Genomic DNA, 72,089 nt, shown 5'->3' with positions numbered 1-72,089 from the left:
CCCTGAATAAATCTGATGTGACTTGATCTGCCATTAGAAACTAACAAACCAATCAACCCGAACAACATGCCTATCCCCAGTAATAGCTTATACAGATGAGAAAGCAACAAAAAGTTAATGCATGACAGGCTACAATGATGACATAATGTATATCTAGATTGCCGTCCCATAGAGATGTGAATTGAAATAATATTGAAGAGGGTAAGTATTTCTGTTCAATGTACCTGGAAAGGAATTTGATTTTAGTCAAGTTGCAAGCTTCAGGTTATTTTTTTAAAAAGCCTCAAGATATTTGTCAAATGCATTTCATTCTGAGATGAAAACATGACTGGACTATCAAAAATAAATTTCCCTCACTGCAATAAAGATAAAGATGATATCCTGTGGGATACTGGGCTTTCAAAAACAACAACTTGCATTTATATATCGCCTTTAACGTATTAAAACATTCCAAGATACTACACAGGCTTGTAATCAAACAAAATTTGACATCGCAGACAATGAGATCAATTTGCTTATGTAAACTGTTAATTTGAATATACAATTACTTTCCTTTCTAAATTAAGTAATAGCTAATGACAGAATAAATTACAGTCCTACCCACTTATGTCGACGTGTCGGGGACCATTCTAACTTTGTTGACATAAGCGGTTTGTCCACATAAGTGAGACAAGGCAGAATATTTCCATTTCCATCCCACCCTGCCTCTCCTTTTATTTCAATTTTCTTCCCTGAATTTCTGGGCCCAAATAGTGAGTCACACCGGGCTTTGCTTTCTCACCGCAAATACAGAAGACAAAAGGGTCTTATTGCTCAGAATTCATGGTTGACATCTCACTTTCACCCTCTCATTCGCTATCCTAGGATCTACTCGAACCATTTGTCAGCTTTCCTGTTCCCACCACTGCCACTCCACCAGTGCCCATGCAGTTGCCTGTCAGCTAGCCAGGCCAGACTGCTGCAGCCCGGGTCGAGATGGTGCAGTATGAAGCCGGGCCCTCTCGGCCCAAAGCTGCTTGAGGTCGTCCTCCAAGGCCATCTGCATTCTCCTAACTTGATTGAATTTTTTGAGGAGGTAACAAGGAGGGTCGATGAGGGTAGTGTGTTTGATGTAGTCATGGATTTCAGCAAGGCTTTTGACAAGGTCCCACATGGCAGACTGGTCAGAAAAGTAAAAGTCCATGGGATCCAAGGGAAAGCGGCAAGTTGGATCCAGAATTGGCTCAGTGACAGGAAGCAAAGGGTAATGGTCGACAGGTGTTTTTGTGACTGGAAGGCTCCGTGCTAGGTCTCTTGCTTTTTGTGGTGTATATCAATGATGTAGACTTAATTGTAGGGGGCATGATTAAGAAGTTTGCAGATGGTACAAAAATTGGTCATGTGGTTGATAGTGAGGAGAAATCTTTTCACCCAGAGGGTGGTGGGGGTCTGGAACTCACTGCCTGAAAGGGTAGTAGAGGCAGAAACTCTCATCACATTTAAAAAGTACTTGGATGTGCACTAGAAGTGCCGTAGCCTACAAGACTACAGACCAAGAGCTGGAAAGTGGGATTAGGCTGGGTAGCTCTTTGTCGGCCAGCACAGACACGATGGGCCGAACGACCTCCTTCTGTGCCGTAAATTTCTGTGATTCTATTCTATGAAGTCAGCAGCCTTCCGCCACCCATGCTCCAGCCACTGGGGATGCACCTCTTAGGAGCACTAGGAAAGGTAAAGGCACACGAACGACAGGCAGTAATGGAATGCATAAGGATGAATAGCATCAATTTGTTTGTATAATTTCATGTGTTAATTTATAACGTGGATTTGAATTTGCATTTGGTGGTGGTTTCTATTTCTGCAATGAGCTGAGAGAGGAAGCAATGTGTAATCATAAGGTGGATGATTTGATGGTCATGTGAGAGAGGAAATGTAAGGAGTGTGGGACTGTTGGTGAATGGGGAGGTGTCGTTGAGGTTACTGGTATCGCTCATTAATAATCTGATCACGCAGAGCCCTGGCAAACAGGGCCTGTCTATGTTGTTGCCTCCCTGCCTCTTCCTCCACTTCCTGCTGCACTTCCTCCTCCTCTATTTCCTCCTCTGTCTCTTCCTCATCCTCCTCCTCCTCTTCTTCCTCCTTCTCCTCCTCTGCCTGTTGCTCAGGTTCTTGCCGGATAGGCGGTGGCAAGGGCTGCTCCCTCATAAAGGCGAGGTTGTGCAGCATACAACGACAAATCTTGATACTCACTCAGCTGAGTAGTGCAGGGCTCCTCCAGATCAGTCCAGGCAGCAGAAGCGTTGCTGGAGGACGCCTATGGTGTGCTCTATAATGTTCTGTGTGGCAGCATGGCTCTCGTTATAAGCCTGCTGTGCACATATTTGTGCGTTCCGGAACACAGTCATGAGCCATTTCATGAGGGGATAACCCTTATCGCCCAGCAACCAGCCTTTAACTTGCCGCGCTGGTTGAAATGTAGGTGGCACGGAGGACTGCCGCAGGATGAAGGAATCAAGACTGCTGCCAGGATAGTGGGCATTCACCTCCATGATGTGCTGCGTGTGGTCGCACACCAGCTGCACATTGAGGGAATGGAATCCCTTTCTGTTCGTGAATATGGCCGAGTTCAGATGTGGAGCACGCATGGCAATATGCATGCAGTCAATGGCACCCTGTACCATGGGGAAGCCTGCAATTCAAGTAAACCCTCGGCTTGTCTCTGGCAAGAGGGAATGAGCTGAATCTGTTTCAGAGTGCAAACAGAGCCTCAGTGGCCTCCCTTATACAGCAGTCCACTGCAAACTGGGAGATATTGCTTTTATCTCCAGCAGCAGCCTGAAAAGAGCCAGAGCTGTAAAAATTAAGCATCACGGTTACTTTGACAGCCACTGGCAATGCTGTTCTTGCCCTGCTCTGAGGTTGCAGTTGTGGCTGCAGCAGTTGTCAAATTTCAGTCACAATCTCTTTAGTGAACCGCAGCCGTCTGATGCACGGTAAGAGAATTGGTCCCTGAAGACCCTCCTTGGATATGGCCTCCTGCTGAGTGCCCTGCTCCTCCTCCTCCTCCCTCTTCTAGCAGCTTGTAAACAATCTTACAACATCAAGTTATAGTCCAACAATTTTATTTGAAAATCACAAGCTTTCGGAGGCTTCCTCCTTCGTCAGCTTGTCCTGCTCTGCATGGCCTCTCTTCTTTCTCTCAGTCATGTTCAATTCCCAGAGGAAGCCCTAGCAGGCCAGCCATGTCTGGAAGCAACTTTTTTCAGCACAATATTTTAAATGCCACTAAAAGTACTGCAAGACCAGCCAGACCACTGTCTATAGAATATTCAAACTTTAGCCAAGTATAGAAAACTTCCAAAAACATGTACAATTGCACCAACAGCTAGAAGAAATAATCCAGCAACTAACCTGTAACTCTTCCATGATCCCTTTAAATTGTGCTGGTGGGGAGTCCTTCATGCTGTTTAATTCTTGTTCAGCTGTGCGAGGTTAAGACAGTGCGTTGGCTGGAGTGGGGAGTTGGCATAAAAGAAGGCCTTTAATACTGTTAGAGACTTAAAACGTTTATCAAATTAAATGTGTTAGAGTTTATATTGACCCCAATATAAAGGGTAATTGCTATTAATGTGCAGAGAAGAGACTGGAATTGACTTTTTTGTCGAAATAAGCATGATGTCGACATAAACGGGTTTGAGATAAGTGGATTGGACTGTATATTGAAAATTATCACGAAATGGTGATTGGATGGCATACTTGGTTAGAACTTAGTCAAATCCCTCTTTGGCCTCGTTTTGAATCTAACCCTGAATAAGTGAATGAAAAGTTAATTTCTCTGAATACTACATAAAATACTTGTAGTAAAATGAGGTAAATGCATTTTTAATCACTATCACTATAGTATATCTCGTCATTTCCCAGTTCAATTGGGAAGTAGTCAATTAAGTCTTTTATATTGTTAATTAACTAGCTCTATTTTTAAATAATCTAATGTACATGTAATTAATTTCAAATTTGCATGAAACACAGATAACACATTAGTTTTAATCATCTGGCCTTCAGTGTGTTGAGTTGCTAGTGGTAGATATAGCTGGAGGAATGAATATAGCAGTTTTGATACCAATACATCTTATTCAAAACTTTCATTGATCCTTTGGGCTTCTTATGATGAAGTAATCAAAAAGATTCTAAAGGACAAATTAGAAATTGTTTATTTCCTTATGGATCTAGTAGGATTACAATTTTGAATACTGTAGCATTTTACAAAGCACCCTTAATATGAAAATAAAACAAATATTTAAAAATTTCAAGAGCTAGAATTATCCTATCTTAAAAGCCCTAGCAGTGATTTGTTCTCCCCGCCCGTTCAAAAAAAACATACTTGCAAAACAATGCTTATATTTTTTTTAAGGATGAAAACTGACAATGTAGTGCATGTTTCAACAATTCTTTCAAACTGACCTATTATATTTTTTTTAATGTACCAACTGCTACCAATTTTTATTCTTGAAGGAGGTAAGTGAGCAATTGTGGTTGTGATCCTCTTACATTTCACTTCATGGTATTGCAGTTAATAATAGCCACCACTCCAGCACAATAACTAAAGATGAAGCCTTTATTCTCCTCAAAACAAGTCCAGACAGCAGAGATCAATCTCTCCTCCACAGCTGTTGAACGAGTCCTATAAACTCTTAATACGAACTTTCTGTCTGACACCTTGAACAAAAGGCCCTTTCAATCAATCTATTCACTGTGATCCTCAAATTCATTTTCATTTGCTCAATGGCTTCTGTGATGTTGCAGTCATATGTGGAAGCAAAATGCCCAAAAAAGTATGCTCTTCAAATTTAACAAACCATAGAATTAATACACTCAAGTAACAGGACATCAGATTTCAGGCCTTAATAATCTCACTGTTTTCAGCACCATGCACCCTCTGGATGTCTTAATTAGAACATTCATTTCTGCAAGTTTTGGAAATGTAAGCTGGAATAGTCCATGAGGTAAAGCACAAGCCCAGGATATGAATGCAAATGCCATGTAATTAAGGGTTTTTTTTGTCTATGAGTAAATTGACTGTGATACTCATCAATTGCAGGCATCACATACATAAACAGAACTATTACCACCCTCGACAATTCTGAGAAAAAAATAGAGAAGAAATGCCAAAACTTTCAGTTGCCAGAGTGGGGACTATATGTAAATATGAGATTCATGAATTTTTCCTATTAATGTGAACTACTACTCAATTCCCTCAAAAGATCATTAGCTGCATTTTGAATCCACAAAATGGATGTAAGATTATACCCATGGAACCATTCCATCTTCAACTCGGCAGAAAAAGAAAAAATGCAACAGATATCACAGGTCCTGTGTGGAAATAAAATCAATTTGCATCAATAACAAACTGTATTTTTGTGCCAGTCAACTGGTAATGATATCACAAATGTGGAAATATTAAATACTCCTCTCATATTAGCAATGTTAAAAAAATAAGTATCTGGTAACTCTTATAAGATATCCTTATTTTTTTTGTTAGCCTGTGGAGACCTGGTACTTTTCTACAGGGAGCCACAGCACTGACATCAACTGTAGGAGCAGCAGCCAGTAGCTGCAGCAAGAATTTTATTGATCGGTATTGTGCCTGGTCCTGGATGCTGATTGGGAAGAGTTGAGACCAGAGAACGCCAGGAGCAGCTGGATGCACAGCAGTACCCAGGCTTTACTGATTGTTCTTAATTTATACACCTCTTGATTGGCATGCTGGATCAGCCCAGATTGCAATCTATGGGGTCCCCTATGGAGCCACTTCTTGAGTGGATGGTAATGAAATGGTACCATGCAGAGAGGGAGCCCTAAAATAGTGGGTCTCCATGGGGATGAAAAGTAGAAATGAAAATAAGAAGATTGCTAAGAAGTATGAAGTGTTTTAATGGCTTAAAACTACTTAAATGGGAATCACATTACACTGAAAATACTCATTTACTCTCTCTTCTTTTACATCTATTTTTAATGTTTCCAAAGCAAATGCTTGGCATGTGTTTATAACTTTTTTAAGGCTAGCTGGCAATCAAAAACAATGATCAGTGATGACATTCCTCACATGTGCATATGCAAGTCCACAAAATGAAGTTTTAACTTAGAATGGGCACCCCATCCACCACCTTAAACATTCACTCCCTTCACCACCGGCGCACAGTGGCTGCAGTGTGTACCATCCACAGGATGCACTGCAGCAACTTGCCAAGGCTTCTTCGACAGCACCTCCCAAAACCGCAACCTCTACCACCTAGAAGGACAAGAGCAGCAGGCACATGGGAACAACACCACCTGCATGTTTCCCTCCAAGTCACACACCATCCCGACTTGGAAATATATCGCCGTTCCTTCATCGTCGCTGGGTCAAAATCCTGGAACTCCCTTCCTAACAGCACTGTGGGAGAACCTTCACCACATGGACTGCAGCTGTTCAAGAAGACGGCTCACCACCACCTTCTCAAGGGCAATTAGGGATGGGCAATAAATGCCGGCCTCGCCAGCAACACCCACATCCCATGAACGAATTTTTTAAAAATCATGGAAAGTTACGGCACAAAAGGACGCCATTTGGCCCATTGTGTCCATGCCGGCCGAAAAAGTGCTATCCAGTTTAATCCCACTTTCCAGCACTTGGTCCATAGCCCTGTTGGTTACGGCACTTCAACTGCACATCCAGTTACTTTTTAAATGTGATGAGGATTTCTGCCTCTACCACCCTTTCAGACAGTGAGTTCCAGACCCCACCTCCCTCTGGGTGAAAAAATTTCCCCTCAGCTCCCCTCTAATCCTTCTACCAATTACTTTAAATCTATGCCCCCCGTCACTGACCCCTCTGCTAAGGGAACTAGGTCATTCCTATCCACTCTATCTAGGCACCTCATAATTTTGTACGCCTCAATTAAATCTCCCCTCAGCCTCCTTTGTTCCAAAGAAAACAACCCCAGCCTATCTAGTCTTTTCTCATAGCTAAAATTCTCCAGCCCCGGCAACATCCTCATAAATCTCCTTTGTACTCTCTCTAGTGCAATCACATCTTTCCTGTAATGTGGTGACCAGAACTGTACACAGTACTCAAGCTGTGGCCTAACCAATTTTTTATACAGTTCTTGCATAACCTCCCTGCTCTTATATCCTATGCCTCGGCTAATAAAGAAAAGTATCCCGTATGCCTTTTTAACCACCTTATCTACCTGCCCTGCTACCTTCAGGGACCTGTGGACATGACTACAAGGTCCCTTTGTTCCTCTACACTTCTCAGTATCCTCCCATTTATTGTGTACTTCCTTGCCTTGTTTGCCCTCCCCAAATGCATTCCCTCACACTTCTCTGGATTGAATTTCATTTACCACTTTTCTGCCCACCTGACCAGTCCATTGATATCTTCCTGCAGTCTACAGCTTTCCTCCTCACTATCAACCACATGGCCATTTTTTGTATCATCTGCAAACGACTTGATCAAGCCCCCCACATTCAAATCCAAATCATTAATATATACCACAAAAAGCAAGGGACCTAGTACTGAGCCTTGCGGAACCCCACTGGAAATAGTCTTCCAGTTGCAAAAGCACCCGTCAACCCTTACTCTTTGCTTCCTGCCACTGAGCCAATTTTGGATCCAACTAACCACTTTCCCTTGGATCCCATTGGCTTTCACTTTTTTGACCAGTCTGCCATGTGGGACCTTGTCAAAAGCCTTGCTAAAATCCATGTAGACTACATCAAACGTGTTACCCTCATTGACCCTCCCTGTTACCTCCTCAAAAAATTCAAGTTAGTCAGACACGACCTTCCCTTAACAAATCCAGGCTGACTGTCCTTGATTAACCTGTGCCTTTCTAAATGATGATTTATGCTGTTCCTCAGAATTGATTTCAATAATTTGGCCACCACCGAGTTTAGACTGACTGGCCTATAATTACGCGATCTATCTCTTTCTCCCTTTTTAAACAACGGTACGATGTCAGCAGTCCTCCAATCCTCCGGCTAGGGAGGATTAGAAAATGATTGTCAGAGCCTCCGTTATTTCCTCCCTTGCTTCTCTTAACAGCCTGGGGTACATTTCATCCGGGCCTGGCGATTTATCTACTTTCAAAGATGCTAAACCCCTTAATACATCCTCTTTCACTATGTTTATCCCATCCAATATTTCACACTCCTCCTCCTTAACTACAATCTCTGCATTGCCCCCCTCTTTTGTGAAGACAGACGCAAAGTATTCATTAAGAATCATACCCATATCTTCCACCTCCACACATAGGTTGCCTTTTTGGTCTCTAATAGGCCCTACTCTTTCCTTAGTTATCTTCTTGATCTTTATGTATTTATAAAACATTTTTAGATTTTCCTTAATTTTACTTGCCAGTATTTTTTCATGCCCTCTCTTCGCTTTCCTAATTTCCTTTTTAATTTCACCCCTGCACTTTCTATACTCCTCTTCAGTGTTGAGTTCTCGATGTCTGACATAAGCTTCCCTTTTTTGCCTTATCTTACCCTGTATGCTCCTTGTCATCCAGGGGGCTCTAGATTTGGCAGTCCCACCCTTATTCTTTGTGGGAACATGTTTACTCTGAACCCCTTGAATCTCCCACTCCTGAATGCAATTTAAGAATTCTGCGCCCTCTACACCTTTTGCACTGATTGTATCCCAGTTAATATTGGGATAGTTGAACTTTTGTTCAGAATTATGACTGTTATTACACCATTCTTGTTAGATATGAGTGAAATATGGCATTAGGTGTTTATATATAGATCTCTAAACATAATCATAAAAACAGTGCATCCAGCGTGCACTTTCTGTCCATCACACATCCTGTGTCACACCAGCAGTAGGCAAATTTAAATGTCACACTCATAGCTGATTGGCTGTTATTCAAATCTGTCCCAGGCAAAGTAGAATTTTTATATTTGCTCTCTTCTATCTTCCTCCGAATGCCCTAGTCACCCTCAGTACAGCTAGACTCCAGGAATCCATCAGTGTACCAAACTCTACATTCCATCCCCCTCTTCTGCCAAACCCCTAGTTCCTAATCCCCAGTGTTACTAAGCCCCAGAATCCTACCAGATCAGCAAGCTCCAGGACCCCCTCCTCCCCACAACAGTGCTTCCAAACCTCAAGACCACCTCCTCCTTTGGGATGATTTTGAACTGCTGTCCACCCGTTCCTCATCTAAAAAAGGGTCAGTGAGAAGAGGGAGATCGGGGGGTGGGGAAACCTCAGTCACAACCTTGTGTACCCAAGGCCCTCCTAATGCAATTTCAGGCAGCTCTCTAAATAGCCACATAGAATTCCCACTTGTTTCGGGTGGGAGGCTTTTTAACTAAGTAATTCAGGGTCCTACGTCATAAAGCTTAACCAGCAGTCCTTAAAGAGAAAGCTGGTAGCTGCTCCACAAAAGAACATCAAACATCTTTTTCTTTTATTTTTGTGGGGCCAGGAGCCACAGGAATGCTGCTCCTGACTCCACAAAAATACAGTGACACACTGCTAGTCCATGCTCACACCCTCCTGGATTAGTACCCACTCTGCGGCCCGTTCTTCCACAGCAGAGGGCAAATTTAGTGGCATGGTGCCACCACCCAGTAAGTATCATCCTTTTATTTTTATCCTTCTACACTGATTCACTTTCCTAATCCTGACATTACCTTTTTTTAAAATCCTGAATGGTTGAGGCAGAGTCCATTGCTTCTTTTATGCAACTGGAGCTGATAGGAAAGCAAGAGATAAAATTTGGTCAGGCCACATACCCATGAAACAAGTCTACAACATTGGTAAGGGATTAATATCTTAATTGACACTGCCTTCAAACAGGAGCAGGACACATTTTTCATAACCTTTCAGTCCACATGAGCAGTCTACAGCACAGATGGAGCAAATGCAGAATAAGTTTCTCTCATGTGTGCTGGGACTGGTGCCATTGGGACCTTGGGCGTTCACCTACAGGAGCCTCTCACTGACAGATTTGACAATGGTAGTGATGCCAGGCTTTAATCATATCAGACACTTCACAAACTGCTCTCATGCAGCTCACTGGTTATCCAGCTGGAGTGTTCAGCAGAGTGGGGCATGACAGGAGATGAGTCCAACGAGTTGGCTTCCTCTCTGGGCACCGGCATATCCTCCCACTCAAAGGAATGATGAAGTGCCAGAAAGTGGGCAGGTGCTGCATTGTTAAACATGGCTCCAGTTGTTGCAAGGACATCTCCAGAGGTTCAAGGCTACCAACATCCCCACAAGGCCACCCAACAGCAAGCTCCTATGCAGTCACTCTTATCACTCAAGGAGCACTTATGCACAGTCTTAGGAAATAAGCAGGACCAGCAGACTTTATATGGTCACCAAGGGGAAGCGTCGGCATAGAGCTTAAAGCAAATAACTAGTGTTAATAGCGTAAAATGAATATTGATTTTTAAAATTCTCCTTAGCACTGAGTATTTGTTGGGTGGAGCTTGAAAAAGTAATACATGTTAGGAAAGGGCTGAAAAAGGAAAACTAAGCTAATGTAGATAGACAATGTCCCACCCACATGTCACAATGTGTGGGACCTCATAGCATAAACAAAGATATTCAATGACAGGAGTATCCATTACTGAAAGTAGCTTATCACGAAGTGCTGCTGTAATCTCCCTGCCTTGATATCAACTCTCCCCTCCTCTTCCTTTTGCCCTTCAGCCACCTAGGCCTCTCCATCATCCTACATAATGCTCATTTCTCTTTGAATGGTAAATTATGCAGCGTGTGGTAGCTTTTAGAGAATTTGGCTGGACTGTAGTGCAGCATTCCTGTCTAAGCAGTTCAAAGAAGAGAATCATGCATTCAGCATAGCTAGGTGTGCACAACAGTAACTTGGGTGCTGACAGGTGCTTCATTGTACTTATGCTGTGCTGTTGCATGGGGATTTCTAATTGGGGTCATCAGCCATGGTCGCAAAGAGTAGCCCTTCCAAGAGTCGGCCGTTCGTTCTTTTAGGATCTTCTAATTCAGGCACAGTGGACTGCTGCATGATAAAAACACCCTGAATGTTCCATGTGTAATGGGCATGAATGTGCAGGATCGATCTCCTGTGGTCAGAAATCACCTGAACATTTATGGAATGGCATCTCTTCCTATTTATGTATGCATTAGGGTCCACATATGGAGCCCTCATAGCTACATGGGTTTCATCTATTACATTCTGGACTCTTGAGAAGCCTGCCAGCAGGGAAAGGTCTGTGTCCTCTTCAGCCTCTTTTCCATTGGGAAAGTGATAAAGGTGTTTTTCTTAGAAAACACAGCATCAATTGCTTGCCTTATACTAGTAACAGTGTGGTTTATCTGGTAAGTGTTTGCTATTGTGGACTGAATGGATCCAGTTGCATAGAAGCTTCATGCTGTTGTGACCTTCATAGTATGGGAAGAGCTATCCAGTCGTTAAGGTTGTCTGTCAGCTCACCGCAGATGATATAACTTGGTCACTGTGTCTGCAGTGAAATGAAAGTATTGAAAACAAGTGTCCTCTGACATACGCAGGTAGGGCTGGCTTAGCCTGTAGCGATGGGTACTTGGGTGTTACAAATTTGGGTCTGCTACAAATACCTTCTCAGGTTCAATGATGTCAGTCACTCCAGTAAACTGTCTGAGCATCTTACTTTGATGGGAGTTAACTCACGCTATCCTGTATCTAATTACACAATAACATAACCCAGGATTATAGCAATAATACCCTCTTGAGACCTTGACCTGATACTTGTGTCTTTCGCATTTGTACTTCTTCAATTTCTCTGAAAGCTGACCAAGTAAACACTTGGTGAGACCAGGCCCCGTAAGAAATGTTAAGCTGCTTTATTTCATAGCATGTGAACATACAGAGTGCAAAATGTAATCAAAACTCATTTATTCCACTTAGCTTCTCTTCGTTGCCCATAAATAAAGAAAACAATGAGGTTGGCACACTATTCCATGCTGGTGAATTGTTTATATTTTCAGAATGATCTTAAGCCCCGATTTTAACTTGGGGCAGGAAACGGGGGAGCAGGCCGAAGCGGCCAGCAATCTGTTCGACACCCAGATCATAAGGCCCGGGAGATTTTAACTTGCGGGCCTCATTAGCATGCTCCGACACTGACTCCTGCCCAAAGCCGGTGGGAGTAACGTCACCACCAGCAGGCCAGAGTTGAAATCCTAGGGCATTCAGGCTGCTGCCGGGGACCCACAGAAATGGACCCCCGGCAAGGGAAGTGAGGAATAGTGGGGATCAGGAAAGTCCGCAATCGGGCACTCCTGCTCCTCCTGGCCCAAAAGGAACTGTAAAAAAGTTTTTAAAATTAAATTACCTGGTCCTCCTGTGTCCAGAATCCTGCCATAGTAGGGCTCACAATTAAAATCGAGTGCACACCTCGATGATGTCACTGGGACATGATTTGGCCATTTAATTTGGACCCCCACTCCTCAGGGATGGACGGCCTCCACTAACCCCCCTCGTCATCTTAACCATCTGCCCATACTGTTCCCAGCAGTTGGGGGGACGGGGTGGGGGGTTAATATCAGGCCTTCACTTTCTGTACAACTACTGGTTTTAAAAAACAGAACCCTGCATTTTGGCCTATGGCCCAAGGCAGAACCTCCTTTTCCTGCTGTCTCCTGTTTTTTGTTCTCTCAAGTCAATCTGACTCCAGTGTCAGTTTTCAGCCAAAACTGACTATCTCCCCCCCCCCACCAAAGAGTACAATCCACGAGCCTATCCTGGTCCCTGCTGAGTTCAAATTAATAGAGTTGTTGCAGCAGCAATAAGTATTAATGATCATTAGAATGTTAAGCTATCTTTCATTTTCTGAAGCACTGTTCATTCAGTCACCCCACCTGAATCTTAATCTAATCGTCCAGCCCTGTTATCTGTGAATTTAAACCCCTGAGAGCCACAGTTAGCTCATTAGTAGTAGCATAGTAAGAAATCTCAAAATGTAACATAAGGTACTGACAAGAATGAACATACCACCTGAAGTGTCATTGGATGTGTAGATTTTGTTCCCTCATGTATTCCTCCTGCTCAGCCAATTCATGCAATACTTTAGGATTCTCATACCCTGAACTTTGTTAGCTGCAACTTGTAATGTAGCAGTAACTGCCAAGACTTTGATAAAGTATTACTTGTCTAACTGAGAGCTTTAGAAAAAAGCCTAAATACACAGGGAGAAAAAAAACATGCCAGCATGCATGATGTTCAATGTCAAAGTAGATACATGCTCACTGCAAAAAAACACCACACTTCAATACTAACTTAAACACCAGCACCCTTGTTTTAAGAATTGGTAATAAACAATGCCAGGTCTTATGAAACCTCAAATTTAAAGGACCAACAATCTGCCTGGAAATTCAGGGACTTGAAGTTGGGGGGTGGTGGGGTGTCTAATTCTCCATGTGCTCTGCATGAACCTCAGAAAATTGAGGCATGCATGAGACAGGAAATCTGACTTCTGACCTTACACACCCAGTTTGTGGTATGCCCAATATTATATGGTGCAGTTGTAGGGAGGGTGGAGAAAGGAGGCTCCATAATAGCCAAATCAAAACCATATTTACATATTTAAATCATTGAAATGAGGTCCCACACTGAATTTTATAACTTTAGGTGAGATTCCCCTCCACACACAATGCCGCTCACCCACATAAATTGGGTGCATGACTGCTTAATGGACCTGGCATTGTTTGTTACGAATTCTTAAAACAAGGATGCTGTTGTTTATATTTCTTAATCACTTGTTTGACCTGTTTGAATTTTGTAGGCCTGAAAGTTTGGAAAGGGCTGTTCTTAGCACTGTTGCTTTATTGGTGTACACATCCTAAATCAGAACACCTAGATCTGTTAGCATTAGCAACATGAGATTTATGAAAATTAACGGAAACATGGATTATAAGGCTGATAATGTGATAGCAGACACTCATATTTTTGGACATGGTGGCCGACGATATTGTTGTTGGCCCATGCTGCGCACAAGGCTCATTAAAGTCCTAGAAATTACATAAATCAGTGGGCTTCCCCATAATGCAAATAGACTGCTTGAGAATGGAGGCCAAAGAGGAGGCCTGCTGGATAAAAGGAAGTTTTCACTTCTGGGTGGTCCCCTGTTTATAGAGCTATCTGTTCATAAGTTGCCCTTCTCCTTTATCCAGAGGCCTATTTTTCCATGGTGACTTTGTGTTCCAAATGGAAAAAGATGATTCACTCCACGGGTTGCTAACACCTGAAATTCCAGCCCCTGGCCCCACAGCACATCATGCAAAACACGGCAGGAATGCCAGTAAAATATTTTAGTGAGCTTAATATGACAAAAATTAAGCAAGATTTAGCTTTGTAATGGCTTTTTGAATTTTGTCATGCTATGTAAAGGGTTCGAAACCAGTTTCATCCATAGAAATTGTACCCCAGTTTAACTCGATAGATTGTTGGTATGATTAGTCTGTTGGTCAGTTACTTGAAGGAAGAGCCAAGTTACTTAGTTGAAATACAAACATGGCTGCCTTATTGTCCAGCTATGTTTGATTGACAATTTTTGGAGTAACAGACAGTTATTTAATTCACAAAGCTTCTGTTACAATTTCAAAGGGATTTATCACCCTGCCCTTTTCAAATCAATGACTATCTGCGGCTTTTGAAAAGAAAACAGGGTATCTGTAATCTTTGAAGTGCATCTGCCTGAAACTTTGAAAGAGTCTTAGCTAAGCCGAATATTTCCGTGGTTGGTGAGAAAAGGAAAGAAAAAGAACAACTACGTATAAAAATTAATAATATACAGGTTAGCATTGCAGTTGCAAACCAAAGGTAGAAAAACCCCACAGCCGAAGTAATCTCAAATAGGACTGTTTATTATCCCAGGCATGCTATGAATCTTACCTGGAGCCCAGGATAAGTGAAAACACTCCTGAGGATGTAGAGGACTAGGGAATATGGAAGCCAAAAATATCAAGGGTAGAAAGAGTAAAAGAAACCCAAAAATGTAACCTTGACAGTACATTATTTTGCAATGTTAGTTCACTTGGACACAGGCATGGCTAGTACCTGATGAGCAACAATCTGTATATGCGGTCCTTGAAGCTCCATGACAAACTATGATAATAGAAATGATTCAACTGAATAATCCTAGAGAATAACACAGCTTGTATGTATCATGGGGAGGGCCATGAAGACAAAGAGCTTTCACACCTCTACTTTAGTATGGCACACACTGAGTTTCTGATCTCAGCTGTGATGGTATGGGAACATGTGGAGTAGAGTCCAGAGGTACTCCATGGGACGCAGGTACCCCACTCGATGGCAACCTAGTATTCAGAGAATAAAACTTTCATCTCTGCTCGCCAGGGCTTTCTGCAGTGGGGCTCGAACACATAACCTTCAGACTAAGAGGTGGGAATACTACCATTTAGACCAGGCTCACTGCCTAAAATATAATCACATTGAGCAAAATATTAAGAGAACAAAGATATTTTTAAAATAAGTTAATATGGAGAATAAACAAAATATAAATAACTAAGTGATAACAATTTGGGGTTAATTTTGTGAGGCACAGAATTTTGGTTTCATAAAAGGGTTTGACCATTTGCAGCCATTACTAAGGAGGCCATATAAAGTTATGCATATGAATACTTAAAATTGTCTTTTTACTCTTGTATCAAATTTTTTTTTTACACAACATCAGAAGACAATGCTGAGGGACCAAACTGTGGAATAAATGGATTATGCGTGATACAAATTAGTTTTGTATTAGAAATATATTCTAATCACATACCGTTGCAGAGGAATGACACTGAGTAAGTACCAGGATAGTGTGTAGGAGACACTTAGATGAATATGGTGGCATCACATGAGCAGGTGAATGGCGCCAGTAAGTATTCTGACAGTGATTGCTAAAAGGCTTTCCCTTTCAATGAGTCACAAGGAATTAGATACAACCTGTCAGGCAAATGATTTACAATCAGCTGCACTGAATATAGGGCTGAAGGTTCCACGTTGTTTTCATTACCTGTAATTGAATATTTTGTTTTACAGCTTGTAGAATATATTTTTCTGCTCCATTTTAAAATCTTACGTTTTGAAATATTTTAAAATATAACGCAAGGTCAAACTGGACTCATGTCTATCTCTGCAGGTTCTGTAATGATCATTTGTTTTCTCCTTTTAAAATGTTGTCCCCTTTTCTCCTGGAGGCACTGACTCAAACTGAGATATACGTCCACAGGCATCAACAGTCAACAGGTGCCTTGCCCAAATGGTCATTCTTCAATTGCGAGTCAAAGGAGCTTTGATGGGTTTATTAATCATGAGAACACTACAAACAAACCCAGGCCACACATTCCAGCAGAGGTCATTGCCTACCAATAACTAATAATGTATTTTTCCCCCTACCTCAGAGGTTCTGAGCTCAATTGTACCACCACTACTGGCATTCATAGGAACATGGGAACAGGAGTAGGCCATTCAGCCCCTCGAGTCTGTTCCACCATTCATGGAGATCATGGCTGATCTGTATCCTAACTCCATCCACCCGCCTTGGCTCCATATCTCTTAATACACTTGGCTAATGAAAATCTATCGATCTCGATTTAAAATTATTAATTGAGCTAGCATCTACTGCTTTTTGAGAGAGAGAGTTCCAGACTTCTACCACCCTTTGTGTGAAGAAGCATTTCCTAACTTCTCTCCTGAATGGCCTGGCTCTGATTTTAAGATTATGTCCTCATGTCCTAGACTCCCCCACCAGTAGAAAAAGTTTCTCTCTATCTACCCTATCAATTCCTATCAAAATCCTAAAAACCTCAATCAAATCACCCCTTAACCTTCTATATTCCAGAGAATAAAAACCTAGTTTATATGATCTCTCCTCATAATTTTACACTTGGAGCCCTGGTAACATTCTGGTGAATCTGCGCTCCATTCTTTCCAAGGCCAAAATATCCTTTCTAAGGTGCAGTGCCCAGAACTGTACACAGTACTCCAGATGTGATCTAACCAGGACTTCATCCCCTTTATATGCTAGCCCTCTAGTTATATTGACTAACATTCCATTAGCCTTTTTGATTTTTTTTTGTACCTGACTACTACATTTTAGTGATCTGTGTACATGGACCCCGAAATCTCTTTGGACCTCCTCTGTTGCTAGCTTTTCATCATTTAAACAATACTCGGATCTATCCTTTCTTGGTCCAAAATGCATGATCTCATACCTGTGTTGAAATCCATCTGCCACAGTTTTGCAACTCATTTAATCTATCAATGTCTCTTTGTAATTTTATGCTTCCGTCCACACTACTTACTATGAAACCAATCTTTGTGTCATTGGCAAACTTGGATATATGGCTCTCTATTCCAGGAGAGATCAGTTGAATTTGCACTTACTAATAATTAGATCTTCCTAGTCTTTATGGTTCAGCACTATACTGTAATGACTCTTTCTGATAAGTTCTCCTAAATGTTTAATGTAGCCTATAGATAGTACACACTGCAGCCACGGTACACCAATGGTAGAGGGAGTGGATGTTTAAGCCAGTGGATAGGGTGCTGGCTGCAGAGAATTAGCACTCAATTCTCCTTGCAGATAATCCAAAAAGTGTGCAATGGGAATGCAGATGATCAATGTTCCACTGAACCTGTCCAATCTTGCATCCTACATTATATATCCTGAGCTAATTGCCTCCCTTGGCATAATATTTCCATAGTGTAAGAAACTATTTTTACTATTTATAACCCTTAATCCTGCTCCTTATCAAATATTAATCCACCTCTTTTTTAAAAAATGTTTATCAATACAGATTTATCTCTGATTTCATTAAACTTCCATGGCTGGCTACATCCCCCAATGTATCTTTTCAATCTCATCAAGCTGCCTCGATACATCTCAATTTATCTACTTCACTATATCAATGTCACAGCTCTGTCCATATCTAGTTCTACCTCCCAGGTCTATCCTTGCAATGTTGCAAATCTGTCCCTGTTTAGTTTCATCTCCCTTCTCTCTACCTATAATCCCGTAAACCTGTATTTATCTATTTCTCCCAGCTGTATCTCTTTACTTCCATTTCCTTTCCAGCTTCACTTCCTAGCTCTTTTCCTCCAATCTATAGACTTTGGATCACTTTAGCAAAAGCAACAACAATTTGTACTTCAAAAGCACCTTTAAAGGAGGGAAATGCCCAAAATTGATTCACTAGAGGCGGGACAGGCACAGAGCACAATAACAGTTGCTGTTAATCCCACTGTACTGCACTATTATTTTACATGGAGTTTAAGACTATGCATTTCATCTAAATACAAATCAATTAAGCACTTCAAATTCAATATTTAGATGTTCTTTTGCAATACCCACAAAGAAGTAACTTTTCATGGCAATTCTTTACTGAAAGTGGTTATTGTGATTACTACAGAAAAAGTGAGACTCAGTGACAGGTGCAACATATTCATTTTGATTATTAATAAAGTCAGGATTCATTAAAAAAACCGTCTCATAGAATTATAGATAGGATTTTTATAATTGAACCGTTACATGCAAAGTGATACAAAAGCTGTCCACATTTCTGACCACAATTTCCAGCTTCTGTGAGGAAATATCTAGAAAAACCATTTTGTCTATGCTTGCGCTTGTGCTTGTTATAAAGCAGATTTGTAAAAATGTACAGAATCACAACTTTGCTGGTATTCTTTGAGTAAGCTTATACCTTTATTTTGGAGCAAAAATAGAACTGTGATTCTCAAAACGTTAAAAAGCACCACTCTGCTCATCATTGTAGAGAAGATAAAAGGGTGCTTCCAGTTAATTCCTCTTGTTTGTAACTGAGTGCCTGGGTGATGAGCTGAAAATTTACTTGCATCATTTCCTGTGGCAGACAATTCAGCTACAACCATTACTGAGGAGGTGATTGTTCCACGAGATTAAAGTTCACTGTCAGCTTTACCTTCAGTCTGGACCAGCAGAGAATATCAGTCCGAAGCACAGCTAAGGAATAGAAAATCATTACTACAATGACAGGCGTATGTACTAGAAAGGATAACAGTTTGGAGCATGTTCCAGGGTTGCAATATATCTCAGGGTTGAAATGACAGTAATAAAGTGCACTCACTGCACTCTCATGGTTTGCAACATCTCACCTTTTTGATGTGCTACTGCCTTCAAACATATTGCAAACTTTTTGTCGTCCTCCGTGTGTTACTTGCTGCAGGATTAGGTATTTGGTAGCAGCCACATAGACTGGCAAAGCAACTTACAATGGTCTTTTGAGATAAATCAATCAAAGTTTTGTATCTTTGCAGGAATGCTCCTCCAGGCCCCAAAGAAACACTGTGATCCACTACAGGTTGCACAGTGGCCCAGTGGAGTGCTTACCCCCTTTTGCAGTTTTATACCGGCTCATTGGGTTTCCTGCCCCTCCTGGTTGGTGAGCTGTTCTTCAGTGCTCATTGAGCGCCAGCTCGCCAGCCCAATGCCACTGAGCCCCAAACTTGAACATGGTTTGGGCTTCACGCTACTGATATTGGGTGGCAGTGCGATCGCTCCGCCCACTGCCCACCCAATACGAGGGCATGTTAAAAATTACCCCTGCAGAATTTTCATATGAAGGGCTGCAAAGGCAATTGGATTTTTAAACAGAGAGTTGTGAAAGCATTCGATAGGCTCAGAAAGTCAGAAATACTGGAAGAACAGTTAATGGTGAATTTATCCTGGTGGTGGGAGCAGTTTTCGTCAGTTTTCTGCCTAAAAAATGATGTGCTCCAATTTGTTTTAGATGTTTGGACCTCTGCATGATCTGCCCAGAGAGCCCTATACAGCTAATTTAAATTTATGTAAATAAGAGCCAATGGCGTTGGTGCACCAAAATCCCAGGCATTATGCTAGCAATCTACCAGAGATATAAATGATAAAATGACACAAAGCTGTTTCCAGTAACAGTAACTGGTGTAAGTGAAGAACTTTTGAGCCTGAAGATTGAAGGAAATTTGACAACTGATTACTGAAGCTGGGAAAGAACTTTTGGACCTTTTTTGTTGCCTTTTTACCTGGATTGTATTGGACTTGCCTACGATTGCCTGAGGGTCTGTGAAACCACCAGGATATTTATCAAAGGACCAGGAATGGGATTTCCAATAGTCATTCCTTTGTTTTCCATTATAATAGAGGAAAAGAAGCAGAAGAGGATGAATGTAAGGCAAGTGAGGCAGCATTTGAGGAGACAGTGCCCCAGAAGATATTACTTCATGCTCCCCAAATAAATTAGTGAGGTGCTGTGAGTTAGGAGAGGCAAAAGGAGAGCTGTGCCAGCTATTGCATGAAGACCTATGCCCACAATCATCTGCCCAGGCAGCCCTGCCTGTGACTGTGAAAGTGACAACGACACTCAACTTTTATGCCATAGGCTCATTTCAAGCTGCCATAGGGTATCAATGTAATTTCACCCAGGATGTCATCTGGGCATTCAATCATCAGGTAACTGATACATTTTTTAGGAGAGCTAAGAAATTAATCCAGTTTGGACCAAACAGTTTTAAGGCATTGCTGGCTTCCTCAAAGCACAGCGTGCAATAGATAGCACCCATGTAGCATTGCGAACTCTTGCCTTTGTTACCTCTAGACTCGATTATTCCAATGCTCTCCTGGCCGGCCTCTCATCTTCCACCCTCCATAAACTTGAGCTCATCCAAAACTCTGCTGCCCATATCCTAACTCGCACCAAGTCCCATTCACTCATCACCCCTGCGCTCGCTGACTTACATTGGCTCCCGGCCCTGGAACGCCTCGATTTTAAAATTCTCATCCTGGTTTTCAAATCCCTCCATAGCTACACTACACCCCACATCACCCACATACCAACAATCTCTTTCCATCAATACTCAACTCTTCCAATCGGATGCTTTCTCTCACCCTTACACATTACCACTGTTTCAAGCCGCCCACCCACAACTCAAAGGCCACACACACTGGCAGTTATTGAACCATGACAGGCCCATCACCCAGACACATGTCCCACTTGCTTGCAGGATAAGGTGGTGCATAACAGGAGGCAGCAAGTGGCAGTGGTATTTAGCCCCTCGAGCCTGTTCCACCATTCAAAGAGATCATGGTGGACCTGTGACCTAACTCCAAATACCCGCCTTAGCCCCATATCCCTTAATACAATTGGTTCACAGAAATCTATCATTCTCAGATTTAGAATTCACAATTGAGCTTGCATCAACTGCCGTTACAGAAGAGGATTCCAAACTTCTCCCACCCTTTGCGTGTAGAAGTGTTTCCTAACTTCACTCCTGCACATTTTGGCTCTAAGTGTTAGGCTATGTCCCCGCGTCCTAGTATTCAAGCAGAGGAGACCTCCAAAAATAGTTACAAATGCATCAGCAGCCGAAAGCAATAATCCAGCCACTAACCTGTAAATCCTGTATGGTCCCTTTAAATAGCGCTGGTGGGAGGTCCTCCAGGCACTCTAAGACATGTTCAGATGGTCGTGGATTGTGCGTTGAGTTGAGCGTTAAGACCCAAAATGGTATGTATCACTTTAAATCAGTGTTGTACGCTAATTGAATCCATTTTCTCCTTACTTTACATGCTGCCGGCGTTCAGTATTCGCACATGTGCTAATACCTATACCAAGATGGTGTCCGGCACACGTCATGCTGGAAACATGTGTGCGCAGCCAAGACGCCATCTTGGCACTTGGAGAGGCCCCGTTTCGACAAAAAAACAGGTGTTAGGCGGCCAAATTTCTAGCCCTCAATGACTAACGTCAGTGGACCCAAGAAGGTATCTGTGACATATCTGAATATATAAGAGAGACCATTAAAGCAATACCAGCAACCCATAGTAGTAGAAATCAAGGAATGTGTCAGTATAGCCGAGAATGAAGGAAACCTGAAAATGTTATCACTGTTAAACCATTGAAACAAAGTTATACAGAAAATATCAACCCTTAAGCAGTGAACAAAATCTATGGGCGGAACTTTCAACTTCAGCAGGAGTTTAAAACAAGTGATACCGAATTATCCGCCCCTTATATATTCCGCCCATTTTATACCACAGCTGAAGTTGAAAGTTCCGCCATATTTTTTCAGTGAGATTAGCGTAGGAATTGTACATATTTGGGTTTCCTATCCTAAAATGGAAATTATAGGAAGAAACGTTGAGGACTGCAATTATAAATAGAGACATCATAAAAGAGTTAGAGGGTGGATAAGCACTAGGGGATGAGAGTGCAAGGGAACTTCATAATGTTCTGAACAGTGTGCTGTGAGCAGCAGAATAAATAAATAAATTTCTCTTTCGATGCACAGGAACATCAGTTGGTATTTCCTGAACTGAAAGGAGACTGAAAAGAAAGATTTATAAAAATGGAAAACATTTTTAAGAAAGTGCCTTATGAAATAATTATGTTTCAGCTCATTTCACATCAAGTGACATTGATGCAAGGTCCTAAGCCTGTACAGTGCGATGTATTTATTTTCCTGCAACTGAAGCGATACCAGCAAAATTAATGAACTCTCTGTTGCAAATATAGCAGAAGATCAGTGACACAGAAGGGCCGCATATTCATCCTGTTCTTTATAAGATCTCTAGAGATAAAGAACATTCAATAAAGACAATGCACCTCACATAGTCGTTATGTTGCTAGACTAGTAATCCAGAGGCCCGGACTAATAATCCGGAGTCATGAGTTCAAATCCCGCACACAGCAGCTGGGGAATTTAAATTCAATTAATTAAATAAAATCTGGAATTAAAATACTAATATCAGTAATAGTGGCCATGAAACTACCGAATTGTCATAAAAACCCATCTGGTTCACTTGTGCCCTTTAGTGGAAGGAAACCTGCTGTCCTTACCCGGTCTGGCCGAGATGTGACTCCAGACCCACAGCAATGTGGTTGATTCTTAATTGCCCTCTGAAATGGCCTAGCAAGCCACTCAGTTGTAAAATCTCACTTTTTAAAAAAAAGTCATAATAAGAATATAACCGGACGGACCACCCGGCATTGGACCATTAGGCACCGGACACAACAAAGGCAAACCAAGCCCAGTCGACCCTGCAAAGTCCTCCTCACTAACATCTGGGGACTTTTGCCAAAATTGGGAGAGCTGCTCCACAGACTAGTCAAGCAACAGCCTGACATAGCCATACTCACAGAATCATACCTTTCAGCCAACGCCCCAGACTCTTCCATCACCATCCCTGGGAATGTCCTGTCCCACCGGCAGGAAGACCCACCAGAGGTGGCAGTACAGTGATATACAGTCAGGAGGGAGTGGCCCTGGGAGTCCTCAACATTGACTCTGGACCCCATGAAATCTCATGGCATCAGATCAAACATGGGGAAGGAAACCTCCTGCTGATTACCACCTACTGCCCTCCCTCATCTGATGAATCAGTCCTCCTCCATGTTGAACATCACTTAGGAAGAATCACTGAGGGTAGCAAGGGCACAGAATATACTCTGGGTGGGGGACTTCAACGTCCATCACCAAGAGTGGCTCGGTAGCACCACTGCTGACCAAACTGGCCGAGTCCTGAAGGACATAGCTACCAGACTGGGCCTGCGGTAGGTGGTGAGCGAACCAACACGAGGGAAAAACATACTTGACCTCATCCTCACCAATCTACCTGTCGCAAATGCATCTGTCCATGACAGTATTGGTAGGAGTGACCACCCCACAGTCCTCATGGAGACAAAGTCCCGTCTTCGCACTGAGGATACCATCCAACGTGTTGTGTGGCACTACCACCGTGCTAAATGGGATAGATTCAGAACAGATCTAGCAGCTCAAAACTTGGCATCCATGAGGTGCTGTGGACCATCAGCAGCAGCAAAATTGTATTCCAGCACAATCTGTAACCTCATGGCCCGGCATATTCCTCACTCTACCATTACCAACAAGCCAGGGGATCAACCCTGGTTCAATGAGAAGTGTAGAAGAGCATGCCTAGGAGCAGCACCAGGCATACCTAAAAATGAGGTGCCAACCTGGTGAAGCTACAACTCAGGACTACATGCATGCTAAACAGTGGAAGCAAAATGCTATAGACAGAGCTAAGCAATTCCACAACCAATGGATCAGATCAAAGCACTGCAGTCCTGCCACATCCAGTCATGAATGGTGGTGGACAATTAAACAACTGACGGGAGGAGGAGGCTCTGTAAACATCCCCATCCTCAATGATGGCGGAGTCCAGCACATGAGTGCAAAAGACAAGGCTGAAGTGTTTACAACCATCTTCAGCCAGATGTGTCGAGTGGATGATCCATCTCGGCCTCCTCCCGATATCCCCACCATCACAGAAGCCAGTTTTCAGCCAATTCAATTCACTCCACCTGATATCAAGAAACGGCTGAGTACACTGTATACATCAAAGGCTATGGGCCCCAACAACATCCCGGCCTGTAGTGCTGAAGAATTATGCTCCAGAACTAGCTGCGCCTCCAGCCAAGCTGTTCCAGTACAGCTACAACATTGGCATCTACCCCACAATGTGGAAAATTGCCCAGGTATGTCCTGTCCACAAAAAGCAGGACAAATCCAATCCGGCCAATTACCGCCCCATCAGTCTACTCTCAATCATCAGCAAAGTGATGGAAGGTGTCATCAACAGTGCTATCAAGCGGCACTTACTCACCAATAACCTGCTCACCGATGTTCAGTTTGGGTTCCGCCAGAACCACTCCGCTCCAGACCTCATTACAGCCTTGGTCCAAACATGGACAAAAGAGCTGAATTCCAGAGGTGAGGTGAGAGTGACTGCCCTTGACATCAAGGCAGCATTTGACCGAGTGTGGCACCAAGGAGCCCAAGTAAAATTGAAGTCAATGGGAATCATGGGGAAAACTCTCCAGTGGCTGGAGTCATACCTAGCACAAAGGAAGATGGTAGTGATTGTTGGAGGTCAATCTTCTCAGCCCCAGGACATTGCTTCAGGAGTTCCTCAGGGCTTTGTCCTAGGCCCAACCATCTTCAGCTGCTTCATCAATGACCTTCCCTCCATCATAAGGTCAGAAATGGGAATGTTCGCTGATGATTGCAGAGTTCAGTTCCATTCGCAACCCCTCAGATAATGAAGCAGTCCGAGCCCGCATGCAGCAAGAGCTGGACAACATCCAGGCTTGGGCTGATAAATGGCAAGTAACATTCACACCAGACAAGTGCCAGGCAATGACCATCTCCAACAAGAGAGAGTCTAACCACCTGCCCTTGACATTCAACGGCATTACCATCGCCGCATCCCCCACCATCAACATCCTGGGGGTCACCATTGACCAGAAACTTAACTGGACCAGCCACATAAATACTGTGGCTACAAGAGCAGGTCAGAGGCTGGGTATTCTGTGGCGAGTGACTCACCTCCTGACTCCCCAAAGCCTTTCCACCATCTACAAGGCACAAGTCAGGAGTGTGATGGAATACTTTCCACTTGCCTGGATGAGTGCAGCTCCAACAACACTCAAGAAGCTCGACACCATCCAGGACAAAGCAGCCCGCTTGATTGGTACCCCATCCACCACCCTAAACATTCATTCCCTTCACCACCAGCGCACTGTGGCTGCAGTGTGTACCATCCACAGGATGCACTGCAGCAACTCACCAAGGCTTCTTCGACAGCACCTCCCAAACCCGCGACCTCTACCACCTAGAAGGACAAGGGCAGCAGGCACATGGGAACAACACCACCTGTACGTTCCCCTCCAAGTCACACACCATCCCGACTTGGAAATATATCACCGTTCCTTCATCGTCGCTGGGTCAAAATCCTGGAACTCCCTTCCTAACAGCACTGTGGGAGAACCGTCACCACACGGACGGCAGCGGTTCAAAAAGGCGGCTCACCACCACCTTCTCGAGGGCAATTAGGGATGGACAATAAATGCCGGCCTTGCCAGCAACACCCACATCCCATGAACGAATAAAAAAAAAGAATCTTGCCCACATGTGACATCCAGGTAATGAGCAATTTCTTCTGACTGACATTTAGAACATCAAAATCATCAGCATGAAGAATTCTGCAATAGATTAGTAACTTAATTTTAAAAATCGAGCCGACAGCTGGAATAAGCAGCCGTCCACTAACATGACCACAGACAATGGTGTAAATAATAGGACAGGGATATGAATACATTCAGCCTGAAATAAGCATTTATTTTCAAACTTAGACACATCTGACATTTAAACTTACGATTGCTGTTTGGCAGAGAGCACGTAGGCTTGGTATTTCTCTGTTGGAACCATTAGCCATCCACTGAAAATAACTAGGTCAGTTCAGTCTTGTTGGTTATGTCATAATTCAAATTTCAGTAACACAAATGCTATGCTTTTTCCAAAAAGTCTGATCTTGCTCAAGTCAAATATTCCAATTCCCAAATTTTAGTTGTAGAAAGGCCAGGCTTTTCCAGACCAATGCATTCAATTTAGCTTTCAGCAAGTACAAGTGGATGATTAATTCAGAGAATAGCCTGAATTCTGGTAATAGGAAGCCATATCCTCTGTAAAATTATTATATTATATAAACTCAACTTATAACTAAATAGCTACATAATCTATTATGAAAAATTATCAGTTGATCCATTTTACCATTAGAAAGACAGAAAACAGTGCATCATAACTCGATATGACTCATAGCAGAACTGCAGGTACTTTCAGCAATCATCTGAAGAGTTAATTCAGTTTCAAAACTTATCTGTCAGCTACATCAGCTCTGACTTGCAACAAACCTCACTTTTTAAAACTAATGGCTACTACAGCGTCATATTAACATGTATATTAGGGACTCTGCTCCTATTATTCTATTTAAGAAACACTTTAGTACACAATAAAAGCAGCTCTTTAGCAGTCTGAAGTAAGCAATGTGTTGCACTATTTTTTATATAAAATATGTTTGCTTTGGGCTGTTTCTCACACATGTCGCAACAAATACATATTTTATTCCTTAATTTAGTTTAGTTTACATAAGAAATAGGAGCAGGAGTAGGCCATATGGCCCCTTGAGCCTCCTCCGCCATGCAATAAGATTAAGGCTGATCTTCGGCCTCAACTCCACTTTCTCGCCCTATCCCCAAATCCCTTGATTCTCTTAGTGTCCAAAAATCTATCGATCTTAGTCTTGAATACACTCAACGACTGAGCATCCACAGCCTTCTGGGGTAGAAAATTCCAAAGACTGGACAGTGACTCCAAAACAGATCAAGAGCGTTGGAGAGGGGCAAGGGGTAATTCAATCTTTTTGAAATTATTTTCCCTTCGGGGATAATTACTGATGTATTTAGATAAGTAATAATATATGTTCAAAAGGATTTTTTTTAAATATGCAAAGAGGAGGAGTAAAAGTAAATAATAAATAAAATAAGTGAATGTTTGAAAGGACCAACTAAACAGTCCAGGCACCTGAATCAGTATACCAATATGACTGAATATATTAAATACCAACATGTCAGTCCCTTTGCTTAAAACTAGGTATTTTGCACAAACAAGTGAAAATCAAATATTTATGCAGTCAGCAGTTTTTAAACACCAGTGAGAAATGTTTACCTGCTGGGCTATCAGATAGAAAGATATCTTTGGCCTTTTTTGATAAGAACTGAAGGTTCCAAATTTCAGTGTTAAAAACATCAAGATAAAGGGTGATTTTAATATGACAATCTCACCACACGTTCACAGTTTAAGAATTAATGTCAAGAAAAGCTTGCCAGAATAAAAGGTCAGACAGTGTTGAGTTAATCTAACATTCTCTGTTTATATATGAGCATTATAAAAACTGCTGTGGGTTTTGTCTCTTGCTGATTAGCCAGAGGAAGTGTTCAAATACTATTGAATCGAGCAAAATGCTGGAGGGTTTGCAGACATGACGCTTGTTTGATGTTGCTTGAAAACATAGGGAAATATCCTTCCTAACGCCCAATGAGTAGACCGCAGGGAAAACCAAGGCCATAAGCCAGGCTTGCATGATGTATTCTGTATAGCACTAATGTTGTTTGTTCACTTATGTGTCGAATTTGTAATTTCTTCCTTAGGGAGACCAGCCTTGTGTGCATTTTCTTGGTTTTTCAAAGAAAATGACCAAATATAATAAGAAATGAAAGATATTATTTAACTGTACTTCATGCAGTTGGTCCTTTAATTTTTTGAACATCAAAAAATAATCTTAATGCTCCCAAAAGAATCGTAACAAGATTGGTATTTAATTAATTCAGCTTTATTCTGTGGTTACTGAGAATGAAGAAATTCTCAATGCTTTTGTACGTGGACCTATTTCTGCTCTAGAATATACATAACTATATGCCAAAAAATTATAAAGGAAAATATATTTTGAAAGCTGACGCTCAAAAGGTTAAGTGATCGTGTTCTGAGATTCAATTTTCCTGATTCAGTCAATTCACAATTTATATTGAATTCCCAAGCTGATAGAATACTTTTTGGGATCATTTTGATTTGGGCGACTGGTGGTACCAGTCGCCCAAATCAAAATGATCCCAAAAAGTATTCTATCAGCTTGGGAATTCAATATAAATTGTGAATTGACTGAATCAGGAAAATACCTGTTGCAAAATACCTGAATCAGGAAAATACCTGAAGCAAAAAGGGGACCGTGATTTTAAGGCCCTGGCCTCACTTCGATCAGGTTGGCAAGCGGGATGGCAGCGGCCCAGATTATTTTTGTGGGGCCCGGAGGAGGACTCTGCTCCTATACCAAGTATACATATTGGTATACTGATAGTGGCTCCTCCGGGCCCCACAAAAATAAGTTCAAACTCACCTTTGCTGTGCCTCTTCGACTCAATTTCCCGTGGAACTTGTAAAGAATGTGCAAGGCACACACTACAACCAATACCAACCTAAAATAGTCATGATGTGGAGATGCTGGTGATGGACTGGGGTTGACAATTGTAAACAATTTTACAACACCAAGTTATAGTCCAGCAATTTTATTTTAAATTCACAAGCTTTCGGAGGCTTCCTCCTTCGTCAGGTTTTCACATCGTTCACCTGACGAAGGAGGAAGCCTCCGAAAGCTTGTGAATTTAAAATAAAATTGCTGGACTATAACTTGGTGTTGTAAAATTGTTTACAAACCTAAAATAGGAATAGGTGGGCGTCCAGCAGCCGAATCCTTTCTAAGTGTTGCCGGCTGCATCATCAGGGTTAACGGGGCAGTAAGGTTACTGACTCCATTTTTAGGCCATTATTATTCAGGAATGCCAGGAAGAAACTAGTTAAAATCAACCCCTTTAAGCTTTGTTATTTAATGGATATCCTATATAAAAAACTTAGTCTTAAACATTAAATTTTTTAAAAATCACAGTAAATGTGATTGGCAAATTACATTGCTCTTCCTGCCTTCGCTGGTCCGTTCCAGTGAGATCATAAGTTGAAGCTCAGCCCTGCATGTCACATTATCTGTTCAGCTTTGGTCACCATCAACAGGAAAGGGCAGGCGGTTTCAGATCCTGTGCAAATTGATTGTTTTTGTCAGAGCTCGCCTAACACCAATCTCTAAAATAAAATAATTCTATGTCAAAAAAAGCCTTCAGTCTCAAATTGCCAACAGTATATTTAAAATCATTGCTGCCACATTGAAAGTCACCATTTATCATACTCAATAAAATGGTTGGTACATCATTTAAAATGACCACCTGGCCTAGCTGTAAATGGAAAGTGAAAGTTAAATTCTAGTACATCACCCAATGTCCATTTCTACAGTGATACCCCCAATTCAATGTCTGTCCCATTAAAATAAAGTTTTGACAAATATATCACAGAGCTTGGAGTGACAACGGGCAGGATTTTAAAAGGGAAAAACGGGTGGCTCGGCGGGGGAGGGGGGCATTGAAAATTGCAACAATTTCAGAACTGCCCCCAACCCATCCATTTCCGGTTTTCACGGGGCCAATCAAGTGGGATTAGGCTGGGTGGCTCATTTTTGGCCTGCGTGGACACGATGGGCCGAATGGCCGCCTTCTGTGCCGTAAATTTTCTATGATTCTGTGATTCTATGATTCTGTGAACCCGCTCTTAGGAGGTGGGTTGGTCACTAAAACCTTTCAAGGAAGCTGCGAGCCTCCACTTTTTTCAGGTTTTGCGATTTCAACCTCTGGGGGCCGGGATTCTCCGGCCTTCTCCTTCACGTCACGTGAGAGGAGGTGAGAAGGCCCGAAACTGCAGCTAAGTGCCTCTGTAGCACAGCTTGTGGGCCCTGAGGAGCAGGAGTGCTTCCCCCAGGCCCAATAAGCCTACAAGCAGTGCCCCCCCCCCACAATGATCGCAGACCCCCCCCCACCACAATGATCACGGACTCCCGCGATGACCCCCAATCCAATCACCCCCACCCCTCGGTGACTGACCCCGGTGACTGACACCCGATCCCCCCACCTCATAACCGACCTCCGATGACGAAACACTGATGTCTGACCCCCCCCCCACCCCACCGATGACTGACCCCCCCGGGTGACCCTCATGCCCATTGATGCCCACATGATGTGCTAAGTGAATAAGATAAAAATGACAGATTTTGTTTAATGTGGAACGATGTTGTACTATACCCATGGGACCAAATGACACAAGGCATGTCCACATAATGCAGTAATGGCTATTTAAAGTAACAAAACAGGAAAGGGAAATGTCGATAGTTATTGACTAAAGAGTCACCAGCAATGTCAGGTAGCTATAGAGAAAGGAAATAGGATTCTTCAGAGTATTGCTCGGTCAATAGAGTACAAAACTAAGAGCTTTATATTTGGTTACACAAGGGTTTAGTATGCCACATTATAATCATTGTATCCAGTTTTGTTCTCTACATCTGCTGATGGATATTGAGGCTGGGAGAGGCTGCAGCAGATGATACCTTAACTTAAATCTCTTAGTTACAAGAACAGGCTTAGAGAGTTACGTAGAATTACATAGAATGAACAGCAAAGAAAAAGGTCATTTGGCCCAACAGGTCTGTGCCAGTGTTTATGCTCCACACGAGCATCCTCCCTCTCTATTTCATCTAACCCTATCAGCATATCCATCTATTTCTTTTTCCCTCATGTGTTTATCTAGCTTCCCCTTAAATGCATCTATGCTAGTCACCTCAACTACTCCTTGTGGTAGCATTCCACATGCTAAGAAGTTTCTCCTGAATTCCCTATTGGATTTATTGGTGACTATATTATATTTATGGCCCCTAGTTCTGGTCTCCTCCGCAAGTGGAAACATCTTCTCTATGTCTACCCCATCAAACCATTTCATAATCTTAAAGACCTCTATCAGGTCACCCCTCGGTCTTCTCTTTTCCAGAGAAAAGAGCCCCAGCCTGTTCAATCATTCCTGACATGTATATCCTCTCAGTTCTGGTATCATCCTGGTAAATCTTTTTTTGCAACTTCTCCAGTGCCTCTAAATCCTTTTTATAATATGGAGGCCAGAACTGTTCACAGTGCTCCAAGTATAGTCTAACCAAGATTCTAAACAAGTTTAACATAACTTTCCTGCTTTTCAATTCTATCTGTTTTGAAATGAACCCCAGTGCTTTATTTGATTTTTTTTTATGACCTTATTAACCTGCATTGCTACTTTTAGTGATTATTGTATCTGTGCCTCCAAATCTCTCTGCTCCTCTACCCCATTTAGACTCTTATTTTCCAAGGAGTTTGTGGCCTCCTTATTCTTCCTCCCAAAATGTACCACCTCACACTTATCTATATTGAAATTCATTTGCCAATTTACACGCATATTCAAGTTTATTAATGTCTTCCTGTATTTTGCCGCAGCCCTCCTCAGTATTAACTTTACCCCCCAATTTGGTGTCGTCCTCAAATTTTGAAATTGTACTTCAGATTCCTGAGCCAAAATCGTTTGTGTAAATGGTGAACAACAGTGGTCCCAGTATCGATCCTTGTGGAACATCACTTCCCAACTTTTGCCAGTCTGAGTAACTGTCTTTAACCCCTACTCTCTATTTTCTGTTTTGTAGCCAGCTTACTATCCATCCTGCTGTTTGTCTCCTGACTCCACATGGTCTGACCTTGGTCATGAGTCTACTATGTGGTACCTTATCGAAGGCATTTTGAAAATCCAAATCCACATTACCCTTGTTTACACTTTCACTTACTTCTTCAAAGATTTCAATAAGGTTGGTGAAGCATGACCTTCCATTTTGAAATCCATGCTGGCAATTCTTTATTATATTTTTGGTTTCTAGATATTTTTCTATTACATATTTGAGTAAAGTTTCCATTATCTTTCCTACAACCGACCTTAAGCTAACTGGTCTATAGTTTCCTGGACTTGTTCCATCTTCCTTTTTAAATATAGGAATCACATTAACTGTCCGCCAGTCCTCTGGCACTATTCCCTTTACCAATGAATATTTATATATATGTAATAGTGCCTCTGCCACCTCATCCCTGACTTCTTTTAATATTCGTGGATGCAAACCATCCGGACCAGGGGTTTTATCCTCTCTAAGTTTGATTAGTTTATCAATTATCTCCCCCCTTTCTATCTTAAATGTCTTTATATCATTATTGATCTCTTCTTCTAATGTCATGCCCTCCCTGGCAAATACTGAGGCAAAGTAATTATTAATATTTCTGCCATTTCACTGTCATTACTTGTGAGTTTATCGTGTGTAACCCTTAGTGGCCCTATCCCTATCCTGATTTTTCTTTTGTTATTTATATGTCTGTAGAATACTTTACTATTTCTTTCTCTATTCCTTGATAATGTAATTTCGTAGTTTCTCTTTGTCTTCCAAATTGTTTTTTTGACTTCTTTCTTAACTTTTTTGTATTCCCTTTTGTCATCCTTACTTTTGTTCAGAGGGTGGTGAACCTGTGGAATTCTTTACCACAGAAGGCTGTGGAGGCCAAGTCACTGAATATATTTAAGAAGGTGCTAGATAGATTTCTAGACACAAAAGGCATCAAGGGGTATGGGGAGAGAGCAGGAATATGGTATTGAGGTAAAGGATCAGCCATGATCATATTGAATGGCAGAGCAGGCTCAAAGGGCCGAATGGCCTACTCCTGCTCCTATTTTCTATGTTTCTATGTTTCTCTATGTACTTAATGTATGCATTTTTCTTTAGTTTCAATTTTGCCCACATTTCTGTATTCATTGATGATGTGTCATTACTGGTTAGTTTGTTCTTGCTTTCGAATGGGATATATTTCTCCTAAACTGTGTTGATCACTGTTTTCAAAGTTTCCCACTGCTGTTCGATTTCTTTGTTTGTCAGTAAATGTTTCCAGTTTATTTCCCTAATTCCATTCTTATCCCGTTAAAACCAGCTTTATTCCAAATTCTTACTTTAGTCTTTGGCTTACTTTTTTTTTATTCGTTCATAGGGTGTGGGCGTCGCTGGCGAGACCAGTATTTATTGTCCATCCCTAATTGCCCTTGAGAAGGTGGTGGTGAGCCGCCTTCTTGAACCGCTGCTGTCCGTGTGGTGAAGGTTCTCCCACAGTGCTGTTTTTTTTATTTATTCGTTCATGGGATGTGGGCGTCACTGGCGAGGCCGGCATTTATTGCCCATCCCTAATTGCCCTTGAGAAGGTGGTGGTGAGCCGCCTTCTTGAACCGCAACAGTCCGTGTGGTGACGGTTCTCCCACAGTGCTGTTAGGAAGGGAGTTCCAGGATTTTGACCCAGCAACGATGAAGGAACGGCGATAGATTTCCAAGTCGGGATGGTGTGTGACTTGGAGGGGAACGTGCAGGTGGTGTTGTTCCCATGTGCCTGCTGCTCTTGTCCTTCTAGGTGGTAGAGGTCGCGGGTTTGGGAGGTGCTGTCGAAGAAGCCTTGGCGAGTTGCTACAGTGCATCCTGCGGATGGTACACACTGCAGCCACTTTGTGCCGGTGGTGAAGGGAGTGAATGTTTCGGGTGGTGGATGGGGTGCCAATCAAGTGGGCTGCTTTATCTTGGATGGTGTCGAGCTTCTTGAGTGTTGTTGGAGCTGCACTCATCCAAGCAAGTGGAGAGTATTCCATCACACTCCTGACTTGTGCCTTATAGATGGTGGAAAGGCTTTGGGGAGTCAGGAGGTGAGTCACTCGCCACAGAATACCCAGCCTCAGACCTGCTCTTGTAGCCACAGTATTTATATGGCTGGTCCAGTTCAGTTTCTGGTCAATGGTGACCCCCAGGATGTTGATGGTGGGGGATGCGGCGATGGTAATGCCGTTGAATGTCAGGGGGAGGTGGTTAGACTATCTCTTGTTGGAGATGGTCATTGCCTGGCACTTATCTGGCGCGAATGTTACTTGCCACTTATCAGCCCAAGCCTGGATGTTGTCCACGTCTTGCTGCATGAGGGCTCGGACTGCTTCATTATCTGAGGGGTTGCGAATGGAACTGAACACTGTGCAATCATCAGCGAACATTCCCATTTCTGACCTTATGATGGAGGGAAGGTCATTGATGAAGCAGCTGAAGATGGTTGGGCCTAGGACAAAGCCCTGAGGAACTCCTGAAGCAATGTCCTGGGGCTGAGCTGATTGGCCTCCAACAATCACTACCATCTTCCTTTGTGCTAGGTATGACTCCAGCCACTGGAGAGTTTTCCCCATGATTCCCATTGACTTCAATTTTACTTGGGCTCCTTGGTGCCACACTCGGTCAAATGCTGCCTTGATGTCAAGGGCAGTCACTCTCACCTCACCTCTGGAATTCAGCTCTTTTGTCCATGTTTGGACCAAGGCTGTAATGAGGTCTGGAGCGGAGTGGTCCTGGCGGAACCCAAACTGAACATCGGTGAGCAGGTTATTGGTGAGTAAGTGCCGCTTGATAGCACTGTTGATGACACCTTCCATCACTTTGCTGATGATTGAGAGTAGACTGATGGGGCGGTAATTGGCTGAATTGGATTTGTCCTGCTTTTTGTGGACAGGATATACCTGGGCAATTTTCCACATTGTCGGGTAGATGCCAGTGTTGTAGCTGTACTGGAACAGCTTGGCTAGAGGCGCAGCTAGTTCTGGAGAACAAGTCTTCAGCACTACCGCTGGGATGTTGTCGGAGCCCATTGCCTTTGCTGTATCCAGTGCACTCAGCCGTTTCTTGATATCAAGTGGAGTGAATCGAATTAGCTGAAGACTGGCTTCTGTGATGGTGGGGATATCGGGAGGAGGCCGAGATGGATCATCCACTCGACACATCTGGCTGAAGATGGTTGCAAACGCTTCAGCCTTGTCTTTTGCACTCACGTTTTGGACTCCACCATCATTGGGGATGGGGATGTTTGCAGAGCCTCCTCTTCCCGTTAGTTGTTTCATTGTCCACCACCATTCACGACTGGATGTGGCAGGACTGCAGTGCTTTGATCTGATCCGTTGGTTGTGGAATCGCTTAGCTCTGTCTATAGCATGCTGCTTCCGCTGTTTAGCATGCATGTAGTCCTGAGTTGTAGCTTCACCAGGTTGGCACCTCATTTTTAGGTACGCCTGGTGCTGCTCCTGGCATGCTCTTCTACACTCCTCATTGAACCAGGGTTGATCCCCTGGCTTGTTGGTAATGGTAGAGTGAGGAATATGCCAGGCCATGAGGTTACAGATTGTGCTGGAATACAATTCTGCTGCTGCTGATGGCCCACAGTGCTTCATGGATGCCCAGTTTTGAGCTGCTAGATCTGTTCTGAATCTATCCCATTTAGCACGTTGGTACTGCCACACAACACGTTGGATGGTGTCCTCAGTGCGAAGACGGGACTTTGTCTCCATGATTAGGAAGGGAGTTCCAGGATTTTGACCCAGCGACGATGAAGGAACGGCGGTATATTTCCAAGTCAGGATGGTGTGTGACTTAGAGGGGAACGTGCAGGTGGTGTTGTTCCCATGTGCCTGCTGCCCTTGTCCTTCTAGGTGGTAAAGGTCGCGGGTTTAGGAGGTGCTGTCGAAGATGCTGTTAAATGTCAAGGGGATGTGGTTAGACTCTCTTGTTGGAGATGGTCATTGCCTGACACTTGTCCGGCGCGAATGTTACTTGCCAGGATGTTGTCCAGGTCTTGCTGCATGCAGGCATGGACTGCTTCATTATCTGAGGGGTTGTGAATGGAACGGAACACTGTGCAATCATCAGCGAACATCCCCGTTTCTGACCTTATGATGGAGGGAAGGTCATTGATGAAGCAGCTGAAGATGGTTGGGCCTAGGTCACTGCTCTGAGGAACTCCTGCAGCAATATCCTGGGGCTGTCCTTATGTCCTTTTCAATCTTTATAAGAATATAAGAAATAGGAACAGGAGTATGGCATACTGCCCCTCGAGCCTGCTCTTCCATTCAATAAGATCATGGCTGATCTTCTACCCATACTCCACTTTTCCGCCCTATCCTGGTATCCCTTGATTCCCTTAGTATCCAAAAATCTATCGATCTCAGTCTTGAATATAACCAATGACTTTAAATCCACAGCCCTCTGGGTAGAGAATTGCAAAGATTCACAACCCGCTGAGTGAAGAAATTTTTCCTCATCTCGGTCTTAAATAGCCAACCCCTTATCCTGAGGCTATGCCCCCTAGTTCTGGACTCTCCAGCCAGGGGAAACAGCCTCTCAGCATCTACCCTGTCAAGACCTCTAAGAATTTCATACATTTCAATGAGATCACCTCTCATTCTTCTGAACTCCAGAGAATATAGGTCCATTCTACACAGTCTCTCCTCATTGGACAACCCTCTCATTCCAGGAATCAATCTAGTGAACCTTTCTTGCACCCTCTCTAAGGCAAGTAAATCCTTCCTTAGATAAGGAGACCAAAACTGTGCACAGTGCTCCAGGTGTGGTCTCATCAGAGCCCTACATCATTGCAGCAAGACCTCCTTACTCTTATACTCCAACATCCTTCCAATAAAGGCTAACATACCGTTTGCCTTCCTAATTGCTTGCTGTACCTACATGTTAACTTTTTGTGATGCATGTACAAGGACATCCAAATCCCTCTGACTATCAGCATTTCTTAATCTTTCATCTTTTAAAAATGTTCTGCTTTTCTATTCGCCCTACCAAAGTGGATAATTTCACATTTCCCGACATTATACTCCATCTGCTACCTACTCACCCACTCACTTAACCTGTTTCTATCCCTTTGCAGCCTCTTTGCGTCCTCCTCACAGCTTACTTTCCCACCTAGCTTTGTATCGTCAGCAAACTTGGATACATTACACTCAGTACTCTCATCGAAGTCATTGATATATATTGTAAACAGCTGAGGCCCAAACACTGATCCTTGTGGCACCCCACTAGTTATAACCTGCCAACCCAAAAATGACCTGTTTATTCATGCTCTCTGTTTTCTCTCCGTTAACCGATCCTCAATCCATGCTCATATATTACCCCCAATCCCATGAGCCTTAATCTTGTGTAACAACCTCTTGTGTGGCACCTTATCAAATGCCTTTTGAAAATTCAAATATACTACATCCACTGGTTCCCTCTTATCTACCCTGCTAGTTACACCCTCAAAAAATTCTAATAGATTTGTCAAACACAATTTCCCTTTCTTAAAACTATGTTGACTCTGCCTAATCATATTATGATTTTCTAAGTGCCCTGTTACTACATCCTTAATAATAGATTTTGGCATTTTCCCTACTACTGATGTCAGGCTAACTGGCCTGTAGTTCCCTGTTTTCTCTCTCCCTCCTTTCTTGAAGAGCGGGGTTACATTTGCTACCTTCCAATCCACAGGGACCATTCTAGAATCTCAGGAATTCTGGAAGATCAAAACCAATGCATTCACTATCTCTGCAGCCACCTCTGTTAAAACGGTAGGATGTAGGCCATCAGGTTCAGGGGATTTGTCAGCTTTTAGTCCCATTAATTTCTCCAGTACTTTTTCTTTACTAATATTAATTACTTAAATTCCTCACTCTCATTAGACCCACTATTTCTGGTATGTTTTTTGTGCCTTCTACTGTGAAGACAGATACAAAATATTTGTTTAACGTCTCTGCCATTTCCTTATTCCCCATTATAATTTCTCCTGTCTCTGCCTCTAAAGGACCCACGTTTACTTTTGCTAATCTCTTCCTTTTTACATACTTGTAGAAGTTCTTACAATCTGTTTTTATATTTCTTTCTAGTTTACTCTCATATTCAATTTTCTCCCTCTTTATCAATTTCTTGGTCATCCTTTGCTGATTTCTAAAACCCTCCTTAACCACAGGCTTACTACTCTTTTTGGCAACATTGCAAGCCTCTTTTAATTTAATTCTATCCTTAACTTCTCTTGTTAGCCTCGATTGAATCACTTTTCCCATGGAATTTTTATTCCTCAAGGGAATGTATATTCATTGAGAATTATGAATTATTTCTTTAAATGTTTGCCATTGCTTAACTACTGTCATGTCTTTTAATCTAATTTCCCAATCTACCGTAGCCAACTCACCCCTCATACCTATGTAATTGGCTTTGTTTAAATTTAAGACCCTAGTTTCGGACTTAACTACATCACTCTCAAACTCAATATGAAATTTTATCATATTATGATCACTCTGCCCCAGAGGATCCTTAACTATAAGATTACTAATTGACCCTGTCTCATTACACAATACTAGGTCTAAAACAGTCTGTTCCCTAGTTGGTTCCTTGACATATTGTTATAGAAAACTGTCTCAAATGCATTATGTGAACTCATCCTCCAAACTACTTTTGCCAATTTGGTTTGCCCAGTCTATATGCAGATTAAAGCCCCCATGATTATTGCATTACCCTTGTTACATGCTCCTCTAATTTCCTGATTATTCTCTGTCCAACACTATAACTATTGTTAGGGGGCCTATAAACTACTCCCACCAGTGTTTTCTGCCTCTTGTTATTTCTTAGCTCTACCCATACTGATTCTACATCCTGATTTTCTGAGCTAAGATCCTTTCTCATTACTGTCTTTCTCTCATGCTTCATTATCAGGGCTGCCCAGCATCCCCACTTCCATTTCCATTTTGCCTTTCTTTTCTAAAAGTCAAGTATCCTGGAATATTTAGTTCCCAACCTAGGTCACCCTGCAACCATGTCTCTGTAATGGCTACCAGATCAAACCCATTTGTCTCTATATGTGCCATTAATTCATCTATCTTGTTACAAATATCTTAAACCTAATTATGTTGTGATCTCTATTACCTAGATGTTCTCCTACACATACAATCATAGAATCAAAGATTCATAGAATGGTTACAGCACAGAAGGAGGACATTCAGCCAATTGAGCCTGTGCCAGTTCTTTGTAAGAGCAATCCAGTTAGTCCCATTCCCCTGCTCTTTCCCTGTAGCCCTTCAAATTTTTTCCCTTCAAATATTCATCAAATTATTTTTTGAAAGCCATGATTGAATCTGCTTCCACTATCCTTTCAGGCAGTGCATTCCAGATCATAACTACTCGCTGCGTAAAAAGGTTTTTCCTCATGTTGCCTTTGGTTCTTTTGCCAATCCCCGTAAATCTGTGTCCTCTGGTTCTCAGCCCTTCAGCCAAGGGGAATGGTTTCTCTTTATTTACTTTACTAAACCTTTCATGATTTTGAACACCTCTATCAAATCTCCTCTCAACCTTCTCCGCTCTAAGGAGAACAACCCCAGCTTCTCCAGTCTATCCACGTAACTGAAATCCCTCATCCCTGGAACCATTCTAGTAAATCTTTTCTGCTCTCTCTCTAAGGCCTTCACATCCTTCCTAAAGTGCAATGCCCAGAATTGGACACAATACTCCAGCTCTGGCCAAACCAGTGTTTTATAAAGTTTCAACATAACTTCCTTGCTTTTGTACTTTATGCCTCTATTTATAAAGCTCAGGATCCCGTATGCTTTTTTAACCACTTTCTCAACCTGTCCTGCCACATTCAAAGATTTGTGCACATATACCCCAGGTCCCTCTGTTCCTGCACCCACTTTAGAATTGTACCATTTAGTTTATATTGCCTCTCCGCATTCTTCCTGCTAAAATGTATCACTTTGCACTTCTCTGCGTTAAATTTCATCTGCTATGAGTCCACCCATTCTGCCAACCTGTCTATATCCTCTTGAAGTCTATCCTCCTCACTTTTTACTATGCTTGCAAGTTTTGTGTCATCTGCAAATTTTGAAATTGTGCCCTGTACACCCAAGTCCAAGTCATTAATATATATCAAAAAAATCAGTGGTCCTCATACAGACCCCTGGGGAACACCACTGTATACCTTCCTCCAGTCTGAAAAACAACCGTTCACCACTACTCTCTGTTTCCTGTCACTTAGCCAATTTCATATCCATGCTGCCACTGCCCATTTTTTCCATGGGCTTCAATTTTGCTGACAAGCCTATTATGTAACATTTTATCAAAGGCCTTTTGAAAGTCCATATACACAACATCAACTGATTGCCCTCATCAACCCTCTCTGTTACCTCATCAAAAAACTCAATCAAGTTAGTTAAACACAATTTGTCTTTAACAAATCCATGCTGGCTTTCCTTTATTAATCCATACTTGTCCAAGTGACTATTAATTTTGTCCCAGATTATCATTTCTAAAAGCTTCCCCACCACCGAGGTTAAACTGACTGGCCTGTGATTGCTGGGTTTATCCTTACACCCTTTTTTGAACAAGGGTCTAACATTTGCAATTTTCCAGTCCTTTGGCACCACCCCTATATCTAAGGAGGTTTGGAAGATTATGGCCAGTACCTCCGCAATTTCCATCTTTACTTACCTCAGCAACCTAGGATGCATCCCATCCGGACTTAACTGAGTTGTTGAGTATATTCAAGGCCAAAATAGGTAGATTTTTGGGGTCTTGGGAAATCAAGGGATATGGGGATCAGGCGGGAAAGTGGAGTTGAGGCCAAATGTCTTATTGAATGGTGGAGCAGGCTAGAGTGGCTGTATGGCCTACTCCTGCTCCTAATTCTTATGTTCTTATGGACTGGGTGACTTATCTACTTTAAGTACAGCCAGCCTTTCTAGTACCTCCTCTTTTTCAATTTTTAGTCCATCCAGTATCTCAACTACGTCCTCTTTTACTGTGATTTTGGCAGCATCTTCATCCTTGGTAAAGACAAATGCAAAGTACTCATTTAGCACCTCAGCCATGCCCTCTGCCTCAATGCATAGGTCTCCTTTTTGGTCCCTAATCAACCCCACCCCTCTTCTTACTACTCGGTTACTATACATATGCCTATAGAAGACTTTTGCATTCCCTTTTATGTTATCTGCCAGCCTATTCTCATACTTTCTCCTTACCTCTCTTATTTCCTTTTTCATTTCTCCTCTGTACTTTCTATATTCAGCCTGGTTCTCACTTGTATTATCAACCTGTAATATGCCCTCTTTTTCTGCCTCATCTTATTCTCCATTCTTTCGTAATCCAGGGAGCTCTGGCTTTGGTTGCCCTACCTCCCCCCGTCGTGGGAATGTACCTAGACTGTACCCGAACCATCTCCTCTTTAAAGACCATTGTTCGATTACAGTTTTGCCTGCCAATCTTTGATTCCAATTCACCCAGGCCAGATCCGTTCTCAACCCACTGAAATTGGTTCTCCTCCAATTACGTATTTTTACTCTAGATTGCTCCTTTTCCTTTTCCATAACTAATCTAAACTGTATGATTCTATGATCAGTGTCCCTTAAATGTTCCCCCACTGACACTTGCTCCACTTGACCTACTTTATTCCCCAGAACTAGATCCAGCAATGTCCCCTTCTTCGTTGGGTCGGAAACATACTGATCAAGAAAGTTCTCCTGAACACAGTTCAGAAATTCCTCCCCCTCTTTGCCCTTTAGACTATTACAATCCCAGTCTATATTTGGATAGTTGAAGTCCCCCATTATCACGGTTCTTGCACCCCTCTGTAATTTCCCTGCAAATTTGCGCCTCTATATTCTTCCCACTAGTTGCTGGTCTATAGAATACACCCAGTAGTGTAATGGTGCCTCAATTGTTTCTTAACTCTGACCATATAGATTCTGTCTTTGTACCCTCAAGGACATCCGCTCTCTCTAGCACTGCAATATTCTCCTTAATCAATACTGCCACCCCCTCCTTTTTTTCCTTCCCTATCTTTCCTGAACACCTTGTATCCAGGAATATTTAGTACCCAATCCTGCCCCTTTTTGAGCCAGATCTCCATTATCACCACTACATCATATTCCCATGTGGTTATTTGCGACTGCAGCTCACCAACCTTATTTACCATGCTTACTTCTCTTATCTGTTCCTGTTCATTTCCCATTATTGGATCCAGCAGTGCTTCCTCTCTTGCTGGGCTTTTTACATACTGGGTAAGAAAGGAATCCTGCACACATTGTAAAAACTCCATTGCCTGTACCCCTTTACCTACCTCTTCTTGCCAGTTTGTTCGCCAGTTTAATCTCCCATCATTATTATTATTATTCTGTGCCCTGTACTCATTTCACATATTCGCTTACATATTTCTTCCTCCACCTCCTTTCCACTATTAGGTGGTCTGTAGTATACCCCTATCAGTGTGATCAATCCCTTTTTATCTTTTATTTCAATCCATATGGATTCTGTATCTATCCTTCTGTTAGTTATGTCCCTTTTTTCCACTGCCATTATGTTATCTCTAATTGGTACAGCTATTCCACCACCCCCCCTTCTTCTTTCCCTATCCTTTCTGATTAATTTATAACCTGCAATATTTAGTTGACAGTCCTGTTCTTTATGTAGCCATGTTTCAGTTATTCCTACTACATCAGGTTCCTCGCTACGGATTATTGCCTCCAGTTGCCCCGTTTTATTTTGGATGCTGTGTATATTGTTGTATAGGCAGTTTAATTCATCTTTAATAGTTGTTCCTTTTACTTTATTTTTAACAGTCCTTTTATACTTCTGTTTCATAACTGCATTTGTTACTTGACCATTTATGTTATCTTTATTCCTTACCCTGGTCTGACGGTTACATTCATCTCCTGTTTCTTTTATCTTTAAGCTTTTGTTATTTCTACCAGATCCCTCCCCCCACCTTGCCAGTTTATATCATTATGCACCTTACTTAGAGAGTTGATTCACTTTTGAGAAATTTAGGCTCAGGGTACTTGGTTTGAAGTTTTCAGACTCATTAAATGGTTAGATGCCAATCTAGAAAACTAGCAAAAGTTGCCAACAGCTTCAAAAAGAACAGAGACAGCCCAACCACCTCCCCTGGAAAACTGACAACTCCAATTATAAGCCTATGCCAATTAAAATCAAGTGGCGACATGGGTTTGTAACTTATGCTGTAAGTATATCTTAAATTCCATAATTTGTATTGGAGGGAAAGAATACCTGCAAACCTGAAGGTGAGATGCAAGTATTGAAAGTGCAACATTTATTCTCTCTGGGCCTCTGGGGTAATGTCCCCACCCTTGAAAATTTTGACTTCTGACACATTGGCCTAGGAATTGGATCGCCCTGCATTCGGTTTACAGACATAAAACAGACGCCTAAAGCCGAATAAGATGTTCATGGTGCGCGCGCTCATTCCACACTGGAAGTGCGCTGCCAGCCATTTGGATCAGGATGCTCAGTAGGCACCCAGGATGCGCCCCTGAAATTATTGTTAGGCCCATTGCACATGCAAATCGGGAGCCTAACGCCTGTTTCAGAACCCTTGGTGAAATAGGCCTGCATCTGACAGGTTTTTCAGGTGCACAGCAGCAAAACCAGCGGTCCCACCCCAGTTCACAGAGACAGTGTACCTGACCCCTTATGCTCGTTGAAGTAATTCCAGGCACTGCATTCTGTAGAAAATAATTCCTACCTACGTGATACAGTGACCAGAATCACTTTAATTCACAGCAGGACTCGGGTAGGACAAGCAATGAAGGGAGAGGGACCTGGTGCACTCTGACTTTCATCTGTAGATTGCGCTCCTAAAAGTTTAACTGTCTGCTGATAATTGACACGTATGGATGCTGTCAATTTGGTAACTAGATTTTTAAAATAGTTAGTGATAGCAGGACTAAATATCATGCCAGAAATTATACCAACAAAAAGTTCGCTTCGATACCAAACAGAATGTCTTTTGTCAGTACAGGCGAATGTGCTAAGTATGGATACATTACAATCTTTTAAGAAGGGACTCAACAAGTTCCTGAGGGAAAAGAGCATTTGGCCTTATTATGAGGGTTAAGGGGTTAGTTAAGCTTGTCGAGTGATGTGTCAAGAGTAAAATGGTCTCCTGGAGCTTGCTTGATTGTCTTATAAATTTGGACAGGACCTTTACAGGGTTTTACCTATAGTTGGCCACAGATTTTTCTGGAGTTTTTTTTCTCCACCAGGAGTTAGCATACAATGCATTAATTTGTACCCTCTAGTGGATCGTAAACTATTGATGGATCTGATGGTCTTTTCTCACTTAATGGTCTTCTTTTAATGTACTCATGTATTCATGAATGCTACAATCATAGTCAACAAATAGCAGATGTATTAGTGCATGGCATATTTCTATTATCAACCTCATTGATATCAATTGCATTATATCTTCCCTAGTGGGATGTATTTGGAGTCCTAGGAAAACCGTTTTGATGCATTGGGAGTTCTCTCCAGGAAGCTATAATTGAATGAAGCATATTTTTTGTTGAGTCCTTTTCATTTAAAACATAATGCAAAATAAAGGAACATTTCTTTGAAATACCATTTCTGCATTAATTCTGTCATTTCCTTTCCATTTAAAAGTCACTTCCATACTGCTGGTGTTACATATTTACTAATGGGCCTGCTTGAGAGTCAATTTACCTGAAATGAACAATTTGATTATTAGAAAAGAGACAATACAACTTTAAAAAACAATATTGCATTAAAAAATCATTGTTCTCACAAAGTAAAGAGAGCACATTATTTTCATTCATTTTATCATCAGACTAAAGCAATAGTTTAAATATCACGTAAGATTGCCCTGCCTGCCTGGTGATTAAGTACCTCTGCTGTTCTGAAATGTACAGTGGCTGTATAGACTTACATTATATATTAATACCACTTCACACATGTGCTAATATTTCATACTGCTCAAAACAAATATATTTTCATAAGCCTCTATGGGGAATTTGTTAACATATTCAGATGGACAAGCCAAAAAAAATTGATAGGACAATAGTCTGCACTTAATTAAAATCCAATCAAGCACGGAAATAAACTGTAATCTCCAAAGTGATTATGAGTGCTACTTAATAACTTTATACAGCACCCATAGGTCAAACGATCAACGGAGATTCTCAAATTACATAGAGCATGGTGCTTGATTGCCTACCTAATTTTACCAGAGAATAATTTAAGATACAATAAATCCTCTACTGAAAGAATAAAATAAAAGCTTTTTCTTTTTTTAACTCACACATTGCATCATGGGTTGCATGATTACTACAGAATTGTAGTAATTCTGAAAGCAGATAAGCATATGCACTTGTCTTAGACAAGAAACCCATGCTGTTGTTTAGGGGGGGGGATTCAAAATAGAGAGATCATCTTATAAACAAGCACAGAATCTAAACCAACATTATTATCAAAAATCATCAGTTAGTAAAGATCCCAATGATGTTGCAAATTTGTTTTCTATTAGCTTCATTTTGGCTTATACTCACTTCAACAACAACTTGCATTTATATAGCACCTTTAATGTAGAAAAATGCCCCAAAACACTTCACAGAGGCGTAATCAAAAAATGAACGTCAAACCAAAAAATTAAATACTGGAGGGGTGAGGGACTTTCAGGAGGGCCTTAAAGGAGGAGAAGGAAGTGGAGAGGTGGAGGAATTTAGGGAGGGAATTTCAGAACTCGGTGGTTAGGCAGCCAAAGGCCCGCCCACCAAAGGCGAAGGGAAGGAGGGAATGCCCTTGTCACCAAGAACATTTCGGGTCCCTGGGCAGTGCCCACACAACCCCCTTCCCACCCCCCGCTCGCCCCCCCCGCCACGGATCTCGTGTGTGAACTGCAATGGCATGTGTCAGTATTTCTAGTGTAATGAATCTATCAACTCTGCCGTGCCCCCTTCTTAAATGCTAGAATATTGATCTGGCTGTTGTATGCAGTTTTTCTGTGTTATGGTTGATTTACTGGGGGCTCTATATTTGTTCCTAACCGGGGGTGGGGGGGGCAAATTTGGCAGAAATCTCCTCTATTCTACCTATGGTCTTACTAAGATTTGATATAGATTCATTGTTTCCCTCAACTTGACTCTCATATATATAGGTCATAGATTTCTGGGAAAGAATATTGTGGGCAATTATCATATAAATGGGTATTTTATATACAAGCACGTATAGTATGTGACAAAAATGTCCTGTAACAGGTTTAAAATTGTTGTATTCCTATTCTAGATGTCTCTACATTATTGATTATAATTTATATTTATAGCACTGCCTCTATGTCACTCACCAGATCAACCTTTGTGTTTTTAACTCACACAATGCATCATGGGTTGCATGATTACATGTCCAAACAGAATCCTGTTCAGATTCAATTCATGCCAGGCCCCCATAGCAGAGCTATCTCCAAGTTTGAATAAACAGATTTGATTTTCTCTACTTCAGCTTCACACAAGCATTCAGAACCAAGACGTGTGCATTAGCCCCTGCTGAGTGTCTGTGCATATAATTTCAGTTTGCAGTTTACATGAAGCACTTCTGAGTTTATCAGCACATCCTCTGTTGAGTTTAGCTGAAATTTCAACTATTACTGGGTTCTGCATGCACAGTGGAGAATTTACCCAGACAGATAAATGGCTGTTTTCTGATTTTACAGCTTGTTAAAAATGTTATTATGAGTGAATAGCTTATTAGATCAGTGAGCAAGGTTTTGTTGCAACATACAAAGGAGTCCGCTTTATGGATGAATTTGGTCCCATCTTTGTTGTGCATATTGTAGAGTAAGGTTCCTACATAAGCATAATGCCAGGTTGAAAATTGAGCACAGATTGTATTTACATAGATAAGCACATTATTGATAAAAATGAAGGCGGGTATCAATATGCACTGAAATGCATTCCTGCAGATCGGAAAATTTCACTCCAAGCAAATGTCATTCATCTAAACATATGTTGAAAATATAACATCATGGCCCTGTCCTAAATTTAGTTTTCCCTTTAAACTGTTAAAGAGAACATCTGCTCCTTATCATGTTACATTAATAATTTATATTGCAAGTTTTTATTCAGTGACATAAACCTATTTCTAGGAACACAAATTCCAATATGTTCAGGGATCGATGCCAATGAAAGAATTATAGACCCAATTATGTACATAATGATATTTGTAAGGGCACAAATTCCAATATGTTCAGGAGAAGATGCCAAGGAAAGAATTAAATAGAGTGAAGAGTTGTTCATCAAGTTTTGGCAACAGAGATCCCCCGTGACTTTCTACATAAACTTTATCAGTTACTTTAACTGCATTGTCTTTGTAAATATGGCTATTCCATTCTATTATATTGATTTGTCTGTTTATTGAATTTTCTAAAAGTATGTATTCCAACGTTTTCCTAAAGTACTATAAAAACATTCAGTGGAATGCAAATCTTCCTGCCTGTGCATGTGTGACCACTTATATATCTCCCTTACATCATGGCGTAGACCTGGACATCCACAAGTCTCAGGAGTGTTGAGATTCTCCAGCTCCCCTAGCCCAGAAAAGTCATGACCAGGTTGCTTGTTTTTTTTTTACAAAGGTCAATTAAAAATTGTTTCCCAACATACTGTGGAAACTCCCAAGAACCCAAAAAATAATCGTTCCCTATTTTAAAAAACTGAATGTTTATAACTGTAAACAATACAGTTCTAGGTGATCGATGGGATAAAATTTCTGTCTGCTTTCTGCATGGGTTCTATATGAGATATTTTTGCCCAGTCTCCACCCATTCCTTATGGATGTGGATTCATAAGACAAATCTCTCCAAACTTTTTGCACAAATTGGCCATAAGGATTGGTGGTGTATAAAATGGAAAAAATCGTAGATCTTCCTGGACAACTGATAACTACAATTTTTTTTTCACCTCATATTGACATTTATCCTCCTCAGCAGTTTGTTATTGAGTCAACTAAGGAATTTTCAGAAAGAATAACTGTAACTATTAATACAAATATTATCCATAAAAGCTATGTACATACATTGCAAATTCTGTTTATAGCCAACAACAGGAAAACCATTTCATGTCTTTTCGAAGGGTGAAAGAGGAGGATTCTACCATTTATCAGTGACAGCCACTAGAATCCCAGTTTTCATCAATTTACATAAAATGTACAGCACAGGAACAGGCCATTTGGCCCAACAGGTGTATGCCGATGTCTATGCTGCACACAAGCCTCCTCCCTCCCTACTTCATCTAAACCCTGTCAGCATATCCTTCTATTCCTTTCTCCCTCATGCACTTATCTAGCTTTCCCCTTAAATGCATCTATGCTAGTCGCCTCAATTACTCCTTGTGGTAGCGAATTCCACATTCCAACCACTCTCTGGATAAAGAAGCTTCTCCTGAATTCCCTAGTGGATTTATTGGTGACTATCTTATATTTATGGCCCCTAGTTCTGGTCTCCCCAAAAGTGGAAACATCTTCTCTACATCGACCCTATCAAACCCTTTCATAATCTTAAAGACCTCTATCAGGTCATCACTCAGTCTTTTTTCTAGAGAAAAGAGCCCCAGCCTGTTCAACCTTTCCTCGCAGTTCTGGCATCATCTTGTTTATTTGTTTTCTATCCTGAAACAAACAAAAAAATAGAATGACTGCCTAAATGCTCAAAGGGTTTTCAGTTATGGTGCACTAGTCCCAGAAAACACTTCTGCTAATATCAAACCTCGAAATCAGTAGCGTGATCCCAATGGTTACTCTGGGATTGCACTCATTACGTGCCCGCCAACAATACCTGCGATGGAGTTTGTGGGGTCAATGGGAGGGCACTTAATTTGAATAGGTGCTGCCGGTGCCCATATCACTTCTGGCGCATCTCTTGTGTTCACCTGCCCCACTCAGCCAGATCATCACTGGGGGAGGGGACTGCCCTTTGGCACCCTGGCTAAGGGGGCGGATCCCAATCCTTTTTTAAAACATTTCCATTCTTCAAAGTTAGGAGCCCACTTCCTTCACCTGCACCCCCCTGGAGGAGCCACTTTTGCTCATCAGGAACTCATTATGTCTCGTCTCTTTTGGCATATAGGCTTGCAGTCCTACATTGAGCCAGGCAAAAAGGAGCTCCCAATGTTGGTAGTCCCTGTCCCAGTCCACCCGCTGAGCTGCCTATGATGTTGTTGACATTGAAAGGGGTAAACGGAGGTTCCATCCTTTACATGGCCAACTGGAAAATTTCAGAAACACCAGGGATGTGGTTTTCCTGTTGGAGTTACAGCAGAATCTAAGAGAACCCCTGAGGAAATTCCGGGCCTCAATACCTGCACATTGAAAAACAGAACTTTTACGAAGTCACTCCAGGGAGAACAACCGATCGTTTTCCATTCCTAAACTTTTCTACTTCCCTTGTAGCCATTCAGTCAATCTTTAAATTCCTTTGTAAACCCAAAGTGTGTTTGATCAACTATCACAAAATTTACAATGCAGGTCACATAATGTTACCAGTCTGGCCAAGGGAATTCAAACTCCTGTGTTTGACAAATGTATAATAATGGATTGCACAAATGCAGTATACTCATGCAGTATTTAATTCTTTCAGCACATTTGTAAATTGGGTACCACAACAAAAACTAGACAGCTAATTAATCATGTACAACATAAGTATTTCCTGTACATAAATCCACAGCACCATTAACAAATGTCTTGTTTTCCCTTATTATGTTCAGGAGGCAAACTTGTCCAAACTTTTCTTTCCACTCAACCATAACTCTGTTGGTTTGAATAAGATGCAACATTGACAATGTTCACGAGGAAATCCATTCGATGGGCAACTGTAACCACTGAGAAGGCTAGTGTGTACACAGAAGCCTAAGTTAAGGAAATTAAAGGACAGAAAACAGAGAGTAGGGATAAACGGGTCATTCTCAGATTGGCAGGCTGTAACTAGTGGGGTGCCACAAGGATTGGTGCTTGGGCCTCAACTATTTACAATCTATATTAGTGACTTAGATGAAGGGACCGAGTGTAATGTATCCAAGTTTGCTGACGATACAAATCTAGGTGGGAAAGTAAGCTGTGAGGAGGACACAAAGGGGTCGATTTTAGGAGGGAGGCGGGTTGGCAGCAGGGGGATGACTGGATGCATGGGTAACACGCCCAGTGAATCCATGGTGCGATCGCAGCCTAATTGAAGGCACTTACCATGGCTTCCGGGTTTCCCGTTCTAGACCTGCGCAGCGGGTGCACTGCGCACCTGCATCACAGGCTGTCAGCAGGAGGAGCCCTATTTAAAGGGCCAGTCCTCCAATGCTGCTCCTGCAGCAAAGAACCAATTTTGGATCATGGAGCAGGCCAGAGGCAAGGCTGCTCCAAGGTTCTCTGACTCCTCACTCCAGGTGCTGCTCGATGGGGTCAGGAGGAGGAGGGAAACGTTTTTCCCAGCAGATGAGAGGAAGTGGCCTGCCTCTGCCACCAAGAAGGTCTGGCTAGAGGTGGCAGAGGAGGCCACCAGCAGCAGTAACATCTCCCGAACCTGGTCCAGTGCAGGAAGCGCTTTAATGACCTAACCAGGTCAGCCAAAATGAGTATACTTACGCATTTTCCCACACTCCGTCTTCCACATCACCTCCACCACCACACAACTCCTTCTGCACTGCCACCACAACGTACTCACATCACTCCTCACATCCACTCAGCCATCATCCTCACCTTGCCTGCACTTACTCATCGTCCCAGTTCCCATTCGAACACTACCACGCAACCCAATCCTCATACAATCTCATGGCTATGTCTCACACGCACCCTCCCATGCATCTCCCTTACGGTCACCCCAACACCAATGCATGCAGCGGGTCACTATGCAACCATCACTCAATCACACCTCTCTGTGTTGCCTTGAGTGGAGAAGAGATGCCAGAAGGCCCAGGAGAGGGATGATGGCAAAAGGGGACATGGAAGTGGGGACGCCACTCAAAGCGCTTCCACGTCTCACCCGTTGCCCCCCTCTCAACCAGTACCCACAGTGCTGCCTCGTCTCCAGGTGCTCGAGTCTGCCCCTGCACAGGTGCAGATGAAGCTGTCTTTGGAGGGGTCCTGACGGGCACTGAAACCCAGAGGGCGTCCACGCAAAGCATCTCATCGGTCAGGGCATGGACAAGAGCAACCTGCCACTACCTCTGCTGAAGCCACAGGGGTAGCACCACGTAGGGGTTCCCGTAAACGTAAGGCGAAGGTTTTGTAAGCACAAAGGGGATGCACAAAGTTGTTTGACGATTTGTCATGTTTTTTATTTATATTTGTTTTCTTCCACATTCACAATAAATCTTATTATTATCACCACTACTGCCACGTCTTGACCATTCTTAACTGGCTTGTGCAATAAGTCCCTTTCATGAGGTTCACCATGAACATGCACACTTGATGCCACCCATTGGGTCATTCTACAGTGGGTGCAGGTGTAGTTGCACCACTGTTTGTGCAGGGGGCGGGGGAGGGGGCTGGTGTGGCCGCTCCTCTGTCCAGTTGATGAGGACTGGACTCTTCACACAGTCAGATGTCAGGAGAACCATTCACATATCAGTGACTCCCTGGCCTCACAAGCAGCCAGGTGAGCCGCTGTTCTGCCCATGGGTTGTTCCTCCTCCTCGTCCTCCTCCTCCTCGGCCTCCTCCTCCTCTTCAATATGGGTGGTAGATGTGGATGTGGCCTCCTCCAGCGGCACCCCTCCCTGTTGTGCCATTTTGTGCAGGGCACAACAGATGACTATAATGTGTCCCACTCTGTCTGGTGCGTATTGAAGCACTCCCCCAGAACGATCAAGGCACCTGAAGCGCATCTTGAGCAGCCCTATAGTATGCACAATTGTACACCTGGTAGCGATGTGGCTGTCGTTATATCGATGCTGTGGCTCGGTGGTGGGGTTCCTCAGAGGTGTCATAAGCCCCGTGTGCAGGGGGTATCCCTTGTCCCCGAGGAGCCAGCCCTTGCGGGTGTTAGGTGAGTGGAAGAGGGGCGAGACGTTGGACTCCCTGTGGATGAAGGAATCGTGGCAGCTGCCAGGGTACCTGGCGTACACATGAAGGAATCTCTTGCGGTGGTCACAGATGAGCTGATTGTTGATAGAGTGATAGCACTTTCTGTTGATGAACAGTCCTGGCTCATGTGGAGGTGCTCGTATTGCTATATGGGTGCAATCAACTACACCCTGCACCCATGGGAAGCCAGCCACAGTGTGGAATCCCACTGCCCTCTCCATCTGGCTGAGGTCATCATGGGGAAGTTGATATAGTGCGAGGCCCTGCAGAACAAGCCGTCGGTGACCTGCCTTATGCACTTGTGTGCAGACAACTGAGAGACCCCGGTGATGTCCCCGGTGGCACCCTGGAAGGATCCGGAGGCGAAGAAGTTGAGGGCAGTGGTGACTTTAACAGCGACAGGTAAGGAGATGCTGCTCGGTCCATCCAGGAGCAGCTCGTCATTAAGGAGGCTGCAGATGTCCGCGACTACCTGGTGACTGACTCTGAGCCTTCATATGCAATGCTCCTCAGACAGGTCCAGGAAGCTGAGCCTCGGTCTGTAGACCCTGTGGCAAGGGTAGTGCCTTCTGCGATGCATCTCTCTCTGCGGTTGCCCTCCCTCCTGCTGTGCAGATGGATGTGTCACAGCACTGTGTTGTGGAGCTCCACATGTCAGAAGTGGACGGCGTGGCCGGTGAGGCTGGTGATGCTGTTCGTCCTCCGAGGAGGTCATGACTGCAGCTACGGTGGCCCCCATCCGGAAGATGTACGTTTGAGAGAGTCCGCAAGGTAGGTAAATGTGTCTGCACACCGGGGTTGAGGTTCCAAGTTGGTGAATTTTAGTGTTAGGAGGAGGGTGGTGCAGGCCAAACTTTGTCCAAAGTGACAGAGTGGCCTCCTGCAATGACTGAGGGTCCCCCCACCGCACCTGTCAAATGGACCTTTGCAGCTCCCACAGGCTGGTGACTGCAACACGTCCGTTTCAACTGGGAGCATTTCTGCCAGTACGGGAAACACGCTCAGTTGAGATGAAAATCCCACCCCTCCTAAAATATCCTCCCAATCAGGTCTGCTAATGACCTGAACTATCAAATTAATTGCCTTAAGTGGAATCGGTGGGAGTCCCGCATGCGGGAGCTGCGCGTGCATCTAAGCGCGTCACTGGGGAACCCGGAAGTGGGCGGGTTGGATCCGGGCTCCGGACCCATCCCGGGAATCCCTGATTTTCGGAGCCCCCCCGCCATGAACCCGCTGACACGGACGTCCAAAAATCGATCCCGAAGAGTCGGCAAAGGGATATAGACAGATTAAGTGAATGGGCAAGAAGGTGGCAGATGGAGTATAATGTGGGGAAATGTGAAGTTATTCACTTTGGTAGGAAGAATAGAAAAACAGAATATTTTTTAAATGGTGAGAAACTATTAAATGTTGGTGTTCAGAGAGACTTGGGTCCTCATACAAGAAACACAAAAAGTTAGTATGCAGGTACCCGCAGGCAATTAGGAAAGCAAATGGCATGTTGGCCTTTATTGCAAGGGGGTTGGAGTACAAGAGTAAGGAAGTCTTACTACAGTTGTACAAGGCTTTAGTGTGACCTCACCTGGAGTACTGCGTATAGTTTTGGTCTCCTTTTCTAAGGAAGGATACACTTGCCTTGGAGGCAGTACAATGAAGATTCACTAGATTAATTCCTGGGATGAGAGGGTTGTCCTATGAGAAGAGGTTGAGTAGAATAGGCCTATTCTCTCTGGAGTTTAGAAGAATGAGAGGTAATCTCATTGAAACATATAAGATTCTGAGGGGGTTTGACAGGGTAGATGATGAGAGATTGTTTTCCCTGGCTGGAGAGTCTAGAACTAGGGGGCGCAGTCGCAGGATAAGGATTTGGCCATTCAAGACTGAAATGAGGAGGAATTTCTTCACGCAGAGGGTTGTGAATCTTTGGAATTCCCTACCTGTGGACGCTGAGTTATTGAATATGTTCAAGGCTGAGATGGATAGATTTTTGGACTCCAGGAGAATCAAGGGATATGGGGATCGGGTGGGAAAGTGGAGTTAAGGTCAAAGATCAGCCATGATCTGATTGAATGGCAGAGCAGGCTCAAGAGGCTTTATGGCCTACTCCTGATCCGAGTTCTTATGTTCTTATGTTCTTAAATCTTATAAAATCTTTAATAGATATTTTGAGAAATTCTACGACAAAATTAAGTTAATGGAAATATATTTTAAAGAGCCAAAACAATTCTAAAAGTGTGACAACTTACAAAACAACCGCAAAAACATGCATTTATATAATGGCTTTAATGTTGAAAAACACCCCAAGACTCCTAAAAGAAGTATGGCCAAAAACAACACAGATCCGAAGAAGGAGAGGATAGGAGGGGTGACCAAAAGCTTGATCAAGGAGGTGGGTTTTAGGGAGGTTCTTAAAGAAAGAGGAAATTGGAAAAAAGAAATAAACCATGGCATGTCAGGTGATGGCAGGAACATAAGAACATAAGAACCGGAGTTGTCCATTAAGCACCTCGAGCTTGTTCCGCAGGGAGGGAAATGGAGAAATGTTGAGATGTTGGGAGAGATGGAGAGAGGGAGTTCCAGAAAATGGAACCTAAGCAGTTGAAGGCACAGCCACCAATGGTGGTGTGAAGGAAGTGGGGGAAGCACATGAGGCCGTAATCGGAGGAACAGAAAGTTGCGGGGGGTTGTAGGGAATGGAGGAGGTTGCAGAGATAAGGAGGGGCAAAGCCTTGGAGGGATTTAAATATGAGGATGAGAATTTTAAATTTGTGACATTGTGGGACAGGGGGCCAATTTAAGTCAACGAGGACAGCGGTGATGATTGAGTGATTCCTTGCCCATTGAGTTCTATTGTGATATTTGCACTGTTTTTGACTATCTGAATAGCTGACATCTCTTCCTAGTTATTTTAAGGTATTCAATTTTTAAATTGACATGGTATGGGCAGCAGAGTTTTGGATGAGCTGTATTTCATGGAGGGTGCAGGATGAGAGGCTAACAAATAAAGCATTGGAGTAATCGAGTCTGATGGTGACAAAAGTTTGTATGAGAGTTTCAGCAGTTACTAAATATAAATTGTAGAAGCAAAAGAAAAATGCAGTGAACATTGCTTAACAAATTAACTGTTGGAATGAATCCCAACTTATACCCTACAGATTTAAATGTCCCAAATTTCTTATAATATTCTGATAGTACCACTCACATGTAATAAGTTGCTTAACCACTTATAGCATTTTATGCAAGTAGCATTATTATGCAACTTTCAAAGCCAAATCTTGTATTAAAGTGTCTGGTAAGCAGCAAGAAACAGGATTGAAGCTAGACGTCAGGTGGGATAGAGCAATGGTTAAGTGGAAGCAGAGTTGCCATTGAAATATCACAGCACTAAGACAACCATTATAAAATTTTATTCTCAACCATTTTAATTTTTTTTTAAATGGTTTCAGCTGTTTTTTTACATAGTTTCATCTTGCACCTCATTCTGTGTATAGTTGGAGATGTTAATTGAATTTTGGAAACAAGATACAGTCAACCCTTACAAATGCTTGCACATAATGTATTTTCAGCGTGGTAAATTTCCATTTATATATGGGGTGACTTGAAATTGTGGAAAAGCTTAGTTTGTGGCATTCACCTGAACATACACTAGATGTGAATATTTGAGGATTGTTTTTTGTGCTGAAAAATTAAGTAGTGTTAGGAAAAATGTTACAACTGACAGTTATTAAATATAGATGAGGCACAGCAAATTCATATTTCTAAATATGTTTCAGAAGTCCCTTTCATTTTGTTAATCAACATTACTGCTTAATTGATGATATTAAAACTTCATCTTTGAAACATTGTTAAGCAAGAAATTCATCAGAAAACAGCACCATAAACTCAATTTGCATTATCAGAATCCATTGAATTCAAAGTAATGCTTTCTCTTATCACTTAAAAGTAGGAAGATGAAAGAGAAATATTTGCATTTGTGGTTTTCATTGTATTAATTACTATGACATGATGACAAAGGGACATTTTTCTTGGCAAGATATCTGACCTCCAATTATTTTTTTTGTAAAATTGATACAGATAAAAGAAAGGAGAGTTTTTAAGATCTTAGTTTTCTACTTTATCATCAGTTACTCAATGTTCTTATGCCAAAGGCTGCCAGTCAGAATTGACTCAGCTATATTCTTTCAAATCTTCATCTTTTAATGATCAACTCTTTAAGATCCTAGTTAAGTTTGAAAGAAAGCACAATTAGTAGTAGTTTGAAAATAGGGAAATGACCTTGCATTACATTTGTGAAATCAGTGTCAATTTACTGTATGTCTATTAAGTATTTGTATGGCAAGGTAAAGCAAAACACAGAACAAAAGTGTGCAGTTTTTTCACTTATAAAACATACTTACACATTTCTAAAATTCGACAACATGTATCAGAGCATAACCGAGCATGAGAATCTGCAAGCTACTATTTTTAGGAAATACATGCAGATGTTTTGGAAAGCTGCTATAATTGAAGAAAAAGTACACAGAAATGTTAGTGTGCTATAAAGTATGTGCTGGGCATTTATTAATGTGCCTCAAATAATCTAGGAGCCCATTACTTAGTGTCAAATTAATTTATGCAAATGCTATAATACGGCTTCTGTGTAGAGGGTGACAGAATGCATTAAGATCATTGATTTATGATCATAACAAACCAGAACACCTTATCAGACACTATTTCATTACTCAGAATCAGAGAATCATAGATTGGTTACAGCACAGAAGGCGGCCATTTATCCCATCAAGCCCATGCCGGCCCTTTGTAAGAGCAATCCAGTTAGTTCCATTCCTCTGCTCTTTCCCCGTAGCCCTGCAGAATTTTTCCCATCAAGTATTTATCCAATTGCTTTTTGAAAGCCACAGTTGAATCTGCTTCTAACACCATTTCAGGTAGCGCATTCCAGATCATAACTACTCGCTGGATAAAAAATTTTTTCCTCATGTCGCCTTTGGTTTTTTTGCCAATCACCTTAAATCTGTAACCTCTGGTTCTTGACCCTTCCGCCAATGGGAACGGTGTCTCTTTATTTACCTTACCTAAACCCATCATGATTTTGAACATTTCTAACAAATCTCCTCTCAACCGTCTCTGTTCTAAGGAGAACAACCCCAGCTTCTCCAGTCTATCCACATATCCGAAGTCCATCATCCCTGAAACCATTCCAGTAAATCTTTTCTGCACCCTTTCTAAGGCCTTCACATGCTTCCTAAAATGTGGTGCCCAGAATTATAAACAATACACCAGCAATGGCCTAACTAGTGTTTTATAAAGGTTCAACATAACTTCCTTGCTTTTGTACTCTATGCCTCTATTTCTAAAGCCCAGGATCCTGTATGCTTTTATATCCGCTTTCTCAACCTGTCCTGCCACCTTCAAAGATTTATGCACATTTACCCCCAGGTCTCCCTATTCCAACCACCCCCTTTAGAATTGTACCATTTGGTTTATATTGCCTCTCCTCACTCTTCCTTCCAAAATGTATCACTTTGCACTTCTCCGCGTGAAATTTCATCCGCCCATTCCACCAGTCTGCCTATGTCCTCTTGAAGTCTATTACTATCCTCCTCACTGTTTACTACACTTCCAAGTCTTATGACATCTGCAAATTTTGAAATTGTGCCCTGTACACCCAAGTCCAAATCATTAATGTATATTTAAAAAAACAATGGTCCCAGTACCGACCCCTGGGGAACACCCTGGGATGACTAGGCCTATATTCACTCGAGTTTAGAAGATTTTTTTTTAATTCGTTCATGGGATGTGGGCGTCACTGGCGAGGCTGGCATTTATTGCCCATCCCTAATTGCCCTTGAGAAGGTGATCTCATCGAAACATATAAAATTCTCACAGGACTAGACAGACTAGATGCAGGGAGGATGTTCCCGATGGCTGGGGAGTCCAGAACCAGGGGTCACGGTGTCAGGGTATGGGGAATGCCATTTAGAACTGAGAAGAGGAGAAATTTCTTCACTCAGAGGGTGGTGAACCTGTGGAATTCTCTACCACAGAAGGCAGTGGAGGTCAAGTCATTGGACGTATTCAAGAAGGAGATAGATATATTTCTTAATGCTAAAGGGATCAAGGGATAGGGGGATAAAGCGGAAACAGGTTACTGAGTTAGACGATCAGCCATGATCATTTTGAATGGCGGAGCAGGCCTGAAGGGCCGAATGGCCTACTCTCTGTTTCTTGTCACTTAGCGAATTTCATATCCATGCTGCCACTGCCCCCTTTATTCCATGGGCTTCAATGTTGCTGACAAGCCTATTATGTGGCACTTTAGCAAACGCCTTTCGAAAGTTCATATACACAACATCAACTGCATTGCCCTCGTCAACCCTTTCTGCTACCTCATCAAAAAACTCAATCAAGTTAATTAAACACTATTTGCCTTTAACAAATCCATACTGGATTTCCTTTATTATTCCACACTTGTTCAAGTGACTATTCATTTTGCCCTAGATTATTGTTTCTAAAAGCTTCCCCACCACCGAGGTTACAATGATTTGCTTGTAGTTGCCAGGTTTATCCTTACACCCTTTTTTGAACAATGGTGTAACATTTAAAATTCTCCATTCCTCTGGCACCACCTTCATATTGGAAGATTATGGCCAGTACCTCTGCAATTTCCACTGTTACTTCCCTCAGCAACCCAGAATGCATCCCATCCGGACCGGGTGACTTATCCACTTTAAGTACAGCCAGCCTTTCCAGTACCTCCTCTTTATCGATTTATAGTCAATCCAGTATCTCAACTACCTCCTCTTTTACTGTGACATTGGCAGCATCTTCTTCCTTTTGCAATGACAGATGCAAAGTACTCATTTAATTGCTCAGCCATGCCCTCTGCATCCATGCATAGATCTCCTTTTTAGTCGCTAATCAGCCCCACCCCTCATCTTCCTACCCGTTTACAGTTTATATGCCTATAGAAGACTTTTGGATTCCCTTTTATGTTTGCTGCCAGTCTATTCTCAAACTCTCTCCTTGTCCCTCTTATTTCCTTTTTCACTTCTCCTCTGTACTTTCTATATTCAGCCTGGTTCTCACTTGTATTATCAACCTGTCATACGACCCCTTTTTCTGCTTCATCTTACTCTCTATCTCTTTCGTCATCCAGGAAGCTCTGGCTTTGGTTGCCATTCCTTTCTCCTTCATGAGAATGTATCTAGACTGTACCCAAATCATCTCTCCTTTAAAGGCCACCCATTGTTCGATTACAGTTTTGCTTGCCAATCTTTGATTCCTATTTAACCGAGCCAGATCCGTTCTCAACCCACTGAAATTGACCCTCTAATTACGTATTTTTACTCTAGATTTCTCCCTGTCCTTTTCCATAACTAATCTAAACCTTATGATACTATGATCACTGTTCCCTAAATGTTCCTCCACTGACACTTACTCCACTTGACCCATTTCATGCCCCAGAACTAGATCCAGCAATGCCTCCTTCCTCATTGGGTCAGAAACATTCTGATCAAGAAAGTTCTCCTGAATATACTTCAGAAATTCCTCCCCCTCTTTGTCCTTTACCCTATTACTATCCCAGTCTATATTAGGATAGTTGAAGTCCCTCATTATCACTACTCTATGGTTCTTGCACCTCTCTGTGATTTCCCTGCAAATTTGCTCCTCTATTTCCTTCCCACTAGTTGGTGGAGTATAGAATACACCCAGTAGTGTAATGGCACCTCTATTGTTTCTTAACTCTAACCAAATAGATTCTACCTTTGACCCTCAGGGACATCCCCTCTCTCTAGCACTGCAATATTCTCCTTAATCAATACTTCCACTCCCCTCCTTTTCTTCCTTCCCTATCTTTCCTGAACACCTTGTATCCAAGAATATTTAGTGCCCAACCCTGCCCTTTTTTGAGACAGGTCTCTGTTATCGCTACAACATCATATTCTCATGTGGCTATTTGTGCCTGCAGCTCATCAACCTTATTTACCATGCTTCGTGCACACATGCACTCTAAACCTATCTTAGACCTTCTCGAATTCTGTCTTAGTCCGATCCCACCTAATACTGTACTATTTCTTACTCTAGTGCAATCTGTCTCTACTGATCCTTTGTGCACCTTGTTTCTCCTTTCTATTGCTACATCCTGGTGCCCATCCCCCTGTCACATTAGTTTAATCCCTCCCCCACGTCACTAGTGAACCTCCCCATGAGGACATTGGTCCCAGCTCTGTTGAAGTTCAACCCGTCCATCTTGAACAGATACCACCTGGCCCAGAACTGGTCCCAATGCCCCAAGAATCTGAAGCTCTCCCTCTTGCACCATGTCTCTAGCTACACTTTAACCTGCCTAATCTTCCTATTTCTGTATTCACTAGCACATGGCACTGGGAGTAATCCAGCGATCACTACCTTTGAGGTCCTGCTTTTTAACTTTTTCCCCAGCTCCTGAAACTCTGATTGCAGGACTTCGGCCCTTTTCTTCCCTATTTCATTGGTACCCACATGGACCACAACTTGTGGCTGTTCTCGTTCTGCCCGCAGATTGTTCTGCTCCCTCTTCGTGATGTTCTTTACCCTGGCACCAGGGAGGCAATGCACCATGTGGGACTCACGTTGGTGGTCACAGAAACTCCTGTCTGTACCCCTGACTATTGAATCCCCTGTGACTGTTACGTTTCTACAATTCACTGTGGCCCCTGTGCAGTCCTTTACCCCATGGTGCCATGCTTAGGACTGCATTCCTTTGAGGTATCATCACCCTCACTGGCATTCAATGCATTGAAATAAACTGTGTTGATTTAGTGATGCTGCTAAATGTTATGGTAGAAAAATGGCTTAGCAGTGTTTTATAAATATGTCTGTTTCATTTGCAGTTTTTCAATGCTGCTCATGTTTAATAATCAGATGCTGAGGAGGAGGCAAAATGCTAAAATGAATTAATATGCAATAACAGGGTGGCTTCGAAAAAAAATTAGAAAGTAATTAAACCAAAAGAAGCTCAGAAATCATGGGAGCTGGATTTTGCCACCTACATGAATTGAGGGACTTGTTGACTGTGATGAAGTGATTAAGAAAGGAAATGCATCACTTTGTTTATTACTGCAGTGAGGCGGAACAGTTTGGGATAGTTTAAGAGAAGGATACAATGTGAGCATTAAACACTGGCTACAATCCTGTTCTGCAAAATGTGAAGCATTAAGTTAAAAAATTTAATAAATGATTCAAATATAATATTTGCAAAGATGAGACCCTAAGGCATCAATGTGACCCAGACATATAAAATGTTTGTAAGGGTCGCAAAACTATACTTAAATAAAATTTCTTGTACTTGAATACTTATTAGAACAGGCCTGAAAAGAACTTAATGAAATATTCTTTTTCTTTTATAACTGTATATTGCCATTAATGATTGGAGTTTACATCATAATATAGAGAACATGGCCCGGATTTTCCTCCAACTCAGGTTTCCTTCTGGAAGTTAGCTGGGGAGTAACTTCCATCTGCCTTTCTGATCTTAACAGCGACCCTGGCCCATTTTCATAAGCAATAGTTAATTAGGAATTCAGGATCGGCTTCTAGCCTGATAACCACTGATCCTCGGGAGCCATCCGCTGTTGAGGAGGGACATTGTGTGCTGCTGCAGGGCATCACAGGGCATACCCCTCTCAAACTCTGGTACTCTCTCCGTCTCTTGTTGTAAATGTACCTTTTCCACCATCCATCTCTCCTTTTTCATGTTGATCTCACTTGCTTTGTTCCCACTCCCTCATTTACAATGTTCATATTTTCTTCTGCCCACTTTCACCTGTGCCTCTCAGGGACAATTATGAGCCAGGTATGGCACTTGCACCATATACTGACCAAGTGAGTGGGGAGTGTATAATTGGGTGAGCAGGTCTCAGGCATTCTGCAGCCAGGCCTTGTTTTAAGTGCAGCGAAGGCGATCGCGCTCTTATGCCCACATTCAGGGTTTGAATTTATATTGATAAATCCTGTTCGCTCCAGTCCCATGGTCAGTGCCAGGGAATGTGCTGAAATTACTGACTCTCATTAAAAATGGACACTGCATTGAAGGCTCATTCAGCCATGAATTAGATGTTGAACTTTGTTTGCTGCTCTACTCATTGTTCATTCTTTTTTTTTGCTTTGTTCTGGCTACATTTGTTGCTGGTTTCTGTTGTGGCCATTTTTGCATCTCTCGCAACCCCTTGTTTTTCATCTGTGGTTTGTTGCCAGCTACAATTTTAATTGCCACAATCACAATTCTGAAGGTGGGAATCATTTTGGGTGTACCTCTCTATTTGATTGTCTTGGAGGAGGAAGAGGAAGATCTGAGGAGGTATGAGAGGGAGATGTACTTACACCAGAGTTGGTCTTGCCAGACCCATCATTACCCAACTACCTGTATCTACAGACCAATGTGCACCTACCTATACAGTTCTGAGGTGATTTAATCTTACCACCTATACTTCACTAGGAAGGCAGTCATTCAAATGTGCTGCCTTCTCAAGCCGGCTGTTCAGGCAAGTCCCATGACAGGGATGGCTCTGCCAGTGGCTGCCAATGTGACCACAACCTTCAACCTTTATGCTGCTGGATCCTTTCAAGCAATATCTGGGTATGTATTCCAAATATCATAACCAACAGAGCAATGAGGCAAAAAGCAGGGACAGATGTTTTGTTTTCCAGGACTGACTCTTTCACCATTTTCCTCAGTTGCCAGCAACACAAGAGAGTACTGCACTTTTTTGTCTCACAGGTTTCCCCTAAGTGCAAAGCAATATTGATGGCACACTTGTGGCCATATTTGTCCCTACCCCCAATCCCATAGCCTTCATGAACAAAATGGGATTCAACTCCATTAAGTGTAGCAGGTCTGTGACCATAGATACAAAATGATGCTTGTGAATGCCTAACTACACTGGTACTAGTCACAATGCCTTCACTTTAATTCAATCCATGGTGTCACCATAGATACCATACCATAGTTACCAACCATTTCTCTGCTGATATCTTATTCTGCCCCATCCTGAATGCTCAGGACATATATAAAATAAAACAAACCCATTTTATTCTACCTAAAACTGAGGTGCATATGTACTTAGTGTGTCTTATCCCTGTGCATCCCTTTTGTGAAAGTGTCTACTAGCTAATCTAGTGCTTCATCTAAGTGACTCCCCAGTGAAAGGAAGAAGTATGGTGGCCAGTTACTGGGTACCACAGTATACCTCTCAGGATGAAGGTGACCCATTATTTCCTTGTGATAGCTCTGCAACTGCTGCCACATCTAATGCTGTGATGGTTGCCTGAACATGCACATTATGAATCATTTGACCAAGTAGACTGGGAGACAGATGTGGCACCACCCTGAGAAGCAGCCACATCATCTGTGCCAATTCCTGCCATTCAGCACTCCCTTAACAAGTCAAGCGACAATGTGGGAGCAAAAGATTTGTGCCGCAATGTGGTTGTTGAAGCCCTGCATTGGCACTTTCTGGCCTCGATTTCAACCCCTCTCCCCAGCGAGAATGGTGCATGGGAGGGGTTAAGATTAGCTCGAGTAGCCCAAGTGGACTCACTCCATTCCCGCCCAGCGCTATTTCGTCTTCTCTGACTTTCAAGCCAGCCGAGGCTCCCACTACAGGCAGGCGTACTTTAAATTCAAAAGTCACAGCCCGCTGCGTCATGCCCTTTAGAGATCTATGCACTAAAATGTCCAGATCTCTTTCTTTCTCCACGGGCTTTAATGCTTTTTCCTGAAGGGTGTATGTATGTTTAGCATTCACCCTGCCCACATGCATAACATTTTCTAGGAAGAGGAATGTTTGCATCCATACTACATTGTATTGAAAGTATAAGGATACACCAATCACACAAATGGTATCCTGCACATGAAATACTTCACAAATATAGAAACATGTAGCTGATATAAACACACTGCACTATTTGCAGAACAAAGCATGATGGTGGATCTTTAATCATACCTTACAAACAATGGATAAAAATGTCAAATCACATTTCTGGTTGATAGGCTAATGAATATGCCTACCAGAGCAAAAATGAAATATGTATGCTTCTGTTAAACAGATTTGCAGCTGATGTATTCTATGGCCAGAGCATGCTTACTGCTGTAATTGGATGCAATGAAAAATATTTCATTTCTCAATACTGTCATCCTTCACTTTTGACGAGTATATATACGGAATAAATGAATAAGTATGCAAACAACCAAATATATATAGAGAGAATTGTGAAGTGATTTAACCTGTGTAACTGAATCTTCTCACTACATTTAAATTTGCCTACTATCGCTTGTTACATACATATTGGATAGGCAAATGCATTCCATACAGCCATAGATTTATATAATAAGTTAACTGTACAGTTCCTTGCTATGTAAGGAGTACAATTGGAACTTGATAACAATTTTCATAAATCAAGACACTGCCAGGTACTTGCAAGCACCTGACTGCATTTCACAATTTATATGCTCTGGAGATTTCTCAATCATCCAGTATATCATCTTGCTGAATGTAATGTTTGAGAAGATGGTATGAAATCACATCGGCAAACACAGGAAGAGGAAGAGGAAAACAGGTGGAAGCACAATTGGAGGATAGTTTGCAATTATAGACAAGATATGGCTACCAGGTAGATAGAAAGTATTGTGGTTCCAGTTTGTCTTAAAGCCACAATTGCTGTGGCCACTAACCATTGATGAAGTAGAATTGCCATGGGTGCAGAAGATGAAACTGAAGTTGAAATGTATGCTGAGTCAATGGCTGTGAGTGTAGAGAACACTTAACACGTGTGTATTATATGGGAAGAGCAGAGTGTTGCAGCTGCCTTCACATCATTGTTGGAGGAGGTAAAGTGTAAGGAGGGACATGCCACAGCAAACTAGTACATTACCTTTGCAATGGATGCCAACAGCCAGAATGTGAGAGCTCTGGCTATCTCCGCCTTCCAGCTGATCCTTTCATAACCACAAGAACACAGTAAGGGCTCTGTAATTGCAAATAGCAGGAACTTATCGAATGTCTTTCTGACAGTTTTGTCAACACTTCCATTTTGGGAAGTGATGGGTTGGAATTTGAACCAGCTGAATGTTGCAGTCAAGCGACACAGCATGACAACCTAGTTTCAGTTGGGACAGAAGTGATTAAGCATGCGGAGACAAGGTTAAAATTTGCAGAACAATCGGGTTACGAAGTATCAACTGTCACGTGGGTGTATGCAGGGTATATTTGATTAACCTTTGAGCCATGTCCAATCACGAGTCACTGACTCAGATCGGCCAAAAGCCACGATATAGCAAAAATGGACCATACTGTCCAGATAACTGGATAAAAGGCAGAACTAAAAGAAGGGGTTTAGCTAACGATGTAAAGTTATAATTAGGTTGTTTTTGAATGTTGCCACGGAGCTGGATTGGCTAAGGAATAAATAATGTAGTAACTGCTATCAGAGTGCTCCAGTCTTGTACTGTATATAAGTTTGTGAATTTTGTTGATCGGGGAGAAGGTGCTCGCACAGACCGTGGGGTCAGAGACCCTTCTCCCAGAGCTCTGTTTTAATAAACTGCACCTTTTACTTTATCACAGATTAGATGTGAATTTATTTTCACCCAACAGGAAGGATGTATGTACAGGGGATGAACAAGTAAGGGAAAATATTATTTTAGAAAAATGTGACCAGGTTAATTGTCACAATGTAAGCTTTTCATTGGCTGGAAAACTGGCCTGTGAAGCTACCATTCAGCTAATAAAAAGTTTTTTCTTAAAAAAAGAGGCCTTTCCATCTCCAAATGTATATGTGGACTAGGTAGAAACAACAAAAATAAAAATTTAGAAAAAAACATGTTGAGGCAGGAAAATAGGGAAGAGATAATAAGAGGAAAATTGGCATGTATCAGTGTTTGACATAATAGCTCAGGTTTGATATGCTATTCCTGGTAACTGAGTAGCGTTATTGTTGTAATAGGTTAACGTCTATTTCAGCGTCACCTTGTGTGAACTGAAATAAACAAAACCATTCTGCCCAGAGAACCAGGAAGGTCCCTGAACCTGCCTGTAGACTATGGGGAACAAAGGGCTTTTCTTGTTTCTGAGAAACAGAAAAATATACATAACAAATACAAATCACCTCTGTCATTGGCACCATTTGAAAAAAAACAAAAAAAAATCTCTTTTGTAATGGTTCCATGGCCTTCATCGTATCAAATTCATTGTTCATGCAGTTTTTCGAAAAATACAGAACTAGATCATTTTAGAATAGGAAATTATTTTAAAATATTTGTGCCGTGCATAATTTGTATATGCTGGGCAAAAACTCAAAAGATCAATATTCAGTGGGTGTCCTTTTTTAGTTCCAGTAAACTGAGCATTTCTTTTTAAACAACTAGTCAATCTCCTGTGGAGTTGCATATGATTTAAGTTGGAGACATTTCTCCAGGTGTTGAGAAACCTAACTGGCAGACCTCAAAGGGTAAGTTTTTTGGGGGTGTTTTTAAAGTTTTTTGTGAGGCCAGAAGTCAATGTCAAAGAAAATTGGGCGGAGTGTAAAACGGGCAGCCGATTCACTATCGCTTGTTTTTCGCCCGATGATAAAAGTTAAAATTACCCCCTCTGTCTCTGAACAGGAAACAAAAACTACAGCAGGTGCGTAATCAGTGCACGCACGCACACACATGCAAGCACAAACACAGCATCCATATGAAATAAAACACTCATTTTAAATTATACCTGGATAAAGTTTTCAAAATTTGTCCTCTTATCTTTTCAAATAATTTCGAAAAACAACCGAATAGATTTTGTTGGAGAATGGGAAAGAAACATTCTATCGTTTGGCTAGTGTAACTGCTACTGATGCATCCTGGGAAATTGTGCACACTGCTGCACGTGCTCAGACTACAGCACTTGGCTTCAACTAACATTCTCACCATTCTTGGCAAAAATAATCAAGAACGTGAAATATTCACTGCTGCACAGCAATTTGTTTCCCATTGCATTATACTTCAGCTAAACTACAAAATCCATTTACAGGAGAAAGAACTTTCCAATCACTGATGTTCTTTAACTGGGTCATATTCATTCAGAAACCTGTAAATTGAAAAGTTCCCACATTCAGTGTTATAAACTGTTCATTTAAAGTAAAATGTCTTTCCAAAGTAAGAGAACAAAGCTTTAGAAGCAAACAACTGGCCTTCTTGAATGGTTCATGTAGCATCAGCATCTTTTCCCAGATCTGGGCACACCAATAATTGTATTAAAAATTAGAGGATGGGTACTCAGGTTTAATTATATAATTTGATGATACAGTGAAATCTGATAAATACAAAAGCCCCAAATTTTCAATTTGTAGTTCATCCCAGTGGTGATGAATGTTCCCATCTCAAATATATATCTACCTATATCATTCAGGTCCTGATCAACCAATTGTGCATTTCTAGCATTTTGTGCTGTTTATTTCAAATACTTTTATGTATTTGTAAGGTATTTTACTTGTTTCCATGCAACTCGGTATATAAAAATTGTGTTTATATTCAATGTAACTGATTAAAAGCAAATGTGAACATCTGTCTAAAGTCGGATAAAAAACAGAAAAGATTCCTACATTACAACACTTCAAAAAGTAATTCATTGGCTGTAAAGCGCTTTGGGACGTCCTGAGGTTGTGAAAGGCGCTATATAAATGCAAGTCTTTCTTCTTCTTTTATTTTCAAAAATCTGTGCCCTGTACTAATTTGAATTGCATGCATTCAAACATCATCCTCCATTGTATAATTGGAATCAAGTGTGAAGTTTTAAAGATTTCTTTGTTTGCCTTTACTGTTGTGGAGGTGAATATGTCAATTACTTTAAGTGTACTTTCTTCCACAGTTTAGAGTTACTTAGTTAATTAGATCAAGCACAGGTAAACACCCAAAGTTTTAAACAACGATTCACCATTGCAACTAATGATTTACTAGGTCATAAATTCATAGAAATCTATATTTAAGATTGTAGACTCATTTCACGAACCTGCACACTGTTATAGTCTAGTGCTTTTCTGTACTGCTTATTCAGCAATAGTAAAGCCATTCTAGTATATAAGTCTTATTATTTACAACTTTTTTTTGCATCCTGATAAACTGCATTTTTTGTGCTTTATAGAATCATAGAATCATAGAATCATAGAAGTTTACAACATGGAAACAGGCCCTTCGGCCCAACATGTCCATGTCGCCCAGTTTATACCACTAAGCTAGTCCCAATTGCCTGCACTTGGCCCATATCCCTCTATACCCATCTTACCCATGTAACTGTCCAAATGCTTTTTAAAAGACAAAATTGTACCCGCCTCTACTACTGCCTCTGGCAGCTCGTTCCAGACACTCACCACCCTTTGAGTGAAAAAAATTGCCCCTCTGGACCCTTTTGTATCTCTCCCCTCTCACCTTAAATCTATGTCCCCTCGTTATAGACTCCCCTACCTTTGGGAAAAGATTTTGACTATCTACCTTATCTATGCCCCTCATTATTTTATAGACTTCTATAAGATCACCCCGAAACCTCCTACTCTCCAGGGAAAAAAGTCTCAGCCTATCCAACCTCTCCCTATAAGTCAAACCATGTTTACGTTGGCAATAGTACACTTCTACAAAGAAGTTGATCCAAAAATAATTTCAAAAGCAGAGATATTTAAAAGCACAGAATTTGAAATGGGTCACATTATCTATAAAATTTATACATCTATAAACCTTTTACCAGACTCACAGCTACATTCCCATTAGACAAAAAGCTTTCAAGATTACACATATCTTTCTTCAACTATAAATGAAAAAGAAGATCTCTGCTTCGACTGACGTCTATTTCAGTGTTTTATTTTCACAGCACTATGGCGTCACACAATTGATGTTCAAACTGTACAAGAATTCTACCTGTCTGATTTACACCTGAAGAAAAGGTTTTGATCGTCTTGCAGTTTTATTTCATAAATCTTAGAGCGAAGTAGTCACTTTTATCCCTTCTGTTAATTCATTGAATTCGGGTAACACAGTATTGATTATCAAATGTTCTTCTTTAGCATTGTTTTTTGAACACTAATTCTAATCAGTAACAAATTGATCATCACCACAGTCGCACATCATTGAGTTATTGTCATTGTAACTCCATTCTCACATCATTACTTTTGAATGGCCAGTACCAGTGCGTAAGTGGTTGAGGCATTAACAGATTGGCCATGGTTCAGTGTTTCCAGCTGGGAGTTACTTATTGGGTTTGATAGCCAGACGATGTGGGTTATTCTGTAGATGTGTTCCCCAAGTGCTAATTCTCCACTGTTTCACACTGGAGTTAAGAGGGTTCACAGATTGCAGGAAGCTGTGTCTTGACTTCAGTTTACTCCAAGTAGGATGGTACTGAGACAATGGATGGCGAGGAACACTAGATTGTCCGTTTCTTTTGGCTCTGGCTACGGATGGTCTTTTTCTGTCTGGCGGTGCAATACCCAACAGTAGGTAAAGATCATCTACCTTGGTAGGTTTGAGACAGCCAGTAATGCAATGACAGCAGGCATTAAGAACTAAGGAGCATTCCCATACTGGGCAAGCATATTTGGCAGCAGAAAAAAAGAGCACCAAAGCTCTATACCTAGTAGTGTTTGCATCAGTGCCCCAATTTGCGTTAGCTAGATTTCGCAGGATGTTTTTCCTAGCTCTAACTTTAGCTTTGGTCTTGATGATTTAATACAATTAAAGTGGGAAAGCTGGAAACAGGCTGAAAAAAATTAGGAAACTACATTATTTTAGAAATAAAATTATCATTTTTTGGGCTGTAAGGGTCCTATGTCAAACCACTTCCAAGTGGGCATGAGCTTGAAGAACAGAACTGCTGTATATTCAGCACTAATTGACAATCTCAGCCAGAGAGGTCTCAGGGTGGCTGGTATTGGAAATGGAATATGTCACACTGGTGCAATAGGAGTGCTCTTTTGGGGTTCCTATTGTTGAATATTGTTAGAGCAGAGTAGAGGGAGTCTTTCTCTGCATCTAAGCATGCAGCACCTGACCTGGAACTGTTTGATGCAAACATTGGATGCCCAAATTGAAAAATGTTCAATTCCTCACCTTAATGAGCACAAGAGTGCAAAAAGGCTTTTTAAAAAGTCCCTATTTTCAGACATTCTTTATCATACCGAATTAAACTGCAAAAGAAGTTACATAAATTGAAACAGACAGTGTAAAAATGCCTGATTTGTTCTATTTCAGGACTCAGCATGTGTTCTCACAGTCATACGTTCCACTTTCAGACCATTTCAAGCAAAAGAAGCTTGTCCATCGTATTGAGTTAGAATCACAAACTCACTCTGGCATGTTTGTATTTTCAGTTAAAGTCCAGATTTAATAACTCGATCAAAAGCAAAATACTGCTAATGCTGAAAATCTGAAATAAAAACAGAAAATGCTGGAAATACTCAAAGTCAGGCATAATCTGTGGAGAAAGAAACAGAGTTAACGTTTCAGGTCGATGACCTTTCGTCAGAACTGGAAGAAGTTAAAGATTTAACAGTTTTTAAGTAAGTACAGAGCCAGGTAGAGGGAGAGGAGGAAAGAACAAAAGGGAAGGTCTGTGATAGGGTGGAGGGTAGGTGTGATTAAATGACAAAAGGGATGATGATGCAAGGCAAGGAGGATACTAATGGGACAAGTAAAGAAACAAAAGATGGGTCTAGAGGAGCTGTAAATGGCAACAGCAGAACCATTACCAGCACCTGCTGTCTGAAAACATGGGAGCAATGGTTATGATTGATGGCTATTGAAATCAATGTTGGATCCTGAAGGCTGTAAAGTGCCTAATTGAAAGATTTAATAACTTGATGTTCTTCTGAGAAAGAAAAGTGTCTGCCCCACGGCAAGTGGTCTTTAGTTTTAAAAATATCCTTGCATCTATTGCTGTTCCTCAACTCTACCCATTGTGTTTCCTGCCTAATGACCCTTACGGAAATTCCGTCTTTCTCGTGCGGTAATTGTGTTTTTTTATCAATATTGCTATTCCCCCTCCTTTTCCAATTTCCATTTCATTTCTAAAGATCATATAGCTTGGAATATTAAGTTCCCAATCTCACTTGTTCTTTGAGATGTTTTTCTATGCTAATGATGCTATATAAATCCAAGTTGTTGCTGATGTTTGTAAATGTATTTGTGAAGATTTCCACTAGTTCAATATCCTAACAAAAATCATGACCTAAAAGTACATGTTTATAGTTGTGCTAGAAATATCCAACAGAGGAAATCTTCACAAATGCATTCACAGTGTTGCTACATATAATGACCCCAATGACCTGTCCACAGGCATTGTGGATCAGTGTTTACTTCAGCTGGAGCTGAGGTGATCACCCACCGTAGACCAACACCCTCTGCTTCTGGAGCATTGTTTGGCAATGGATTATTCCAGAGACTGGCAGCCAATCTTTTTTACATTTGAAAATAGAAATGATAAAGCAGGTTTCTATCCTAAACATTGAGATGATAGCCAGAGGGGAAAGGCTAGTATCCAACCCACTGTTCCAAGCACTATTCAACTTTTGCACAGAATTATGATAGTATGGTAGATATTGCACTGAACCATCTTAATTGTTTTGTTATGATCATCTATTCATTTTTCACTAACTATCTCAGATTATGATAAGGATAACTACAATCATGCAATTCAAATTCAAGTGGTTAAAGTAAAAGTTGGTTATTTTGTCATAGGCATATTTGTTTCCCTCTCCATGTCACTCTTTCAATCCCAGTTCATTTCTTTATGCAGAGGAGTGTTGGAACATGAAATGCTTTGCCACAGGAAGTAGTTTAGGCAGAGACCATTGCATCTTTCAATGGAAAAGTAAATAAATATTTGATGCAGGGGAAGGTCCGGGTCAATGGAGAGACAACAGGGCAGTTGAAGTAATTTTGGATTGCTCTAACAAAGAGCCAGCACAAATAGAATCATAGAATGATTACAGCACAGAAGGAAACCATTCGGCCCATCGAGCCCGTGCTGGCTCTTCGTAAGAGCAATCCAGTTA

Source organism: Heptranchias perlo, chromosome 14 (genome assembly GCF_035084215.1).
Source record: "Heptranchias perlo isolate sHepPer1 chromosome 14, sHepPer1.hap1, whole genome shotgun sequence".
In the NCBI taxonomy this organism is placed as follows: Eukaryota; Metazoa; Chordata; class Chondrichthyes; order Hexanchiformes; family Hexanchidae; genus Heptranchias; species Heptranchias perlo.
This window is presented reverse-complemented; position numbering follows the sequence as displayed.